This window comes from Sciurus carolinensis, chromosome 3 (genome assembly GCF_902686445.1).
Source record: "Sciurus carolinensis chromosome 3, mSciCar1.2, whole genome shotgun sequence".
Classification (NCBI taxonomy): Eukaryota; Metazoa; Chordata; class Mammalia; order Rodentia; family Sciuridae; genus Sciurus; species Sciurus carolinensis.
In genome coordinates, this window is record NC_062215.1 from 44,011,940 (window position 1) to 44,084,028 (window position 72,089).

Sequence of the window (72,089 nt, forward strand, 5' to 3'; positions counted from 1 at the left end):
AGGGAAAATTCTCCTTTACAGAACAATACCACTTTCACAAATAAAGAAACAATAACAATTAGAAAATCACCATTTTGCAAACCTTATGAAAAAAGGGACTGACTCAGGTAAGTATTATTGTTGGGTACTAACATGACTAGGTGAAAAGTTGTTAGTAAACAGTATATCCATAGTGTCAGTCCATTGATTGTTAACTGTTACAGGAAAAACTACCTTTATACTGAAGATTTGGTGTTTATCACTTAAACAGAATGATTAAATGTCACATCTGTGAGAGTTAATCTGATAATTGAGACTTTTGATGATACAAAATGAAATATATTTGTGAAGTGTTAATTAAAAGTGTTTAAGTTGACTCCAATCAAGTCTTTGGCCTTAACTTCTAATTTACAGAAGGCAATATACCACATGCAACAAGCAGCTAAATCCTGAATGTGAAACACGTTGATAACTGCTTTCTTAATAGAGGGAAAACTAAAGGACTGTTCTAGATAAATGAAACAGATGTAAAAATCATATATAACATGTGAAAAATATGTGTGAAAATTGACTAGATAAATGGGAGATATTTAAACACAGATTAGGTATTTAGGATTATGGAAGTTCATCTTTTTTGAGCTATTGTGGTTATGTAAATGATCTTTTTTAATGAGATACATTCAGAAACAAAATGTAAATTACTTTCTAATTGTTTAGTAAAAAACATGGTAAGATATTAATTTTAAAATCTATATGGGTACAGTTCATTTTGTTATTTTAAGTTTTTCTGCATATTTGACAAATTTCCTAAAAAAAGTAATGGAAAATAAGACTGTTTGCTAAAAGTCTGTTGAATTACTCATAGGTCAGACAATTCTAAAAGTGGAAAAAACACACAAAGATCTAGGATTCTGCACTATTATTCTATTATTTTATAAGGGCATCAATTGCCTCTGTGCATCAGTGGAAGACTATAAATGCATTATTTACATAAACCACAAAAAGGCGGGAAATACACAGTAATGCAAAGAAAGGCGCTATGGGTGGTTAACACTCCACACATTCATTCCAATGCAAAGAAGTGGGGATGAAGCAACATCAAAAAACTTTATCTTAAATACAACTTATTTTTTCATAACTATGGAATAAGCATAATTTGAGCACTTTGAAACCTGAACTTTGTGAAGGATGATACCATGAAATCAAGGGTAACTAATGTCAAGAAAAAGGAAAGTAACAATTTTTTTTTTTCCCCAAGAAAACATTCAAAAACATAGCCTTGAAGGTGCTAGCACCCCAGCCTCTCCTTCAGCACCTGTTTGTAGAATAAACAGCAATGTCTAAGTGAAGCTGTATGGTCAATATAGGCTTAAATTGACATTTATGGTACCAGAAATTATATAATTTTCCCCTCATTTAGCTCAGGAAAATCATCTTGTGCAAAGATGTCCCATGATTTCTGATTTTCCATTTTTAAGCAATCCCTATTACCCAGTAAATATTTGTTAAACATTTGTTTGATGCATGCACAAAAAAGTTACTTCCAGTTCTACCAATTTCACTTCATGTCAGTCAATTCTACCGTGTTACTCAACTCTCTATAACTTTATTAATTCAACCAACTTATATTGATCATGTGCAATCTCAAGGCCCTAGAGGAACATAGAACAAGATGAAATCTCAGCCTTATATTCTTAGAGTGGAATGCTACGGATATTAAATACATAGTATTTTTACCTATTTTTGCCAGTTTTCCTCGTTAGGACCCATAAACTTAGTTATCATTGTTTAATGATTACTATGTCAGTTTCTGCATCGGTGCTATTTCCAATGAAGAATTTTTTCCCTGATCTTAAGAATAACCTCTATTTTCACAAACAAAGGAGTACCAGGCTTCCAATTATTCTTTTAAAATCAGTCATTTTTAAAGCTTCTTATAAATGGGCTGTTTTGCCTTTTTATTTCACTAGTCTTATTTCCTTAGATAAAGCAAGTCCAATTATATAATTTCATGTTATATGATACCTATGTATTCTCTTTCCCACAGCAGAAGAGCCACAGGGGAAAACTGAATTCAGGAATCAGATGAAAAAAATGGGAATGTATGCCTAGTTTTTCCTTCAAGATAACCTTGGATGTAAAAATCTGGTGAAACTAAAGTTAACCTGTTTTAAAGATTAATATTATCTTGGGGTATTTAATTTTTGCCTATTTAAATCTATACATGTCTAGGGGTTATATACACTAGTTTCTCTGTCCTAACAAATCATCTTTCATTAAGCTTTGCTTCCTTTAATGTTTCAGTATTTGAGGGAAAGTGCAGTTAAATAGTGGTTGCACAGAAATCTTTTTTTTTTAAAGTGTATTTTTAAGATAATACCTTTATTTTATTTAGTTTTGTATGTGGTGCACAGGATCAAACCCAGTGCCTTATATGTGCTAGGCAAGCACTCCACCACTGAGCCACAAACTCAGCCTGCACAGAAACCTTTAAGATACTTTCAACTGTTTTTTGTTTTTTCTCCAAACCTATTGGATCCACATGGCAGTTATGGCATAACAGGAAAATGGGGAAGTAACCTTTACTATTTTAAGGCTTAAAAGTTGGGAAGAAATGAAGGCCCAAAAGCATTTTTTTCTTTTCTATGATTCCAGGATTACTCTCCAGTGTGAAATCTACTTGATGGATACTATCCCAAGTAACATTCATAAGGCCTCAAGAAGTCTATGACATACATTGAGTTGATGAGTTACAGGTTTTGAATGTCCTTTCATATTTTTATCTGAAATGAATTAAACATATCAAATAAAGGCTAAGTCAATGAAGGTTCCTTTTTAAATTTCATATCAAATTTAAATGTTATATTCATATTACTGATACTTCTGTTGAGTACCTAACATATTGCACTTCTTCAGATTTATTTTTAATAACGTTTTAACACACAGAGCACACAGGGTAAAATTTAAGTGATCAAGTTGAAAAACCTAAATGAAGTCTCCCATATACATTAATTACGATGTTTGACACCCGTATGAACACGTTGATGCTGAATAAGGTTTGTACTCTGGGTGAAGGTTTTACCACATATACGACATGCATAGGGCTTCTCTCCTGTGTGAATTCTCTGGTGTTGAATAAGGCATGTTCTCTGGCTAAAATCTTTGTCACATTCATTACATTTATAGGGTCTCTCCCCAGTATGAGTTCTCTGATGTTGATTAAGTGATGAAGAATAAATAAAAGCTTTCCCACATTCATTACACTTATAGGGTTTCTCTCCAGTATGAATTCTTTGATGTTGGGTAAGATTTGCACCCTGTCTATAAGCTTTCCCACATATATTGCATTTAAAGGGTTTTTCTCCATTGTGAATCCTTTGATGTTGAGTAAGATGCACACTCTGGCTGAATGCTTTCCCACACACACTACATTTATATGGTTTCTCTCCAGTATGTGTTCTATGATGCTGAGTAAGGTTTGCACTCTGGCTGAAGGCTTTCCCACATATATTACATATATAGGATTTTTCTCCAGTGTGAGTAGTTTGATGTTGAATAAGAGTTGAGGAATGAGCGAAAGCCTTTCCACATTCATTACACTTATAACACTTCTCTCCAGAATGAATTCTTTGATGTCGAATAAGGTAAGTGCTCTGACTAAAAACTTTCCAACACTCATTGCATTTATATGGTTTTTTTCCAGTATGTATTTTTTGGTGCTGAAGAAGGTGTGTACTCTGACTGAAAGTTTTCCCACATTCATTGCATATGTAAGGTTTTTCTCCAGTATGAACTCTTTGATGATTAATCAGTGATGAACTATGACTGAAGGTTTTACCACATTCCAAGCATTTATATGGTTTCTCTCCAGTATGTGTCCTTTGATGTATAGTAAGGTGTGCACGCTGGCTAAAGTCTTTTCCACAATCATCACACTTGTAGGGTTTCTCTCCAGTGTGAATTCTCTGATGTATAGTGAGGTGTGCACGCTGGCTGAAGGCTTTACCACACTGGTGGCATTCATATGGTTTCTCTCCAGTATGCATTCTCTGATGTGCAATGAGGGATGAGATATGCCTAAACTCTTTCCCACATTCTTCACATTCATAAGATTTCTCTTTGGCATGCGTACTTTGGTGTTTCAGGAGGGATGGGTATTTCCTAAATTTTTTCCCACACACATTACATTTATAAGGCTTCTCTCCAGGAAGTATTTTCCCATGTACAATACCATATGAGACATTATTGAAGTTTGCCTTGCTTTCATTATAGATAGAAGTTTTATTATCTGATTGTATATCAAAATGTACAATTAGGTTTGAATGCTTTCCAAAATTATTTCTATATATATCATATTTACTAAGATATTCTTCGGTAGGATCTTCTTCTTGTGAAAGGACTGACTTCAAACTGAAATCACTTTCATTAGTGGGAAATTTCTTGAAGATATTTGTTGCTTCTCTCTCTAACCTGTCATCATAGTCATATGAGTCTTCCATTTTGATGGTCTGAGTTCCATCCTGTTTGACTTTAGGAATATCTTCTATGGGAGTACATGTTTGGGCTTCAGTTTCCCATTCTGAAAATGAAAACGAATATAAAAAGTCTTCCTCTGTTTGTCAAAAAGAAAACATAATAATATGAATACAGTGCCTAAAGACTATAACTCTGACAATCTCATTAGCATGATCTCTAAAGTTCAGGAAAGGAGACTAAGAAAGCAGCAAAAAGGAGACTACATCATTGAAAACAGAGAGGCTTCTCACTATTCATCCTAGGTACAGAGTAAATAAAACAGATGAAGTCAGGTTACAGTGCAAAGAGAAGCGAAAACAGCAGATAGGGCTATGGGGGATAACTTGGGATAGCTGCATGGAGTAATTTATATGTTCTCATAAAGCAAGCATGCTGACTCTTATCACTCTCTCTTTCACTCTACTCTGCATAATCCTATATAACATTCCTAAATCAATCTCATGGAATATTTTCTTTGTGTTCATACTGGGGATTGAACCCAGGGGTGCTTTACCACTGAGCTACATTCTCAGCCTACATTTTATTTTTAATTTTGAGACAGGATGTTGCTAAGTTGCTTCGGGCCTTACTAAGTTGCTGAGGCTGGCTCTGAACTTGCAATCCTCCTCCCTCAGCCTCCTGAGACACTGTGATTACAGGTGTGTTGTACCACCATGCCTATCTCACAGAGTGCTTTCTATGCTCAAGTATCTCTAGTGTATCTTCAGTAGCCTGAAGCAATTTTTCTCAAAGTACAATCTCCAGAGCAGTATTATAAGCATCACTATTCCCTAGAAATGTATTAAAATTATTGGGTCCCAGCCAGACATACTGAATTAGAAACTGTGGTGGTGGGGCTGAACAATTTGCTTTAGCAAGCACTGAGAGTAGTTTTGCTGCATGCTAAAGTTTGAGGACCACTGGTTTATCAGGATACAAGTTAAAGAGAGGATGGGGAATGTAGCTCAGCAGTAGAGTACTTGCCTAGCATGTGCAAGGTTCTTGCTTCTATTCTCAGTATCAGGAAACAAAATAAAACATAACATAAAACATATGAAAAAATGTTCTACATCTCTAGTAATAAGAGAAATGCAAATCAAAACCACCCTAAGATTCCATCTCACCCCAATTAGAATGGCTATTATCAAGAATACAAGCAACAACAGGTGTTGGCGAGGATGCGGGGAGAAAGGTACACTCATACATTGCTGGTGGGGCTGCAAATTAGTACAGCCACTCTGGAAAGCAGTGTGGAGATTCCTTAGAAAACTTGGAATGGAACCACCATTTGACCCAGCTATCCCACTCCTTGGCCTATACCCAAAGGACTTAAAATCAGCATACTACAGAGATGCAGCCACATCAATGTTCATAGCTGCTCAGTTCACAATAGCCAGATTGTGGAACCAACCTAGATGTCCTTCAATTGATGAATGGATAAAGAAACTGTGGTGTATATATACAATGGAATATTACTCAACCATAAAGAATGATAAAATTATGGCATTTGCAGGCAAATGGATGAAATTAAAGAATATCATGCTAGGTGAGATAAGCCAATCTCAAAAAACCAAAGGACGAATGATCTCGCTGATAAGCGGATGATGACACATAATGGGGCGTGGGAGGGGTTAGGGTTAGGGTTAGGGAGGGGGGCAAGAATGGAGGAAGGAAGGACTGTATAGAGGGAAAAGAGGGGTGAGAGGGGTGGGGGGAACAACATTACCCTATGTAAATTTATGATTACACAAATGGTATGCCTTTACTCCATGTACAAACAGAGAAACAACATGTATCCCATTTGTTTACAATTAAAAAAAAATAACAGAGAAAGACAAAGTTCAAAATACCTCCACTTGGCATTTAGTCTCCAAAGAATCTATCTTTTCTATTCTACTGTATCCTCTACACTTCATATTTTACACTTAGTTTGAAGTTATTCACTATTTCCATAGGGTCTATAGGTTCTATGCTAATCCCAAACTCTAGGTCTTTCATGATACCTTCTCTACCTATTATAAAAGATGTTTATAGTCCAGCTCCTTATTAGAACTTAAAATATAGTGTAGGTTGATTCATATATAAAATTGTCTTTTTTATAGGTCAAAATGGCTGATTATTAACAATCTTGGCATGGTTCAACCTAATATAATATTGGGTTTATGATGGAATTTGGCCTTACATGATTATTTTGCAATTTTGTGTGTTTCTTTTATTTTCAACTTATACATAAACCCTAGGAATAACTTATGTTTCTTTTACATTTCCTTCAGAAAATTGGCTCAAGACTTTGGATATGGTAGCCACTCAATTTAACTGATAAAATAAATAACAATAATTTGTAAAAAGGTGAACTCAAAGAGTATACACATACACAAAACCAAATACGCAAATAACTGGCTATAAGGCAGTCAAGTATATATTTGTTGATGCCTATTATGTTTCCAGTATGATAATTTGAAACAAATTTCATCTTATAACCCTTTGAAATGGGGGGAAACATATAACCTGTATTAAAATTTATATACAGTAATATCAAATGCAGAATTTAAAATATAGGAAAATGGTAATAGTTTAGAAACTTTTTAAGATGCAGCTCAATGTATTTTATCTTTATCAACATATTCATTCAGAAGAAGAGTATGGGGACTGGGGAGATAGCTCAGTTGGTAGAGTGCTTGCCTTGTAAGCACAAGGCCCTGGGTTCAATCCCCAGCACCCCCCCAAAAAAAAATAACCCAGAAGAAGAGTATGTAGATATTGAAAATAATAGCTACATAAATCAGTGAGGGACTGGTTAGAGTATAGGGTAATAGAATATTAATAACTAATAAAAATAGGTCTAGGTACATTTATATGAAAAGGTATACAGGACACATGATTAAGTGAAGAAAAGTAGGTAGGCAGCAGGTAGAGTAAGATCCCACCTATGTAAAGATATGCTCTATGTATAATAGACAGGCACAGATGGACATTGATAACCTAAGGAGAGAAGGTACTGGTACTGACTAAGGGGAGGGAGACAATATGTAATTTGCTTCCCTGTAGTGCTTGAATTTACAAACTACTTTTTCAAAATAAAAAAAATCATAACTGACACTGTAAAATGTTTAGAAGTAATGTTAAATGAAAAAAGTAGTATCATAACTAGTATAAAGACATATTAAATGAAATGGAAAAGTAATAAGATTATAGTTTTTATCTTACAATTATTAACCAATTTGCTATATTACTTTTTCTGCTATTTAGTACTAGAAATGTTATTATTCTGTTGTTATAGAAGGAAAAAAAAATTAAAACCAACTTTCTCAAACCAGGATTTGTTACCCTGCCCCAAAATAACAAAATGAGAACGTAAGTGAACTGAACAGGTATATACACACAAAAAAAGGAGGAGCTAGTACCATAAGCTCAGTTTAACTTCAATGTAATCAGAATCAGTCTATGGCAGTCTACATATACCTGAAAAGAAAGTATTACAGTTAAGTTTTTATTTTTGTAGTGCTAGGAATCAAACCCAGGGCCTCACACATGCTAGGCAAGTACTCTACCACTGAGCCACATCCCCAGCCCTACAGTTATGATTAACAAGCTTAAGCAACAGTTTTAATGATGACCATGAACATATGCTACTATAATAATACATTTTAAAAAATCAGATCATTAGAACTTAAAAACTGACATCAGTAAGCAGGGCTTAAATATGTGTATATACCTAACCAAAATGGTTAGTAAGAAGTGGTTATATATTGGCTAATATTAGATCAAACAGTGGTCTAATATTTCTAATAGAGATGATCAGTATTGACTTAGGTAATCAAGGAGCGCCTCAGTGGAGAGGTATGATTTGAGCTCAGCCTGAAGAATGGCTAGTTCCTATATAAACAAAGAACTATGAAAGTTCTAAGACTGTAATGGTTATTGAAGACCAAAAGTACTATTCTATTTATGAATTACCAAAGTTTCCATTTCCTGAAGTAAAACTGATTAGGTATTCTAACTAAATGCTCAATTTATTATATATCTCTGAGATGGCAAGACAGTAAAATCCTCAGAGGCCAAAAATCAAGTAAAAGCAGGAAGGCAGCTGGGCATAGTGGCGCATGCCTATAAACCCAGCAGCTTGGGAGTTCAGGCAGGAGGATCACAAGTTCAAAGACAGCCTCAGCAACTTAGTGAGATCCTTTCTCAAAAATAAAAAAGGACTAAGGATGTGGCTCAGGGATTAAGTACCCCTGGGTCCAATCCTCAGTAAAAGAAACAAAAACAAAAACAAAAAAAGCAGGAAGGCAGTTACAACTGAAGTTGGCTGCTTGAGATGGCTCCTTAATCCCACTGATAACCTTGAGCTTCCACTTTAAGGGTGCAAGGGCTCATGGGTCAGAAGCCAAAGCTTGGGGCCCAACCACAGGTGAAGATGGGAGGAATCCCCTGCAAGGAGGATTAAATATGCAAGAATAACAAAACCCCAAAAAACTAATCTCTGAAGAGGAAAAGAAATAATCTGTCTTGGTGTTTGTTCTCTTGGAGGAGCAAAATCTCTTCTCAAAATGCATAACCACAAACTGCCCCTTCCTGGGCATTTATAGCCCTAACTTGTGCTCTTTGAAGGGTCTAAAAAACTCCTCATGCTGTGAAGTTAGGTTTAAGTACTCACAGATTGGCAGCATCTCCCAAACACTATACTGTCCAGGCTCATTTCCATCACAGTTCATGTTTTCTCACTGTTTACAGTGTGCTGAATTGATTCTCCAATGAATTTAGTGAGCTATAGGTGTAATTTGTACCATTCTGCCAATTAAAGGCCATAAATTATGAAAAATAATGTTTTTCAAATAGTATGAACCTTGAAATATCTAATGACCAAAGTTAATTTTTTTTAAAACAGTGAAGCAATTCACTCTAAGATAGTATAGAATATTCTGTTATTAACTATTACTATTAACATTGTATTCTAGCATCAAGATTAGTAAACATATAAGAAGTCTAAATAAGAAAAAAAAGGAATAGGAAAGCAAGATGCAAGGGTATACATAGTGTTCTTCTGTATACAAAAGGAGATATAAGAATATATCAATGATTTATTTTTTGCAAAGAGAAAATAGGACAGATAAAAAACTAGAAACAAATGAATATGGTTATCTATAGGCAGTGGATGGTAAAATGCAGAAGGTATGGGAGTGCATATCTTTTTATATAGTTTTGACTTCTGAAAATGTTTTTATGTTTTAATGTTTTTACATACTCAAAAATGTAAAATAAAAAATAATTTAAAAAGAAGAAAACACTCCTCGTAGTGGAGTATATTCTAAGGACTAAAAGGACTGCAAGGAAATCTTGAATATTCTAGATAGTTTGGTAGTGACCCTGGTGTAACTCTGAAACTATTTCTGTTTGTAACATATGATAGAACAAATAAGTAAATACACTGATTGTGGTGAAAAACAGCTTCTTCAGTATATGGGAAAGAAATCACAAAATGCAATATGGGAATATATAAAATGAAAAAGTCTTGTGGTATTGAGTTTGAATTGAGTTATGAGTAAGAACTCATGACTTAAAAAAAAACTGCTGGGCACAATGGTGCATGTCCGTAATCCCAACAGTTTGGGAGGCTGAGGGAAGAGGATCGTGAGTTCAAAGGCAGCCTCGGAAACCTAGTGAGAACCTAAGCAACTTAGTGAGACCCTGTCTTTAAATAAAGTATAAAAAAGGGTTAGGGATGACTCAGTGGTTAAGGACCCCTGGGTTCAATCCCTGTGTGCATGTAGGCATAGGTAACAATCCAATTGTTATGTATAATTATAATGTACCAATAAAAAATATGGAAAAAAAACATTGGAAAAAAATGTGAAAGAAACAAACAAAAACTTCTGACACAACAGGGATGATCCCTAAAGACATTATGGTGAAATAAACCAGTAAAACAACAAAAAAACAAACCTGACTGGGATTGTGGCTCAGTGGTATGAGACACTGGATTCAAGTCTCAGCACCGCATATTAATAAATGAATAAAATAAAGATCAATCAACAACTAAAAAATTTTTTTAAAAAATCAAATACTGTATAATTTCACTCATGCTATATCTAGAATTGTCAAATTCATAGAAACTACATACATATGTATTTACCAGCCCCATCAACTGAACCAAGTTTCCTTGGAGAAATTCCAGGTCTAAGGTAAGTAAAAGGGGAGCCTAAAGAATATTTTGTTGGGCTGGGGTTGTAGCTCAGTGGTAGAGCACTTGCCTCACATGGGTGGGGTGCTGGGTTTGATCCTCAGCACCACATAAATAAATAAAGTAAAGGTATCATGTCCATCTACAACTAAAATTTTTAAAAAGATTATTTTGTTATACCAGAAAGTAAGGAAATGCTCAAAGACTAATAAATTGTGTCAAAAAGATGGTGGACTTGGTTTGAATGACTCACATTGCCCAAATATGGGGCAGTGGGGTATCAAAACAAACAAACAAACAAATAAAACTAGAATGAATAAACTAGTAACACTTTGAATTTTTAAAATTTCTATAGTCCACGTATGTGGTTCATACACATGAAAATTGGGTAGGAGGAAGACCTAATCTTTATAGAAGAATGCTATTAATCATTTAGAAGAGATGACTGAATCAAAAAAATAACGATTTCACAATCAGCAATTTAACAAGGCAAGGATTATCAATGTTAAAAACCTAAAGTAAAAGGTTGTCAAGGAATAGAACAGTTATGTGTCCTTAAAGTATCACTCCATAGATTACTTATTAATTACAGAGGGAAAAAAATGCATCTTTAAAATGAAGAGGTCATGTAGACAGTGCCTTAAACAAACTGAGCTTTATCAATGATAAGACAAACTGACATTACAAGCCTCTTGAGGAAATGCATGAAAAGCAATATCACCTTTGAAATATTTTTGACAAAAGTTTAATCAATCTAATTAAGAGGAAACAATCAGGCAAATCTAGATTGTGGGTCATTCTTAAAAAAAAAAAAACTGGTTTGGATCCTTTAAAAAAAACTCAATAATCATGAAAGTTTAAGTGGCACATGCCTGTAATTACAGCAGCATGGGAGGCTGAGACAGGAGGATCACAAATTCAAAGGCAGCCTCAACAACTGAGTGAGGCCCTAAACAACTTTACAAGAGCCTGTCTCAAAATAAAATATTCAAAAGGTTGGGGATCTGGCTCAGGAGTTAAGCACTGCTGGGTTCAATCCCTAGTACCAAAAAAAAAAAAAAGACAAGAAAAAAGATTGGAGAACACTTCTATGTTAAAAAGGACTAATGATGTGAGATAAATAAATGGCATTTATTTCAACTGGATCCTAGACTGGGGAGAAAAATATCTATAAAGGATATTTGAGGAAATCTGAATATTTGACCATGTATATCAATAACATTATTGCACAAATGTTAAATATCTGGAGTGAGAGAATGGTGGTGTGCTTACATAGAAGAATGTTCATGCTTTTAGGAAATATTCAGGGGTAAGATGTTATGACAAGCTTCCAAATGGTTCAGTGCAAAAACAAAGTTATGTGTAAAATGTTTAAATGATGATAATTAGTGATTTCAAATGAAAAGTATGTAGTTGTTCAATATATTGTGTTTGTAAGTTTTCTTTAGGTTTGAAATCTTAAAACTGTGGAGGAGAGAAGAAATGAACTGTACCAATCAAAAAGGCCATCAATGGGGACAAGTTCAATAAATTATAAGTGCTTGCTTCGGCAGCACATATACTAAAATTGGAACGATACAGAGAAGATTAGCATGGCCCCTGCGCAAGGATGACATGCAAATTCGTGAAGCGTTCCATATTTTTTTATGTTCAGGGTTAGGGTTAGGGAGTGGGGCAAGAATGGAGGAAGGCAGGATTGTATAAAGGGAAAAGAGGGGTGGGTGGGGTGGGGGGGAAGGGGGAAAAATGGCAGAATGAATCAAACAACATTGCCCTGTATAAATTTATGATTACAAGAATGGTATGCCTTTACTCCATGTACAGAGAATCAAAAGGTAGCCCACTGGTCTACAATAAAAAAAATAATAATAATAAAATGCTCATAAAACCCCCCAAAAAATAAATAAATTATAAGACAACCAGAAAAATGTGATGCAGTTATTAAAAAAAGAATGAGAAAGCTCTTTACATGTTCATTTGGAACATTTTTCAAGATATATATTCAGGACTGGGGTTGCAGCTCAGTGGTAGTGCTTGCCTCGCATGTGTGAGGCATTGGGTTTGATTCTCAGCACCACATAAAAATAAATAAAGATATTGTATCCATCTACAACTAAAAATATTTTAAAAATATCCTTTAAAAAAAAGATATATTTTTAAGTAAAATAAGCCAAGAACAGAACAATATGCGTAGTATGCTGTTTATGTTGAAAAATGGAGGAAAAATTTTTATGTTGACTTTATGTGCAAAAAACCCAATCAACCATCCAAACAAACCCCAAATAGATACCTGAAACAACAGTTTACCTCCAACATAGAGCCAGAATTTTATTTAAAAATAAAAAATTACTAAAGTCATTTAAAAAATCCAGGTTTTTATTCTGGAGATAAATAGTTGTTCCATACTTATTCTGGCAGGAGACCTCTACAGGAAAACAGTGGTTAATGGTCAAGATCTGATAACAGTGGTTGCTGCTGGAAGATGTAGGAACTGGGTGAATGTGGTATGCAGGTGGGAGACTTTTGTCTGTATATATGGCTTTACATATTTTTAAATTTTAGAATCTTGTGAATATATTACATTTTAAAATAACTAGAAAATAAAAAAGAAGGGAATTAAGAAAGTAGAGACAGGGAGATATAGGGGTTTGTTAGTAAACAGAAAAAAAGAAATTCAAATGTAAGTTTTGAAAATGGAGCAATGAAAGTCCCAGAGAAGTTCTAAGAGATGGTACCTACAGGTCATATAAGGATAAAATGAGAAGAGACATAGGGGAAAGGTACCAAAATAATGTTTGGAAACTCTCTTCCTGAAGATGTTCTCTGTAAGAAAGCAATACCAAACAGCTGAGAATTCTTTACCAGCTGCTATGACTTTGCAGAGAGTGACCTGGCCATATTTGAAAAATAATCTCAACATACTTTGGATTTAGACTATTAAGTGCAAAGAAGCTCATGTGCTGGTTTTTCTCTTACCTGGACTAGGGCCTTCTAAAATTTCTTTTATCACCATCCATGGTTCTTCCAATATGGGAATCACAGTTGGTCTGTACACTGTCAGTCCTGTTCAGGAGGAACATAACAAATTTTATCCTGGACAATAAATAGCTTTCAGAAATTTATTACCTGACTTAGACTTCTATAGGAAAATAATAGTTCAGGGACATTATTTAATAAGAGAATTAGGTCTCATCCTTTTCAGGGCAAGGATTAAAAATTTCCTGCTACCCAAGAGAATGTGTGTTTGGAGATCCTAGGGGAAGAACTCTTCCCTTTGAACAGCAGAGAACAGGCAATGCAGTGTTGACTAGCCATCAAGTGGCAGCACTGTGAAACTGTGAATTAAGACTTTCATTAGTAATCTTTCATTTGGGAAAAAGGAGAACAGTCATTTTTGTGCTGAATGAGATGAAACACTCATCTCTAGACCTTACTTTTAGCCAAGTACTTCAGAGCCTTCTTAACAACTAGGGGCAGAAAGATACCCTGGTGGGCCCACTGGGAGGAGAGGTGTGGACAATCCTTACCTAGAGAAACCATGTTCCAATAGTTTTGTAATGTCACTGTCTTGTACAATTCCTTCTGTACAGGACGCATTAGCTCCCAGTCCTCTTGGGTGATGTCTACAGCCACATCTTTGAATGTCATTGATTCCTAAAATATCAAATACAACTTAACTTGGCTCAAGAACTAGTGGAAAGGGAGACAGTAAGACTGAGTATGCATGTGGTGGTGGGGTTACGGGGTCATAGAATCTTAAATTTTAGGACCTAAAAATTGTCTAGTCAAAACCAGCACCTAATGTATAAACTCATCCATAGCATCCTTTAATGACCCTAAAGTGAGGTTTGAAAATAAAGTAGAATTTATTGTTTTCAGTTAGTACTAGAGCACACATTGGTGGTTCTGTTTTAAAGAAGAAAGGGTAGGTCAAGGAATACAGTCAGTGGTGCAGACAGCACTTGCCTAGCATGCTCAAGTCCCTAGGGTTTGATCCCCAGCACCACCTCACATTCATACCCCCTGCCAAAAAAGAAAAAGAGGAAGAAAAAGGAGGAGAAAGAGGTTTTGAATTTTAAGGACACATGACAGAGTTGAATGATTTTCATGTTTTGTCTTAAGACAAATTCAAGGGGCTAGGGTTGTGGCTCAGTGGTAGAGTGCTTGCCTAGCATGTGTGAGGCACTGGGTTTGATTCTCAGCACTGCATATAAATAAATGAATAAAAATAAAGGTCTTATGAACATCTAAAAAGAAATTTAAAAAATAATAAATTCAACATGTTAAAATAAAATGTTTTATATACTCTATAATATAAATGTAATGTTTTTTTGATTCTTTTAAAAAATAAAACTGAAACCAACAACCACATTGTTGAATCACACTGTACTTTTAGATGCATTTCACAATTCAGGAAGGCTAGTATCCCTTTTTGCTTCTTTTTGTTAAAAATATTTCTGGATTACTCTTACCTGTTAGTTTTATTCATATGATTATCATGATTTAAAAGAACTGCATTAAATTTATAATTGAGAAAGAAGTGACCACAGTTTCTTTTATGTTCTATAAGATGATATACAACATGAAAAATGCAAAACTTATACTATGCTTAGTTTTAGATATTTTATGTTTTTAAAATTTTATCATCTGATTTTTATGTATATGTAAAAGAGAGATACATTTTTGCATGATATCAGTCATTTTACTCAACTTTTCGATTACTGTTTCTAACAGTTTTTCCCTTGGTTTTCTTAGTTCTCCACATGAATGTTCACATCAACTATAAATAATTATTTTAATTTGGTTGTCCAAGGCTTTTTAATTTAGGCCATGTATATTTTTCCAGTAAACCTTTCTCTTAAGGTGTCTAGAATTGCTATTCTTTAATATAACACCTCTCATGATCAAACAATAATACCACAGAATGCACGAGCCTTTACTTATTAATGAGGAAAAATAATATTAGCAAATATTATTTATTAATCACTTATGGTAGTATAGGGTAACCACAAGTCTCATAATGTTTTATTCTTATAATCTAAGAGGTAAATTCTACATATTGAAAATAAGTAACTCAGGCTGAGTGGTTGAATATCTTACTTCAAATCACAAATTCAATGACAGAGTCAAGATCTCATCTGGCTGTGTAGGTTAATCTTTTAATCTCTATATGGTATTGCTAACTTAAAAGTCAAGGAGTGAGGAAAGGCAAGGAAAAGGCAAGCACATTTTACTGAACAGTTCAAGGTAATGAAGGAGAGAAACTGAGGCTTAGATCCTAGTTTGGGCTTTTGAGGGTTAAGTAGTTATTGAGTAGGGTTCACAACACAAAATGTTCTCTCATACTAAGAAAGCACTTTAAAATCACAGAAGAAACTCAAACTCACTTTGGTCACTAAGTCATTGAGCCACCCTGCTTGGAAAGCATGTCTTCCTCTGGGATCTTCCTCTGGAATCACCTGGGAAAGGGCAGAGTTCTGAGGAACTATGGAAGAGAAAGAAACCATTATGGAGATTAGTCCTGTTCACATAGCCTAGGAAATCTTTCACCAAATACATGCCTACACTTTTCTTTCTCTTTTAATGGGATTGAACCTAGGGACTCACACCTGCTAGACAAGTACTCTACCACTGAGCTCCATGCCAGTCCTTTTATTGTGAGACCAGAGTCTTACTAAATTGCAGAGGCTGGACTTGAACTTGTGATCCTCTTGCTTCAAACTCTGGAGTAGTTGGGATTATAAGTATGGGTCAGTGTGCCTGGCTAAATGCTTAAGATTTTTCTTTTTAAAAAAAATTTATTTATTTTTATGTGGTGCTGAGGATTGAACCCAGTGCTTCACATGGAGGCAAGTACTTCACTACTGAGTTACAACCCCAGCCCTAGACTTTTCATATGAGACATGAAAAAGAAAGCTGAAAACAGCACTCATACTTCAAAGTCAGAGGGAAGGGCCAGTGATTTGTCCTAAGACATCAATGCAGAATTCAAAAACAAGTCTACTTTGGGACTGTTAGGTATATGTAGAAAATTCAGAATTTTCTACTAAATCCTTATTTGATATAAAATTTGTGAGTTGCCTCTTTCTTAACATGGGAATATTCTTTGGAATTTCTACCTTTTTCTGGAAATCACAAAGCTAGTGATTTATTAATAGAGTGGTGTAAACCTCTGCAAGTTACCTTTCTGGGGTTCACACAGAGGTTAATTTGGTTATGTCTAGTGAATCGCTCATGAAATTCATCCTCTGTTCCTAAGCAATCTTGAAGGGGAACATCATGCAGGACAGAGCTCACGTTAAAGCCTTGTTCTCATGCACTCACTCACTCATCTTTGTTCTCTCCAATTTCTTTAAAAGAGCTATTCTCAGATGTGTTAACTGTCTTCTCTAACCACCCAGGGATTCCTCCCCTCTCTGCTCTACAATTCTCACCTTCCTCTTCTAGAATCTGAGTCAAATCCTCTACCAGAGTCACCACTTCCTCGCTGCTCTCTGGATACTGGGACTTTACCCAAGTCCTAACCTCCCCAGGCAGGATGGTCAGGAACTGCTCCAGCACCAGTAGCTCCAAGATTTGTTCCTTTGAGTGAATCTCAGGTCTCAGCCACTTAAGGCAGAGCTCTCGGAGTTGACTCAATGCCTTTCGAGGACCAGCCAGGTCTGGGTACAGAAAATTCCTAAAATTCTGCCGACAGGTCTCAGAATCACGCAAGAATCTTGAAGTAAGGGTTTGCTTCTCAACATTGTGGGTTCCACTTTGAACTTTGTCTGGTTTCCACATTAGAAGGATTTGGGAGTGTGAAGAACTGGTCATCCTCCTTCTTGAGGCTAACATTTCTATAGACAGGATAGTCAATCTGGCAATATCCTTTATTTCTCCAGTAATAAGCCAACCGCTTGAAGTCTTATGCTACAGCCACAAAACCATTTTTATCAAGGGCTGCTGTAGCCAGGGCAGAACAGAATATAGGTAGTTAGTGGCCTTAGTTACAAATCATGAGCCCAGAACTTGCAGGGATGAATGAGACCCTGAAACACAAGAATGGACCACAAGGTCAAGAATTTCTGGTGTACTTTGCTACACGTGCATACACACACATACACACACAAACAGACGCCTCAATGCACAAATAAACTAGACTTTACTTGGGTTTTCCTCCCTTTTATCCTTGAACTTGTAAGAGAACTTCAATGTGTTTGGGGGTAGTGGGAAGGATGGAGCTACCATAAAAAGGTGTTAGAAGCAATCATTGAAAGAATCCTGAGCAAAACGATTAATTTCTAATTTGTTGAAATAAAAATTAAACTTTTTTTTCAGAAAAAGATATTTGAGATTTTAGTTATTGATGTAACAGAAGCTGTAATGACTTAACTGGTCCTCAGGAATAGAGCAAATCTACCGTTACTGGGAATAAACTGGGAAGAAAATTTCTTAATAAATTGCTCAGGGTTCCCAAGGAAACTCGCATGAAAAAAGGGCACGTCATTTATCTGATTGATATGTTAATGCCGGCCTATTCCAGTTTTTCACTACTATCAGAGGCCTGAAAAGACAAGCCGGTTGGACTGGGAAGCAGTGGAAAAGATTGTTGTGATTGGAAACCATTTCAGTGCTTCTACAGGAAATAGTTCCTTAAGGATATTTTCGAAACCAGAAGAGAACCTCAGAAGTGGCCTGATCTGCAGGCGAACCCACACCCACCTGTCCCCGTGCTCCAGCTCTGCGACCGACTGAACCACAGTCGTGACACCAAAGATAACTGTTTACAAGGTTCTGCGAAGATGCAAAGGCCTCGCCTCGCCTGCCACCCCTTCCCAGCAGGTCCCTCTTACTCCTTTTCAGATGGAGGTCGAGGACAGCCGGGACCCCAGCGACTTGCAACGATGGGTATGCGCGCTCCCTTCGCTGCCCCCACCCCCAGCTTCCACTCCCTCTGCCTTCCCTGCAGGCCGCGAGCGTTGACGGGCTCGAGATCTGGCCTTGATCGCATGGACACTCGCTCCCGGGACATCATTACCTGTCGCTGGGACCCCGTCACTCCGCGGCCAAAGCGGCCCGAGAGGCCACAGGCAACAATGGCGGCGGCGTCTCGGGCGCCTGCGTGGCGGGCTCTGTTCCGCGCTGCAGAGGGGCCTCTGGCTCCGCCACTTCTCTTCTCGGGAAGGATTACGCGACTCCAGAAGTAGCCGCACGTTCCAACCCGGTGCTGAGAAACCCGGCCTGAAACCCCCTCACCTCGGCTTCACCGCGACCTCACCTCTGCGCCACTGCGCATGTGCGCCAGGAGAAAGCTGCGCGCTCGCAGAGCCAATTGGAATTAGAGTTCTGGCCCCCACTTCCCCAGGCCCTGGACCCGTCTCCATGGTAACCTCCTCCACCCATCATTATGACTTGCTTGTTACCCCAAAAGGCTTTGAAGGGAACTCTGAAGTTTGGGTAGAGACAGGTCTGGATGTGGGTCTAGAAGGAGCGAAACCTGAAGTGCTGTTTCAGAATTTACTGTGCATAGACACTTAAAGGTTCTGAGTATCTTCTCAGGAACCTGACAGAAAAGCATATTCCAGGTGTTCCTGATATCTTTGTTGACAAACCACTCCAAAAGGTAGTGGTTTAAAGAACAACCACTTAATTATGCTCTGAAATTGTGAGGGTCAGGAATTTGGAGGGGAAATGGTCGAAGTGGATATTCTCCATGTCACCGAGTCTACCCTCTGTTGAGATGACTTGAGGCTGGAGATGTTCACTTTCCAGATGACCTTTTCATCCACATGTCTGGTACTTGGGATGAGATGGCTTAAGGATGAGCTCCCTTGAATTAAACCTGAGTGCCTAAATGTACTGTCTCCAACACAACAGACTCAGAGTAGGTGGATTTATTATCTGGGGGCTCTGGGTTCAAGTGTTCCAGTGCCTAATTATGACTTACTTTAGAAGTTACATAGCACCAATTATGTTATATTCTTGGTCAAAGCACTCACAAGACTACACAAAATCAAACAGGCAGATGTAGACATCATAGGGGGTTGTGCCAAAGAGTCTTAATATCACCACACTAAGGAAATTTTAACAAAAAGAAGGTTGGGAAGTGTGATGGTTTTCTGATAGGTCTCCTTGGCTAGGCTTTGGTCCCTGCTATTCAAGTAAACACTAATCTAGGTGTTTTGTAGATGTGATTAAAGTCCAAAAACTCAAGTTGAACTAAGTATAGGAGTTAATCATAGATAATTTGAATGGGCCTTATTCAGTTAAAAGGTCATAAAGGCAGAACCGATCAAGGCTCCCCTGATGAATAATATCCTCCTATATACCTGCTCTTCCTGATGGGCTGCCCTATGACCTTTGAACTTGTCTAGTCATCTGCCTCAATTGAGTAAATAAATTTCTTGCAATAAAGTATACCAAAAGGCTACTAAGACCTGTAAAAAATTTGACAAAGTAGCAGATTAAAAAATCAATACAAAAATCAATTGCTTTCTTATATACCAACAATGAATCTGCTGGGAAAGAAATAAGGAAAACAATTCCTTTCACAATAGCCTCAAAAAACAAAAAACAAAAACAAAAACAAACTAGGAATAATCAGAAAACTTGGAATGAAGCCACCATTTGACCAGTTATCCCACTCTTCGGTTTATACCCAAAGGACTTAAAATCAACATATACTACAGTGACTCAGCCACATCAATGTTTACAGCAGCTCAATTCACAATAGCTAAACTATGGAACCAACCTAGGTGCCCTTCAACAGATGATTGGATAAAGAAAATGTGATATAAATACACACACACACACACACACACACACACACACTCACACACAATGGATAATTATTTAGCTTTAAAGAAGAATGAAATTCTGACATTTGCTGGTAAATGGATAGAGTTAGAGAATATCATGTTAAGCAAAATAAACCAAACCCAAAACACCAAAGGCTGAATGTTTTATATGCAGATACTAAGTCACAATAAGGTGGGAAGGGATGGGGAAGAATAGAGTTACTTTATATTAGGTAGAGGGGAGTGAAGGAGGTGAAGGGCTATGGGGGAAGGAATGATAGTAGAGTGAAACACATTATTACCTCATGTACATGTTTGCATGACTGATATCCTGCAATATATATATAATCAGAAAAATGAGAGATTACACTCCATTTATGTATGATCTATCAAAATGTATAAATGCACTCTGCTGTCATGTGCATGAACAAATAAAATTTAAAAATTAATAAAAAATACTAGGAATAAATCTAACCAAGGGGTGATAGATCTCTACAATGAAAAATATAGAACATTGAAGAAAGAAATTGAAAAGGACATTAGAAGATGGAAAGACCTTCCATGTTCATGGTTAGGAAGAATTAATTAAATTGGTCATATCTCCAAAAGCAATATACAGATTCAATGCAATACCCACCAAATACCAGTGACATACTGCATAGAATTAGAAAAAACAGTCCTAAAATTCATTTGGAAAAATAAAAGACCCAGAATAATCAAAGCAATTCTAAGCCAAAAAAGTAGTGCTAGAGGCATCATAATACCTGACTTCAAATTATACTACAGAGGTATAGTAACAAAAACTACATGGAATTGGCATAAAAACTCATAGACCAATGATACAGAATAGAAGATGCAGAGACAAATCCACTCATCTACAGTCATCTGATTTTTGAAAAAGGTGCCAAAAACACATTGGAGAAAAGACAGTCTTTTAAACAAGTGGTGTTTACTGGTGGGAAAACTGGTTATTCATATGTAGAATAATGAAACTAGTCTCTCTCCCTGCATAAAAATTAACTCAAAATGGATCAAAGACCTAGGAATTAGACCAGTATAGTAAAAAATTTTAATGAAACCCTTAGTTCATCAAAGCAACACAAAGATTATTTTCAAAATCACCTACCCTCACACAAAACCTATGAATAGGTTCAAAGATATGACAGGGCCCTGTTTCTCCAGTGGAATGCTATTCAATCCCTTTTTTTCTTCTTTTCTTCAGGGATTATGTGTGTTATGGACTGAATGTCTGTGGTCCCCCAAAATTCATAGGTTGATATCCTAACCTCCAATGTGATGATATTAGGAGTTGGGATCTTGGAGAGATATATTAGTCAGCTTTGCATTACTATAATGAAACAGCTGAGATAATTAACTTACTTATAAAGAGAAAATATTTTTTGACTCAAAATTGAACCCAGGGACTCATGCATGCTAGGCAAGCACTTTAATATTGAGCTATACCCCAGTCCTTTTTGTTTTGAGACAGAATCTTACTAAGTTGCCCAGGCTAACCTTCAATTTATAATCTTCCTGCTTGAGTCTCTTGAGTAGCTGAGGTTAAGGATATGTACCATGATGCCTGGCAGGAAAATATTTCCTTTTGGCTCTGATTTTGGAGGTTATGGTCCATGTTCTCACCTCATTAGCTAGGAAGCAAAGAGAGGAGGCAGGAAGATGAAGGGACTGGGACTCCATGATTCACTTTAACGGCACACCCTTTAGGACCTAAGGACATCCCACTAGGCCCCATCTCTCAAAGGCCCACCACCTCTCAGTAAAACCACCCTGGGGACCAAACATTTAATACATAGACACGTGGGATGCTCGTTTCAACCATAGCAGGTGGTAATTATGTCTTGATGGTAGAGCCTCATGAATGGAATTAGTGGTTATATAGGAAGAGACAGGAAATCTCTCATTTTCTCTGCCCATCTCCTTCCTTACCTTTGTTCCCTGACATGTGAGGATACAATGAAAAATGGATGTCTACAAACCAGGAAGATTGTTTTCACCAAACATCAGATCTGTTGGCACTTTAATCTTGGACCTCCCAGCCTTCCAAACTGTGAGAAATAAATGTTTATTGTCTAAGGCAGCCAATCTATGGTAATTTGTTATAGCAGTCCAAGTTGGTTAAGGAATGCGCACACACCCTAGCGGGAATTTCATATGGTAAAATTGAATGGAGGCCTAAGGAGAAAAAGAGGTAGCCTTAGCCTAACTTCTAGGAGAACTCAAGCCACTTCCCAAAGGGGAAGTAGGAGACCCAGGAGGTGAGAATACAAGGCAATAAAATGTTCCCTGTCCGATACTGATGTTTGAGGTCCCCAAAGTACTAAGACTGATTCAACCAACACATTTTTTCCCATGACTTAGGTTAAGAGTATTCAAAAAAAAGTATGAGTATACTTTTTCCATTGCTGTGGATAGAACCCAGGACCTTGTGCATGCTAGGCAAGCACTCTATTATTGAGCTGCCTCCCCAGCCCCCGACACAGGAGCCGACTGCCAACCAGCCCATGGTGCAGATCACAGAGCTCACCGACAAGAATGTCAAATTCATCATTGAGTATACGGATCTGGCAGTGGTCAATTCTATTTGGAGGGTCTTCATCGCCAAGGTCCCCATAATAGGTTGGCTTCTCACAGAAATATTCAGCTCAAAGATATGTTCCCACTCCTGTGATATTCTTTAGCTATTGACTGGGTTCAGCTAGATGCCAATTTCTCAGTCCTTCATGATGAGTTTGTTGCTCACAGGCTTGCACTAATTCCCCTCACTAGTGATGACATTGTGGACAAGCTGCAGCACTCTCAGGACTGCACATGTGAAGAGTTCTGCCCCAACTGCTCCATGGAGTTCACCCTCGAGTTGCGGTGCAATGAAGACTAGACATTGCACATCACATCTCGAGATCTAATTTCCAACAGTTCCCAGGTCATTCCAGTGACATCCCGGAACTGAGTAATGACCCCAATGACTATGTGGAGCAGGATGACATCCTAATCATCAACCTGAGAAAGGGCCAGGAGCTGAGACTTCGAGCCTATGCCAAAAAGGGCTTTGGCAAGGAACATGCCATGTGGAACCCTACTGTAGGTTGGCTTTGTATACCATCCAGAAAATGCCTCCAAGCCTAAGGAATGGCCAAAGAGTGAATACTCAGAGCTGGATGAGGATGGGTCACAGGTTCCCTATGACCCCAATGGCAGGCCAGAAAGGTTTTACTACAACATGGAGTCCTGTGGTTCTCTGTGCCCTGAAACCACTGTCTTCTCAACTCCCTCTGGATTAAAGAAGAAGCAGAGTGATTTACAGACTCAGTTAAGCCACCAGATCCAAAGTGACATGCTAACCATAAACTAACTTCAGCTTGCCTATTTCAATAAATGGGGGATTCGAGTTAGTAGCTGGGTTTCAGGTCTATGAGACCTTCTGGTTTTGGGACTCTGGACTGCTGTTCATGCCTTATGACAGGCCATCAGTGCTGGCTAGAGGGTGTTGTAGATACAATTACCAGGGACGCCACTGGAATTTAGGGTAGGACAGTTTTCACTAGACATTGAGCATCTATGACCCTATTTGTTAATTGTCAGTAGTGTTCCCCAGAACCCAGAACATCCCTTCCATTCCATTTCCTAGCACACCAGCTGAGGGTCATACTGCTTCCCTGCTGAGAACCACTGAGGTGGACTTCTCCTGGTAATTCCAGCTCTTTAATACCCTTTCTGTCCAAAAAGAAGGAATTTTCACAGTTGAACCTTAGATTTTTGGTGTTAGGACTGAGTACTAGAACCTTTATTTAGGCAACTGATAAATATTCCTGGTTCTTTCTCCAGGGCCAGGCTACTAGTAATTCAAATTGCTGGGTGTCCCTAATTTGAGAAGCAATTCTTTAGGATAAACTCTGGCTGCCCCCTCCCACAAATAAACATGCTGTTTGAAGGCCTTTACTGCCAATAACCTGATCATTTTGCTTGGTGTGGGGGACAGCAGAAGCACAGGCCTCTCCCACGTGTTTCATTTCTCCTTAATGAAGGTTCTTGGCCCCTTGGCACTGTCTTCAGGTAGGAGCCTACCCAAAGCAGTTAATTAGGCAGCCTGGAGAAAGCCAGAGATCAGTATAGAAAGGAAGGGAAATTTACCGACTAATAGTAGTTGTCTTTTTAAAAGTTTTTATTTTTGGCAATAAAAGAGCACAACATAATCTCCTTCATGTGTCATTGTGCCACTAACTGAGCCACCATCCCCAATCCTGTAGACCCCAGTTCCCGGTGCAGACTAGCTTACTCTGGTTGGTCGTTCCCTGGGTCACAATCAGAGCTGAGCTGCCTCTGCCACCTCCCTGTTTCTAGGGCTCCTTTGGAAGCGGGCCTCTTGCTTTAACATTCTCCTGCCACAAACGTGAATAGTGGGTATTTACAGAAGGTCTGTTCCCACAATCAGAACCCTAAAGTATTTAAAAAAATAAACAAACTCCATGCAACCAAAGGTTCAATGTGAATAGAGAGATAGCCCTTCTGTAATGGTAGTCAATAAATACCAGCACTAGAAAAAGAAAAGCATAAAAGTCCCATTCATATATGAGGAAATGAAGGCTCAGGGAGAAGACATGACTTAGTCAAGGTCACTAGCAAATAAGTGTGAACTTGGAGATTCTACCTCTAAGTATAATCTTGATTTTTTTTGTTTGTTTCTGGCAGTCTATTTTGTGCTGCTATAATAAAATACCCAAGGCAGGGTAATTTGCCAAACAGAGATTTATTTTTTTTTCCAGTTCTGGAGGTAAAGAAGTCCAAGAGTATTGGTGCTGGTATCTGCTGAGGGTCTTGTGCTGGGTCATAACATGCTGGAAGGGCAGGTGAGTGCACTGGAGAGAAAAACAAGGAGGTCTGGACTCACTTCATAGCAATCCACTTCTGCAATAACAGCCTTAATCCATTCATGTGAGTGCATCCATGAACTACCTACCTCTTCAAGGCTCCACAGTTTAATGGTCTTACCATGGCAAATAAATCCCAAAATGAATTTTGGAGGAGACCAACACTTAAACCACAGCAGTCGCTTGTACTATACAAACACGGTAGCCTTGCAACCTTTTTCTCACCTACATGGTCATCATTTCTTCAGTTGGAAAGGAGCTAAATTCATTGAACTAATTAAAATAAGGGTCAGAGGAGACATTAGAATACTTAGCAGGTTTAGACGGTCAAGGGTGGGGGGGGGCCTCTGGAAAATTCCCAGCTATAATGATGGAAAGTGGAAAGACTTCGGTTGGAAGCTGGCATTGAGGCAAGGGTTTTCTAGCACCTGGCAGAGTTAGAGCCACTCTTCTCTCACCCGTAGTTCTTCTTATCCCCTGCAGACCCCTAGGCTTTGCTTCATGTCCTTGACTGCAGGACAGACATTTTTTATAGCATAGCTTTCTCTATGGAAACTGGGAAACAATGTGTTTTCATGAATTAGTTTATCAGCACTAATTGGGATGGTGGGAAGTCTTTAACTGGACTGACTCATCACCAGTGTCACTTTTGGCTCTTAACAACCCCGCTGCACTACAGGTAGGACAATACCCATTTTATACATGAGGCACAGAGGGGTTGAGGACTTTCCTCCAGCCCCACCTGCAACGGTAGTAGGGTCACTGTCCAGGTCCAGGTGTCTGGAGCCAGCGTCCTTCTCCATTTCCCTCCATTACCTCCCTGCCTCCTTGGCTAGGATGGAGAGATACTCATGCTCCACATCTGCTGTGAGAACTTGAATTCAAGGTGGTTGTGTGTACCCACTGCTGATGTTTCCAATAAACCAGGATCCAGGGGCTAACAAATTTTGCCTGATTACAACATGAAAGGAGAACAATTAAAATGTCGTAAGAGCTCTCAACACTGGATTCTGTAGTGCCCCCAGCAGTTGGAGTATTGAAATGTATTTTTCTTTCCTATGAAAAGCTGTGTTGTGCTTCTTCATAATGGCTCAGTTCTCCAGTCAGCTCAAATAGTAAGAACTACTTTACAGAACCCCTAAAAGTGCCCACACTGTGGAGAAGGAGCTGTGCTTTTCTGAGGCCCCAGGGAAGCAGCCCAGGCTGCCCAGGGCCCAGCAGAGCCCCCTGACTATCCCAGGCTTGGACCAGGGTATGAAAGGGGTGTCAATTGCCTGTGTCTTACCTCATTCTTTTTCTCATTCTGGGGTTTTCATTTTGTTTTTTGGTTTGCTTTTTAAAATTTGTATTTATTTATTGGAGACTACTCATTTTAGTGTTTCCATGTTATTTCAGTATCCAAAAACACTAATAAATGAGAAGAGCTTTGGGTGGTGGTTGGATCAGGTTAGATATTTCTAAACAGTTTTACTGGGATATAATGAGCATACAATAAACTTCACACATTTAAAGAGTAAAACCTGACAGATCTTGACCTTTGTAAACACTAGGAATTCATCACCTCAAGGTGATAATGAAGACTTACATACATCATCCCTAAAGTTTCCTTGTGGCCACTTGTAATCACTTTCTGTCCTCCCATCCTAGCAACCACTCATCTGCTTTATGTTGTTAATGGTAGTTTGCATTTTTAGAGGTATGTGTATGGAACCATTGGTATATACTTTTTTTGGTAGGGTTTATTCAATCAACACGTGTGTTGTTTCTATTTCTGGGGATATAATTTTATTTTATTTTTATTTGTTCTTATTAGACAATAGACTGTATTTGACAATAGAATGACAATAGAATGTATTTGACATATTATAAATATATGGAGTATAACTTCCCAGTCTTCTGGTTGTATGTGATGTGGAATTACATTGGTCATGTATTCATATATGCACACAGGAAAGTAATGTTCCATTCATTCTATTATCTTTCCTATTCCCATTCCCCCTCCCTTCCCTTTGTTCCCCTTTGTCTAATCCAAAGTACTTCTATACTTCCCTACCCCACCTTATTGTGAGTTAACATTCGCACATCAGAAAGAACATTTGGCTTTGTTTTTTTGGGATTGGCTCATTTCACTTAGAAAGATAGTCTCCAGTTCCATCCATTTACTGGCAAATGCCACAATTTCATTTCTCTTTATGACTGAGTAGTATTCCATTGTATAAATATACCATGTTTTCTTTATCCTTTAATCTGTGGAAGGGCATCGAGTTTGGTTCCATAGCTTAGCTATTGTGAATTGAGCTGCTAAAAAACTGATGTGGCCATGTCTCCAATGTATGCTGATTTTAAGTCTTTTGGGTATAGGCCAAGGAGTGGGCTAACTGTGTCAAATGGTGGTTCCATTCCAAGTTTTCTGAGGAATCTCCATACTGCTTTTCGTAGTGGTTGCACCAATTTCCAGTCCCACCATCAATGCATGACTGAACCTTTTCCCCAACATCCTCACCAACATTTATTGTTACTTGTATTCTTGATAACTGCCATTCTGACTAGAGTAAGATGAAATCTCAGTGTAGTTTTTTGTTTGTTATTTTCAGTTATACATGACAGTAAAATATATTTTGACATATCAGAAATACATGGAGTATAACTTCCCATTCTTGTGGTTGTACAAGATGTGGAGTTACACTTGTCATGTATTCATATGTGAACATAGGAAAGTTACGTCTGATTCATTCTGTTTTTCCCATTCCCATTCCCCCTCATTTCTCCCCATTCTCCCCTGACATTTGTCCTCTTGCATCTATTTTATTTCTCTTAACACTATGTTCTCAAGGTGCGTTTATACTGTGGTATGTGTCAGAATTTGTAAGGCCAAGTGACATTCCATTGTTTGTACATATTGAGGCAGGAATATAGATTTCCCATAGGCAACCAGGATAAGGGCCTTGAAGAAGAACATGAGGGGAAGAGGACATCATGCCAACCTGAAAGAAGACATAGGGTCTGAGAGACATCCTGTGACTTGCTATCCCCTGCCAGCATTAACCACAATAACTTTTTCCTAGTTAGAATATGTTTCTGTTCCTCACAGCTTCAACCCTGGCCACCTTTCCTTAGTTACCCTTACCAGTTCCCCTAGCAATGGCTGACCACAAGCAGACTCCTACTGGGAATGGTTCCTCTTTCTAACAAAGGTGTCAAAAACCACCAGGTGAGACCCATCCTTTTATTTTATATTTATTTATTTATTTATTTTTTGGTGGTGCTAGGGATCGAACCCAGGGCCTTGTGCTTGCAAGACAAGCACTCTACCAACTGACCTATCTCCCCAGCCCCAAGACCCATCCTTTTAATTACGTAAAGAAGGGATTGAAATTGTGCACTTCTGATTGGCTTATTAAGCTAATAGCATGAAGAGCTTTATTGGTTCATGTTGGCATCCCTCTCCTCATCAATCACCTGTGTTGGGCCATCATATATGCCTTTAAAAACCCCTAGACCGCAGGCAGCTGTTGGCATTCCTCTTACAGGGCCCCTCCCTTTTGGGAACTCTGCTTTCTTTCTATTACTCTGTGTTCTCACCATTGTGTCTGTGGATTTCATTCCTTTAATTTGCATGACAAAGAACCCTGCTGCCTAACTCCTTGTTATCATGTTATGTTTTGTATATTCATCTGTTCTTCTATGGACATTTGGGTTGTTTTCATGTTTTGACTGTCATGAATAATACTGTTATAAACATGGTTGTACAAACACCTGTTTTTCATTTCTAATGTATCTGTACTCAGATGTAGAATTGCTGAATCCCATGGCAATTTTAACTTTTCAAGGACCACGTTATTGTTTTCTAAGGTTATGTTCCATTGGTGGCATTCCATTTTGCAATAAAGGTTCCATTTTCTCCACTGTGATCGCCCTAGACCAGGGTGTGGTCCCTAAACTTAGACCCCATTTCCTCTGGCACATTATTGTGGCAGATGGGGCAGCAAGCCTAAAGAACTTGCCCCAGGGTACAGTATAGTTGGAATGGGTTCTACTATGATGTGAACTGTTCAGGAACGATCTCCTATCACAGAAACTGGTCATCTAGCAACCCACGATGCAGTCACTCAATTCAGCCCCCAAGCTCAGCTCAGGCGTTCCCCACAGCTAGCCTAATAAGTAGAGTGCATTCACGTTCCACTTCCACATTTGTCAATGCAGAGCCGATGGACAGGCTGTAGCCCCAGTTGGCAAGGCTGAGCGCTGATTGGTTGAGGCTGGCAATCAACCGGTTGTGGACTCGCTCTGCAGAGGCTCAAAAGCCTGGAACTCGGTGCAGACCGTGGTGGCCTCGTTTGCGCGGAATAAACTCCCTGCAGCCTAGGTGGCACTCAGAGCGCCTGGTCTCAGTCTTCGTCAAGTCTGCCTTAGTTTTCCTCAATTCTGACTGCTCTCCTTTGTCCTCAGGGCCGGTTCCTAGACCCCTGACTCTAAGGTCTTCAGTTAGTCCCTCATTGGGCTTTCCCTCTGCTTCCATTTCCTTAATGACCTCGAGCATTTTCAAAGAAAACTTGGAAATGCACTTTTGAAAGCAGGATTTGGAATCTGAGTCCTGAACACCTCCTCTCAGCCCTCCTCCTCAGCCCTGGGAATCCCCTCCAGGGACCTTTAAGGCCAGAAGGAGCCCAGAACCGGGACCCAGCTGTTTCAGCAGAGATTGCAGACCTGAACAGGTCAGCACCCTGTGAAAATTATTCTGCACCTTATGTGGAGCTTCCTAACCCAAGTGTTAAAAATGGCAAGGGTAATTTTCATGATGATCACATCGACTGGTGCGGATTGGATGTGTGACTGGTCGTGCTGGTCAGTCCACACAAAAATCTTATAATTCAGAATAGCCACTGCACCTTTGAGGTGAGACACTGACCTTTAGGGCACAGAGGAGAATGCCTGTGAGGGTCATTCCTGGATCTGGCTCCTCTGTCTTGAGCCCTGGCCTGGTGAACCAACTGGGGGCTCTTCCTTGTCTCCCTCCCTCTGCAGCCCTGCACAGCCTCTTTCATGCTTTGGTCCTGACATAGACCTTTACCTCCACTAGGAACAAGTCTCATTTTTAATTTGGCCAAGGCATCTTCTCATTCATTCATTCATTCATTCTTTCTTTCTTTTTTTTAACAGTAGATCTTAGCAACCTTGGCAAACAATTTTTTAAAAAAAAATTTAATTTGTTCTAATTAGTTATACAAGACAGTAGAATGCATTTTGACACATTGTACACAAATGGAGCACAACTTCTCATTCCTCTCACTGTACATCATGCAGTCACACCTGATGATGTAATATCGTACATGTATATAGGGTAATGATGTCTGTTTCATTCCACTGTCCTTCCATTCCCACACCTCTTTTCCTCCCCTCACTCCCCTCTGCACAATCCAAAGTTCCTTCATCCTTCCCTATCCTCCCCACTCCCTTGCATTATGGATCAGCATCTGCTGTCAGAGAAAACATTTGACCTTTGGTTTTTTGGGTTTGGCTTATTTCGCTTAGCATGATATTCTCCAGCTCCCTCCACTTACCTGCAAATGCCATAATTTCATTGCTTCTCATTGTTTAGGGCCAGTTAGATGGCCTCTATATTTAAAAATGCCATTTCTGAATTTCCCAGACAAATCCAATCATCCTCCACAGAGTTCTTTTGGTTTTTATGGGTATTGTTGGGATCCTGCAGCCTAAAATACAGACAAAGATCAAGAACACAACTGTTTGAAAACATCCTGGGTGTATTATTCATTGTGGTCAGGGAAAATACCATGGACAAAATTGGGGTTTTCTTGGTTAAGGGGGTGTTAGAAAAGCTCTCAGATAAGATTTGGATTGTATTAAGTTGTTTGAGGGAAAGTTTAAGGAAGAGGAACTTTGTTCTAAAGAGGTGCTGTCAGGAAGCAGGGGATTCTATTGATGGTGGTCTTATTGCATGTTGTCTAGAAGGAAGACTGGAGAGATGTGAATGCTGATTGGGAGAAAACTGGCAATCACTTACAGTTAGCCAGGAAAAGTGAGGTTTGGTGACTTCTTTGCATTACACTATATCTAAGTTTTATATGTGTAGAGGCTTAGTGACAGAGTGGGTATTTTTGTTATTGTTGTTCTGGTCACTTGTACTTTCATGTTGACCTGGTTGAATATTGATGCTCTGTGAAGTTGTTTATGTTCCAAAGGGACAGTTGGTCCTAGCTGTGAGTGCCAGTCCTGATCTTAGCAACTTCCTTCTATCCCAATAGTCCCAGGATAGCTACTGGAGGTCCATGGCTGCTTACCTTCTTTTTGTACTATCTCAGGACCAGATCCTGAAAGATACCTTCTAGGAAAAGACTTCAACATAGTTTAAGTGGAAAGAAAAGGAAAGAAGACTCTATGGCCTGGGCAGGTGGTCAAGACAGAGGCTTTATTAGAAGTAGGGCTCATGTGTCATTTGTGGAACAACTTGAAGTAATCAGTTTTCAGAGGAAAGAAAACTGGGAAAGCAGGTACAAGAGTGGTTTAGGGCTGGGTTTTGGGGTGGGTGCTTCTGGGGGAATTTAAAAAGCCCAGTAAGCCTGTACTTCATAGTTTAGTTAGCATGTCAATTATTGAGATAACTCTGTCCATGGTGGAGAATGAGATAGGGATTTAGGTTAAACAGAAAGATATACTGAATCTTCAGTCCTGGCTTCAATCTCCTCTTTTGCTCTGGCTGTTTTCCTATTCATGGTCCAGGTGGGGGCCTTTCTCCTGGGTATTGCATACTTTGCTGCTACTGTGAGTCCTTAATAACTTGTGTGGAATGTGTATATGGGTCCATCCCTGCAAGCAACTCTTGTTTACTACATCCTCAGTATCAAGTGTCTTGCCAGGTTCTGAAAGAAGCCCTTCCAGGGCCTCCAAATGAGTATTTGATATTCATGAATATGATTGTCCCATTCTTGCCCTTTGAGAGAAATTCTAGATCAGGTTCATCCTGTGTCAGTAACTTGTGTCTATACCAAAAGCAAAGGGGATTTATTTTGTCAGGAGTTTAGACAGAAGGGCTAACAAATTGGGAATGAAGGTAGGGGAAGGGCGAAAATATTTATAAATAGCAGGCTCCTGGAACAAGGATCCCAGGGGAACATGTAGCTGTTCTGACCCTAGGATGCCTTGTTCAATTGAACTCTGTTCTGTTTGCTTTCATTTTCTTTATTTTTTCAAGAAAGGAATTTTAGAATGGAATGGTTTCATACTCCTGAGCACAAATGCAATCTTTTTTTTTTTTTTTTGCTTGGGTCTATAGGTAAATATTTATTACTCTTAAAAATAGCAGTGTTATATATGATTATAATATGCTAATTAAAATAATAATGTTAATGATAATAATGGTAATTGAAGGGAGATCAGTACAGTAGAGCAAACAGATCCAGGTGAGAGAGGAGAGGAGAGAAAGGAAAAGTAATAGGGAATAATATTGATCAAATTATGTTATGTGCCTGTATAAATATAGCATAATAAATATCACTATTATGTATAATTATAATGCACCAATAAAAATACATCTTAAAAAGTGTTACAATATATACACACTGTTCTGCATTGTGTTTTTTAAACATTAAATCTTAGCAATTGTTACCTATTGACACATATAAATTTACCTAACTTTTTTAATGTCCTTCATTTTACAGCTACTATAGTGTTGTTCCCTGTGGGGCAACAAGGTTCGATGTACCTCCTCAGGGCCCGCCTGAGGAGAATATGGGGCCGAGCAGGATGATGAGTGTTGGCGGCAAAGGAAACACACCAGAGCTGGGAGGTCTGTCAGGGCACGAGGCACAGCAGGAATCTCAACCACAAATGCAATCTTTAAAACTATTTCTCTCACTAAAAATGTGCACACATGGTTTCATACCTGTTGAGGTAATTTATAAAGCAGGGTGGCTAGGTCTTTCTTCTCTAGCAGTTAACCATATAGTTTTTCCCCACTCATCTATAGCTGTCTTTCTTCATTCTTAGGAAGAAGACAGACTTTTCCTGAGGAGTACGAAAAGTTAGGTAAACCTGAACTATATATTTCGGTTAGCATGTCACATGATAGTCATTGAGGTACCTCTGTGTGTATGTGGTGGTGGGATGAGGTAGGGATTTAGGATAAAGAGAAAGATACACTGAATCTTAAAAGAAATGCCCACAAGTCATTGAGATGCAGAAAGCACAGTTGTAAATCTTGAGATCCAGCAACATGCTTTTGACTCATGCCCTTATAAAATAAGGGAAATGTGCAAGCAAAGAAAAAACTGCTGCAAAATTATGTAGCTCCACCCTGTCTCCACCTCTTGTCCAGCCCCTAGCATCAGTCTTCTATAAATATTAACACCCCACACCAAAATGGGTGGTTGTCTCTTCCTCTGGAGATATCCTGCTTTCTCCTTTGAGTGTCTACACCTTGCTTTACCCCAAAGTTGTCTCTTGAGATTGCTGCCTCTCCGTGACATCCGTTCTCTCTTGAATATGTATCTATTTTTCCTAAAACTCTGTTTATGCCTCTGGAGGAAAAAAGATACCTCTGTCTGTTGTCTGAAATATGGTGTTTAAGTTACTAATGACTTTTTCACAGCATCTAGGGTTCTTTGCTTGCTGGTTCTATCTTAATACCATTTGTTCATTATGTGGAGTATAATTATTTTTTTCTGCGCTTGCCTCTTGTATAAGTTGGGACTATGCAAAGAGATAAAACTAATACCAATAGGATAGAGAGGTATGTAGATATAAATATAGATACGCAAGATACAAATATATTAGGGGAATTGGCTCACACAATTATGGAGATGGAGAGATCCCATAAGAGGCTCTCTGCAGGCTGGAGACCCTGAGTTGCTGGCAGTATGATTCAGTCCAAGTCTGAAAGTCTCAGAACCAGGGATACTAGTGGTGTAATTCTCAACCTGAAGCTGAAGGTGGGAATTTAGGGGCCTTCTGGTATAAGTCCTGGAATACCAAGGTCAGAGAGCCTGGGGTTCTGAGGTCCAAGGCAGAAGGAGGAGAGTGTCTAGCTCCAGGAGAGAGAAAATCCTTACCTCTGTTTCTGTTTTATCTGGGCCTCGAGCTCATTGGATGATGTATACCAGATGGAGAGTAGATCTTCCCCACCCAGCCTATTCAACCTCATAGCCATCTCCTCTGAAAATTCCCTCACAGATACACCCATACATATAACTTCTTAGTTCTCCAGGGATTCCTTAATCCATTTACATTGACACATAAATGTAACAATTATATCTCTGTTGTGGGATCCTTTCCCTCTCCTTCACAGAGTAGGAATATTTCTGATCCTCCTTTCAGACTCAATCTTATTTCCTCAGTGAAAATTTCCTTGTACTTTCCCCTCTCTCAACTCAAATATCCTATATCCTATGATGGCATGTGCTTATTACTAATATACTCCTCACTTTACTCTATGTGAAGGTGTTTGCATTTGTCTCACCAGCCTGGAGAGCAGGAGCCTGTCCCTGTTTCTCTCTGCCCCTTTCCTCAAACTTAAATGGGTGATACTTTGAGCTTTTAGAGAAAAACAGAGCTAAGTGATCCTCTCTACCGTTGAATCACTTCATAGATTTCATTAGCTCTTTGGACCCTCCTGGAACTATTTGTGTAAAATTCCTGTTTTGTGTGCAGTCTACTCACCAGGTGATCATTTGTTTACCAGGAAGGGAGATAGAGGGTAGTTAAGTAAGTAAAATGACAAAAATATCTTATAGCAAAACTACAAGATTGAGAGAATAAACATTTGTCTCTAGTAATCCCAGATCCACTGAAAGTGGCTTAATGAAGGGTTCACTGGAGATGCCAGAATCTGGCTAGTGAGCCTGGAGTCAAGGTACCTGTGCAAACTTCCAGGCTATAAACATGGCAGTGACCTGACCCTGCAGTGTGTGTAGGAGAGCAGGCTTCTCTACCCAGCAGGCTCCTGTCCTGGTCCTCCACGGTGGATGCCTAGGCTTTCCCTTCTGTCCTTGATGGCAGGGTGTAAGGGGCCTGTAGTTGTCTTGGGGCAGGAGCCCCACCTCCATCCTCAGCCCACCTGGGGCAGGGCTGGAACAAATGTGTCCTCATTGTTGTACCATCCTGAGGTGAACCACCTGGAGTTGCACAAAGAAAGTGGATCCAGACTTAGAGCACCAGGTACTTCTGAGACCTGGGCCTTCCTGCGTGGTGTTTCTTTGATCAGACCAACCTTCGAATTCTGTGTCCTAGTATCGCCCCCAGGGGCCTGATCAGCACTGATGGCAGGGGATTAATTCAGGGGGCTTCCAAGAGTATTTCTCCACACTATTCTGTCTTTCATCTGAAAAAGAAAACATTTTTATAACTTTGGTTTCTCTGTCCCTGTGAATGGAAATGGAAACAAAACCATATTTGAATAAATTGGCTTATTAACACCAGAAAATTTTCATTAGACTGGTTCAGGATGGCAGCATTGTTCCTCTGTCAAGTCCTCACCAATGTCATTTTCTGCTCTTCCAATCACCCTGCAATGAAAATGGGTGATTCCCATTTTATAAACAAGGCAGAGAGAAGTTAAGGATTGTTTGTAGCCACACAGAGGTGATGGAATAGCCAGCATCCAGGCTCAAGTGTCTGGAACCAGCATCCCCCTCCATGTCCGTCTCTGCCTCCTCTCCCGGGATGGGCAGTGCTATGGTTTGGATGTGATTTGCATGTGTATCCTAAAGATTTATGTGCTGAAAGCTTGGTCTGCAGCATGGTGGTGTTGAAAGGTGGTGGGATCTCTAAGAACCTTGTGAAAAGTGGTCAGGTCATGGAGGGCACATGCTTGGAAGGGATTAATGTAGTTATTAGAGGATGCTGGTTAGTTCCTGTGAGAACAGGAAGCCTAGCCCCTGAACTTCTGACTTCCTATCTTGCCCTGTGATCTTTTCTATACATGTTCCCACCACTGCAATGGCACCATTGCATTGTGCATGACAATTGTACCTCAACAAGCTCTTAAGGACCAAGGTGCTCTCACCAGAGTCTGGATAGATGGGCTGCAAAATCTTGGGCTGTCATCCTCCAAAACCATGAGCTAAAACAAGCTCCTTTCTTTGCAAAGTAGGTGTTATGTTCCAACAACTGAAAGCTGACCTATACAAGCAGATACTCATTTTCTACATCTGCTGAGAGAACTTGAAGATGGGACAACTGGGTGCAGCCTGAATGTACCCAGGATAAGCAGTAGCAGATTCAACCTTAACCATATAAGGAAGAAAAATTGAAATCTCACCAGTACTAATGCAGCCTACAGCACTCCCTTCATTGCTTCAAAGGTTGAAATGTATTTTTTTTTTCCTATGAAAAATTGTGCTATGCATCATCATAGAAGTTTAGTTCCAAAGTCAGCTCAAATAGAAATATTTAATTTAGAGAATTGTTCAAAGTAAGCCCCCTTGTAGAGAGGGACCTTTAAGGAAGTTATGGGGTGGGAGATGAGGCTCCACAGGGCCCTAAAGTGCCTTCCCTCCCTACCCAAGCTTGGAACAGGGCTAAGAAAAGGGTCTGAATTGCCTGAATCTTATAAAATTCTTCCTCATCCTCCTTTAATTTTTTATTAAGAATTTTTAGACTAGATCCTTGTGTAAATACATCTGAAGAGGTTGTTGAGGTATAATTGTCATGCACAGAAACTGCACATACTAAAAGCCTACAATTTGATAAGTATTGCCCTGTATGTACACCTGTGAAACTACAGTCATGATAATGAATACTAGAGTTTGGATCTGAAGTGCTTTCCAAAGGCCCATGTGTTAAAGGCTTGGTCTCACCAATGGTGCTATTGGGAGTGGGTAGAACCTTTAGGAGTTAAGGTCTAGTGGGAGGAAGTTATGTCATAGTGAGCAGTCATGCCCTTGGAGGGAATTGTGGGACCCTCCCTCTTCTGTCTCTTTTTACCTCCCCCCTGAGGTGAATAATTTACTCCACTATGTACTCCCTGCCATGATGTGCTGTCATGACCAGAAGCAATAGTTCTGCCCAACTATGGACTGAAACCTCTAAAACTGAGCCAAAATCAATCTTTCTTCTTTATAAGTTCATTGTCTTGGACGTATTGTTACAGTAATGGAAAGCTGACACAGTGAACATATATATTCATCAACCTGAAATGTTCTCTACTGGCCCTTTGTAGTCACTTATTGTTCCCTATTCCTCTCCCCTCTTACCCAAGCAGTCACTCATTTGCTTTCTGTCCCTCTTGATTAGCTTGCATTTTCTAAAGTTTAAGAAAAGTAGACATAACTATAGAGTGTGTACTATTTAGCATCTTTCAGCATAATTATTTTTAGATTTATCTGTGTCATTCCTCTCTACAGTTCAGCCCAAGAAGACATTGCATAGGTATTTTATAGTTGTTCATACATTTATTTGCTAATGTACTTCTGTATTATTACCAAGTTTTGTGTGCTTATTTGAAATAAGTTGCTGTGGACATTCCTGAGAATGTCATTTTATGGACTTATAGTTTTATTTCACTTAGTTTTATGGTTTAGATATGAGGTGTTTCTCCCAAACTTATGCGAGACAGTGCAAGAAAGTTTAGAGGTAAAATGATTGGGTTATAAGAACCTTAACCTAATCATTGCATTACTGCTCTTATAGGGATTAACTGAGTCTTAATTTTAAGGAAGGTAGGGTGAGGCTGGAGGAGGTGGGTGATGTGACTTTGGTATATATATTTTGTCCTTGGTGAGAGGAGAACTCACCTCCTCTCACCTTCCTGGTGCCATGTCCCCAACTGCTTACCTCCATCACACTTCTGCCATGATTTCATCTCATTTTAGGCCCCAAGGAATAGAGTCGGCCATCTGTGGACTGATACCTCTGAAATCATGATCCCCCAAATAAACTTTTCCTCTCTAATTGTTCTTGTCAAGTCTCTTGATTGCAGCAGTGAATAAGGTGACTAGAACACTTGGTTTAATACCAGGTCATATGGTAGATGGATGTACAAATTTTAAAGACATTTTCAATCTGTTTCCCAGTGTGATCATATCATTCTACACTCCCACCTGTAAAATTTTCATTTTCCAGTGTATGAGGTATCCAGTTCCTCCAGTAAGCATTCTTAATTTCTACTGTTGTTTTTCAGCATTTTAAAGTTTGTTTTTGCAGAATTACAATGAATAAAAGCTAATTGCATTGCCTAAAACTAATCAAGTTTGCCTTGATGATCATTTAAAACATGAATTAAAAATGTAGAAATCACCTGTGATCATCCCACCCTAATTACTTTTATGTATTTTCCTTCAGAAAATTTCATGCATATGCACGAGAACACACATTTTACTTAGGATATACCATAAGAATACAAGTACTCTGTTAGCTATTTGGGTTGCTTCTATTTTACATACATCTGCAAAAACAATAGATCATGTGTACCCTTTACTCAGTTTCCTCCATGGTAACATCTTGGAAAATTATAGTTCAATATCACTATCAGGAGGTTGATGATATTGATAGTCAGGATGCAGAACATTTCTATCACTGCAGAGCCTTCACCTTGTCCTTTTAACAGCCACACCACTTCCCTCCTGACAACTACTAGTATCTTCTCACATTTCTTTAATTTTATTATTTAGAGAATATTACATAAACCAATCCTATATTATGTATTCTTTTGTGATTGACTATTTTCACTCAGGATAATTTTCTGGAGAATCATGCAGGTTGTTGCATGTATAAATTTTCATTCCTCTTTATTACTGAGTAGCCATGTTATGGATAGAGTAGTTTGTGCATTCAGTCATCTACAAATGGACATCATTTGGGTGGATTCTAATTCTTAGCTATTGCAAATAAAGCTGCTAGAAAAGATTGATATTTTGAGTGTGCATGAATATTAATGTTTTAATTTCTCTGCATATGTTCTCAGCAATGCATTTGATATATCAAATGGCATCTTTTATTTTTAAAAACTACCAAAATGTTTTCCACAGTGGCCATGCTATTTTATATTCCTACCAGCAATGTGTGTGCGATTTAGTTTCTCTTCATCAGATTTTGGTGTGCTGAATTTTTTATGTTAGCTATTCTGGTAGGTGTACAGTGGTATCTTCTTATGGTTTTAATTTCCATTTGCCTAATGACTAAAGATGTTGAACCTCGTCTTATTTGCTTTTTTGAACTCTGTGTTCTCTGCAAGATAGTTATCAAGTCCATACCTAGTGATGCTAATGACTTAGAAAAACAAGAACTAATCAAACCAAAAGTTAAGCGAAGGAAGAAAATAATAAAGATTAAAGATGGAGATAAATGAGAATAAAAACTAATGTTATAGGGTTACATAATATTCAAAGTTGTCACTTTGAAAAGATCAAAATTCACATTCACCTGGACTGACCAAGAAAAAATAGAAGACCCCAAATTATGTAATTAGATTTTAAAGTGGGGGATGACTATAGACCTTATAGAAAGAAAAGGGATTGTAAGAGAACACTATGAACAATGTGTGTCAATGAATGAGATCACCTAGAAGAAAAAGTCAAATTCAATGCAGGCAAGCTCTTGACCCCAAGCGCAAGGTCATCTAGCACAATGAATGTGGAGTCGTTGTGCTGCGCCCGGACGACCGCTAGATGACGCTCTGGCGCTAACTTCCTGGCGTGTCTGGAGTTCAGTTCCCTCAGGACCACGTCCAGGAGGAGTCTCTTCCGCTTTTGGACCGGCTGACGTCTGGTCCAAGGCGAGGAAGAAACCTGTTGGAAGCCCCGACGGCCACAAGAGGGCGCCGACCCCGCTTTCTGCTCCAGGCGAGGCGCATGCGTGTAGAGCCTGCCCGCGCCGGATCCCTCAGAACAGAGTCCGGGAAGTGTCTGCCCTACTCGGGTTGAGCCAGCTCCTGGTTCAGGGTAAAGTAAAAGGCCCGGTGGAGGCCTTGACGGCGGAGGAGGGAGCTTTGTCCCCAGTTACTCGGGGACGTTTTGTTAAGTAGACCGTTCTCAAGGGTTTGTTCTTTCCTTCTTCATGCCGTATTTCAGCAAGACTTGGAGAGAATGACCCATTTTTTTGCAGGCGGAGGCTTGTCATTTCAGCACGAGGGAGGTGACGTTTTGTGCAGACACGGGTGGTTTCTGGGGAGAAATCCCCGGGACACATGCAAGATAGTTATCAAGGGACACCCACAATTGGGGGCAGAATGGACCAACCCTGGAGTCATCCTGTCCGATGAGTTGTGGACCAGCGGTCCTGGGCACAGCGCGAGGAAGGGCATGAGGAAGGGTCAGAAGGTGGTGGCCCAGGTGTTTTTATAATTAGTGTTTAATTTTCTCCCCCACGTGAAAGCATTTGAAAAACTATGGTGAATTGAAAGTGACTCAACTAAAACTCATCACATTGTTTTAGGTTTCAATATTGCATTCATAGCAAAACCAGAATTCAGTACAAGTTTACTTTCCTGGCTTTTATGAAAGCAACTAATATTTTTTGAAAATATACTTACTAGCTCTTCTTTTCAGCTGACAACATTGCCATGTTTGACCATTGCTTATGACCCAGTGATGAGCATTAATTACATAATTTTAAATTAATTTCCACTGGCTGAATTGTCTTTCATAGGCATCACTGACTAACATTGCTTTGAAATATCTCAAAGCAACTTCCGATTCTGGATAATACTGTGCTGAACAAAATTTGGCAATCTTTTAGAAGATTAAAAGATGATGGTGATTCTTTCATACCAATCTTTGATATTTTATGAAGCTTAAGGGTATTAAATGAGATTTGTATAGAATTTAAGAGGCAAGCCAGTCATGAGTTTTGTAAATTAGATGGGTTCGATGAGCTAAAATTTCACTTCTTAATATTCAAAATCTGAACATACTCAGTTTAATTTTGTATATCTCCAGGCAGTGGTGAAATTGAGATGTCTGTTAACTCCTTTAAAAAATTTGTTATATGCCTATCTCCCAAATTAAGTGTAGGTTTCATTCTGGTATCATACATTGTTACTGCCTTTCTTTTTTTTTTTTAACATTTCTTCTTTGTTCATTTTTAAATTTGAAAAATAAAAGTCTTATAAAATCTGTCTTTAAACATACTTGCAAAGTTACTTTCTCTCATTGTAAGCAAGGGCACACACCTAATAAAGAAAGCAAATTTATTTTTTGTCAGATTTTTGTTGTTGTTCAAAAGTTTATTTAACTTCTACTTCATTCAAAATGCTCTCCTATATTGATTAGTTGCATGGAAATTTCTAATCTATTCAAATTGGCTTTCATTTAAGTCTAGTGAGTTATCCTTATTTGATATATTTCACATGTATTATATATACGATAAATAAGCTGTAATATATTACATAGATATGAGAGTAGGTGATCAATGTTGTTAATTTTGGGGGGAAATACTCTGAATTTTCTTTGCCTCCTAGTCCCACGGAGACAGGAAAATCCCATCCTATCATAATCCCTGAGCATTTCACGCTATACATCCCTGCCACAATGAAGTGAGTACCTTATGCCACACTAAAACATCCCAATAGAATCACAGAGTACTGATGACAGAACAGGGACATCCAAACTCTGTGCAACCATGCCTGCTGACCTCTGATGAACACAGGTATGAACAGACTTAATTAGTCCAGGCACAGGAAGAAAAGTAGAACTGACACTGGAGCCATCTTCTGGGGTCATGGAGAGTGAACTGAAAGAGATTTTAGTGTGGCATGCATCTTATTTGGAAGAGAGCTTTACAAGCTGAGCTCTCTTTACCCACAGAGTTTGTAATGGGGCAGAAGTAGACAGTTTCAGGAAACTGAATGGAAGTAGTTTGTGTAGGAAAATGGAAATCATGCAATCCCATGTTTCCACAGTTAAGACATCAGAGAAGTCTAGGAAAAACACACTTTTCAAAGAAGTTCTAATTCTGTTTTGGTTCCCAGAAGAAGACTTAAAATAGTCATTAGATTAAAGTATGCAGAGGTTGCTGGTAATTTTAGCAATACTATATTTTAGGTATTAGCAATACCTTTTAATTGCTAAAATCCCTCAGGGAATACATTCCAATAATATCTTTTTATTGCTAAAATTCTAAGCAGTACTGAAGTCCCTCAGGGGATATATTCCAAGATCCCCAGTGGATGATTGAAAGTATAGATAGTTCCAAACCCTATATACAAGCACTGTAATACCACTATAGTTGATTTAATAACCCATATTGTTATGAAGTAGCTGAGTGGTTAACTCCAGTTGATATATGGGACAATAGGATAATTCATGGCATAGGCAGGATGGAGTGGGGTGATGTGCAATTTAATCCTTATACTTTGGACAGTGGGAAAATTAAAAATTATAAATTGTTTATTTCCATAATTTAACATTTAATATTTTTGGACCACACTTGACCATGGGGAACTAAAACCACAAAAAGAGAAATTTCATGTAAGAGGGAATTTATATATATATATATATATATATATATATATATATATATATATATGCCCACACACACACACATTAATTTTTTTATGGAAAAATAATTTGGGAATGTGAAATAACAAAATTCAAATAGACACCTATTTTGGTTTCAAGGTGCAGAAGTCCTATGAAGTAGGATGATGAGACTTTCCAGCTCTAATAGCTATTTGGTCCACATAACAGCATGTTGTGTGAACTAATGGGATTGACCATACTAGTTAACTACTGACATTTTCTTCTCAGGATCTCACATCCAGTATACGTTTTCTATTACTAATCTGCAATTTCTGATAATTCAGAATCTTTTTGCCTGGTATATAATCAGAGGGATTCTGCAGTAGGGCATTGTTTCAACAGAGATGGAATAAGGATGAATTATGAATTTGGAAAAAATCAATTTACCTTGTCCAGTTGTAAACTGCATGAATTGTTCATATGAAGTTGGAGGTATGGCTTTTTACATTTTTCTAGTTGTAAGGATCACACATGCTTCCCAACAGAAAAGGGATTAAAAAAAAGAACAACAACAATAATAACCATGTGTCAGTAAGGCATCAAAGTTTTCAAGTAAAGGCCATGAATAAGGAAACCATGATGCTTAACATTTAAAGTAGGGTGCAGTGTTTGTGAGATATTGTGATTATCTTGTTATGCTCAGAATTCTCTATCCCCCGCTGCTGGGGTCTGGGCTCAAGGTCAAGACCGTTATTGTTCTGTACCTTAGCACAGAGCTTCCTCAGACAGGGCATTACCACAGCTCCTGGGCAATCTTATCCTGCACCTTTGCACAGAAAATTCCCATAGCAAAGCACAGCCACAGCTCTGAGGCAGTCAAAGACCCCGATCCAAGCTACCACTCTCCTCAGTAGTGGAGACCAATGCCTTTCTCCTCCTATTCTTTCATAACAACAAAAGTGAGAGACCTTAATCTTCACTCTCAAATACTTCTGGCTTCTTGATAGTACATCAAAGTTGGCAGCCTAGAAACAGAGAAAACATGAAGCTCCTGGGGTAAGTTTGCTTTTCAAAATATATGAGACAATAGAAATATCATAGAATGCACAAAAGATAAGTCATTCCAGAAAAAGATAAGTTTCCTGAAGTACCAAGTTATTTTTTTATTTAATTTTTTTTTTTTTTTTTTTTTGCGACAGGGTTTCACTGAGTTGCTTAAGGCCTTGCTAAGTTGCTAAGGCTAGCTTTGAAATTGTGATTTTCCTGCCTCAGCCTCCCAAGCTACTGGGATTACAGACATGCACCACTGCCTGGCTAAATACTGAATTATGATTGAAAAGGACCCCAGAAATCATCTTGGTCTCTTCCCTTGCCTCATGGAAAATGAGCTTTCTGAGCTGAGGTTCACCTGGATCTGTGAAGGCAGAGAGCTGTTGGAGGCTTATTCTAACATGAATATTCTGGGAGGAAGAATCACAAACCCTCTCCCTTCATCACTATCTAAGGCTTGTTTATACACTCAAGTACTGTGCACGAGGCAGCATGTCTCCAGGTGCCTTAGATAACCCTGAGGCCTAGGGAGATTCATGTCTTCTGACCCTCAGGAAGATACCATAACTCTCTGACTGTAGGTTCTGATGTTTACATAACAAATCTACCAATCATGGACAGGTCAGGGCTTAACTTTCTCTGTAATTCACAACCAATGACTGGGTCTTCTAAGATGTACCGTGGGGAATGGCTCATATTTTAAGCATGGATTAAGAATTAAAATAAGAACTGTTTTGGATAGGAAGAATATTAGTAAATCATAGATATTTAGCAGCATTGGTTCTGCTCTTTAAGTAGTTTTTTTTTTAAACCTTCTATCTTTATATACTCTGACTTTCACTTCAAACCACACTTACACATCTCTGTAAGTGGACCTGGCTTCACTGTACCTGCTGGTCCCTGGAATAACCCTACACCTTGAGCAATGCACCATGGGAGGCCAGGCCATAGCATGCAGCTTCTCTCAGAGTTCCTTTACTCCTCCACAAAAACTATAAGTCAAAAACAGTTCTCACATATGGATCTCTTTACCTCTATTTTGTGTATGCACTTTTTTTTTGTGTGTGTGCTGGGGATCGAACCCAGGGCCTTGTGCTTACATGACAAGCACTCTACCGACTGGGCTATCTCTCCAGCCCTGTGTATGCAGGTTTACGTAATACATATGTTCTTTTAAAAAATGAGATCCTCAGTATGGACATCCTAAATACCTCAATATGTTTTTGTTATGTAACTGTTTCCTTGGCTTCTTTCCCTCTGGGAACATCGACTCACCTTGGTAGCTGCACTGCGTTTTCTGCTACCCATGGACCAAATTTGTCCGTCCATGCCTGCTACATGTTTGTTAGTGAGGGACACTCAGGATGTAGAATAGACAAGTCAAATGTGGCTATGGACCAACAGGACACATTCTGTGTAAGTTGTAAGGGACTCCCAGCAGCAGCAAGTGGGCAGGTAGAGAACAGTGTCCAGGAGAACTGAATCATACCCAGGTGAAAGGAGAACTTCAGCCAGAGCCAAAAAGGGGCAATCTATCCCTAGCAGCACCCACCTCCAAACCATGCCCCCCAAACCACTGTTGTGACCTGTCAACTGAAATAAAATCAATGATGAGAACAAAGAAAATCACTTTTCTTTGGTACTAATTAGGATTGCATTCCAGGAAAACAGATCCAAGTAATCTTAAAAATGTACTCTAAGGTTTAACAACGTGGTAGCTGTATTTACAACTTTAAGCCATTAGAAAGGGGGACTTTGAAAATTACATCATTTGTTATTCAGGAATTATGACTGGTGCTGGCAAAGTTAAGCTGTCTTATAAGAAATGGATTTGGTGCAGTATGAGTCTCTGATTCCTTCAAACTGCTCTACCAGTGACATATATGAACACATGTAATTTCTACTTCTTATGCTCAGAGGTAAGGAAGCTTCTGACTTCTAGTAAAGCCTCTGTCTTGACTACCTGTTTGGGCTGGAGATGCTTTTTTTCTTTCTACTTACTGAATTTAAAACCTTTGAGAGCTGACTTGGGCCCACTGACTGGACCTGGTATTGCTAGATCAAGGATTGGTATTCACAGCTAAGTCTTGGTGCTATCCTGTGGGATCTAACAATCTCACAGGTTATCTATAGAATACAGTGCCAATTGGTGATATTGATGGATCAAACCAAAATACATACCATTGTGTATCCAAGAATGAAAACAGAATGTGGACATGTCCACAGCACAGAAGTGACTAACCACCCTTCTATTCTCACTACCCATAAATGACTGCTACTTTCCCCCCCACAATTATACCTTTAACCTCACTCAAGCCTTCTCTTATCTATGGATTAGATGTGAGGTTGGAAGATAATACATATCACTTATGTTGGAGAGAGTGATGGGGGCCACCTATGTGACATTTACATGAGACTCACTGTGAACCACAACTCAATCTGAAAGTGAAGAATGGAAAAGGTATTCCATGCAAACTAACCAAAAGAGATCTGGGGTGGCTATAACTAATATCAGATGAAGCAAACTTTAAGACCAACATTATTAGAGGAGACAAAGGATATTATATATTTATAAGATATTTAATATGAAATGAAAATGAAACCATTACAAACATTTGTCCTTAGAAACAAACATTGGCAGATTTGAAGGTAGAAATAGATGGCTCTACCTTAAGAGGCAAAAAATTCAGTGCCTCACTTTCAATAATTGATGGAACAACTAGACAATCAATATAGAAATAAAAGACTCAAACCAATAAGATCTAAAAAAAAATACATAAGGGACTCCATCCAACCATGTGGAATATGTAAGTCATGAAACTCTCTAGGATTGACCTAAAGAGATAAAGGAAAAAGAGAATGAGAAAGTAGAGCCAACAGAACAAAACTGTGTATGTGTGTGTTTTGGAGAGGGTCAACAAAATTGACAAAACTTTAACTAGACTGACCAAACAAAAAACAGTAAAGACTCATATTACTGAAAAAAATAGCACCAGGGGCCAGGAGTATTAACCTTATAGAGATAAAAATGGTAATCAGATAACCTGGATGAAACGAATTTCTAGAAACACACAAACTTTCAAAAACAACTCAAGAAGAGGAAAACTGAACAGAAGCAAAATAAGAGAAAGAATCAGTAATCAAAATTCCCTCATTTAAGAGTTCAGAACCAGATGGCTTCAACTGGTGCATTATATAACATATTTAAAGAAGAATGAACATCAATTTTCTCAACTTTTCCAAACTACAGAACAGGTGGAAATAATTCATTCTATGATGCTAGTATTACTCTGAAGTTAAAGAAAGATAATTGCATCATAGGAAAAAAAAGCACAGATCAATATCTCTTATGAATATAGATGCAAAAATTCTTAACAATATGAATTAACATGTTAAAAGGATTATAGATGATGACCAAGTAGGATTAATATCAGGGATGCAAGTGTTGTTCAATATACAAAAATTGGGCTGGGGATTTAGATTAGTGGTTGAGACCTTGCCTAGCATGCTCAAGGTCCTGGGTTCAATCCCCAGTACCATTAAAAAAAAACACAAAAATTAATCGATGTATATTACCATAATAGAATTAATAAAAAACTAATCTCAATGCAGATAAAGCATTTCACAAAATCCAACACTCTTTGAGGACAAAAATACCCAACAAATTTGGAATAGAAGGGAATTTTCCAATGTAATAAAGGGCATTTATGAAAAATGTAGTTTGCATTACACAAAATGGTGAAGGACTAAAAACTTTTATTTTACCTAGGGTTAGGGAAAGTGTGCATTCTTTTGCCACTTCTTTTGTATTAAACTAGAATGATCTGAATGTAAGATAAAGAAATAAAATTATCCAAATTAGGAAAGAAAATGTAAAATTATCAATATTCACAGGTCTTATTTATAAAACCCTAAGGAATGAAAAAGTAAACCGTTAGAACTAATAAATAACCAGCAAAGTTGTAGAATATGTGATCAACACATAAATATCAGCTGTGATTTTTCAGACTATCAACAAATAATTGAAAAGAAAACTTAAAAAGAAACTCTACAGTATCATAAAAAGAGTAAGGTTCTTAGAAATAAAGTTAACAAAGGAGGCACAAGATTGCAGAACTAAAATCATAAAACATTGGGGATGACATTAAAGTTGATCTAAACAAAAGGGAAACAATACCTAATACTCTGCATTAGAAAATATTTTTTTTAGGTGGCAATACATGCCAAAGCAATCTACATATGTAATAAAGTCCCCCTCAATTATCCCCATGGTCTCTTTTTGCATAAGTGGGAAAGCCGATCCAATAATTCATGTGAATTGCATAGGGACTCCAGTTGTTAGGGTTTAAATGTCAGGTGTCTATCAAAAACACATGTGTAATACAATGCAGGAAGGTTTGGAGGTTAAGTGGTTGGGTTATGAGAACCTTAACCAAATCAGTGAATTAATCTGCTGATAGGGATTAACTGAATGGTGGCTAGAGGCACGTAGGGTGTGACTGGAAGAGGCAAATTGTTGGGAGCATGCCTTTGAGGTATATATTTTGGATCTGGTGAGTGGAATCTCTTTCTCTCTGCTTCCTGGTAATGTTCTGAGCTGCTTTCCTCCATCACAGTTTTCCATCACGATGTTCTACCACACCAAGAGCCCTGAGGAATAAAGCCAGCCTTCAATGGATTAGACTTCTGAAACTGTGAGCCCCCAAATAAACTTTTCTTCCTCTAAAATTGTTCTTGTGAGGTCTTTTAGTCACAGCAGTGAAAAAAGGTCTGACTTAAACAACAGTATGGAAAATGAATAAATTTGAAGGACTCACATGTCTTGATTTCAAAACTTACTACAAAACTACAAAATATCTTTGTAATCAAAATAGTGTGGTACTGGTTGAAGGATATATATCTAGATATACATCCTTATACGAATATATGCATATGTTTTATAATAATAGAATTCAAAGTATAGAAATAGGCACAAATGCTATGGTCAATTGATTTTCCCAAGGACTCAAAAAAGAAAGAATAGTGTTTCAATTAATGTTGCTGAGAAAATGGATAGCCATATTCAAAATAAGGAGCTTAGATCATTGTTAGGCCCTGTTTAAAAATTAACTTGAAATGGATCAAAGTGCTTAATGTACTGTCTTAAAACTATAAAATTCTGAGAAGACATAGGCATATATCTTTGTGACCTTGGTTTTGGCAATGGTTTCTTAGATATGATACAGAAATCACAAGCAATAAATGAGAAAGTAAACTGAACTTCATCAAAGTGAAGTCTTTTGTGCATCAAAGGACAGTATCAAGAAAGTGAGAAAACAAACTACAGAATGTGAAAAAATATATGCAAATCATCCATCTGAGGGTCTAGTAATCAGAATGTATTAATTACTCTTACACATAAACAACAAAAAGATGACTACTAAAAAGTGAACAAAAACCTTAAATACACATTTTCCAGGGAAGATACACTAATGGCCAATAAGCACATAAATGATGCTCAATATTAAAAGTCACTAGGGAAATGTAAATTAAAACTACAGTGAAATACCACCTTATACCTCTAAGATGGTTATATTAAAAACTAATATAAAATAGCTAGTGTTGGCATGGAAGTGCAGAAATTAGAACCCTTGTATATTTCTGGGAAAATTATAAAATGCCGTGGCTACCGTGAAAACCAGTTTGACCAGTTTGGTGATCTTTACCAAGTTAAAACTAAAATTACCTTAGACCCAGCAATTCCATATATATCTATATATCTATATATATCTATATATATCTATATATATCTATATATATATATATATAATCTCCAAAGGAATTAAAAATGGCTGTTCATACAAACTTGTGCATGAATGTTCATAGCAATCCTCTTCACAATAACCAAAAGATGGAAACAACCCAGATAACCATTAACTGATGAATGGTTGAACTTAATATGGTATATTCATACAATGAAATATTCAGTCATAAAAGCAAGAAGTTCTGGTTTTTCAAGATGGCGGACTAGAGGGCGGCTGCATTTCATGTTGCTCCAGGACACAGGATTCAAAAGAGGAGATAGTGAGAGACTTGGGACCAACTCAAAGCCACTGGGTGAGTCTCACCCATTGGGGAGGCGTCCTGGATGGGGCGGTAGCCCCGGAACACAGGGAACTTTGTGAAGTAGAGTTGCCCGGTGAGACACCCCTCCCCTCCGCTGGAGCGGTAAACACGGACAACTGGGAACATCGTAGAGTAGGCGGCTCAGCACAGCGCTTGGACTTGGAGCAACCACTGGGGCTCCGGGCGGCTGCCTGAGGAGGAGCTGCGTGGCAAGCTGTTTGGACTCAGAGCGACCGCTTCTGAACACCGGGGGGGGTTGCCCGGAGGAAGAGGAGAAGCGCAGTGGGTCGCTTGGTCTAGGAGTGACTGCATCAGAGCTACAGGCGGTTGCCAGAGGAGGAGGCGAGTGGTGAGTTGTTTGGACTCAAAGCGACCGCTCCTGAACACCGGTGGCCTGCCTGGAGGAGGAGCGTGGTGGGTCGCTTGGTCTCCAAGCCACCGCTCCTGAACACCCAGGGGGCTACCCCGAGGAGGAGGAGGAACAGGGCGGGTCACTTGGACTCGGAGTGACTGCCTAGGGCTACGGGTGGTTGACGGGAGGAGGAGACGCAAAGTGAGTTGCTTGGACTCCTAGTGACTGCGTCGGAACACTGGGCGGCTGTCTGGAGGAGGAGGTGTGTGGCGGGTCTCTGGGTCTCAGAGCTATTGTACGGGGCTCCAGGTGGCGGCTCAGAGGAGGGGTCGCATAGCCAGGTGATTAGTTGTAGAGCAGGGTCCCAGGACCGGCTTCTTGATGGAAGAGCCGCACAGAGATACGCCTAGGGGCGGAGCGAAGTTTCCAGGACTGCAGGCAGATTCTCTGAGGAAAGGCAGCCTAAGGAGACTGGTCTGCGAAGGGTGAGGCTCCCAGGCCCAGGAGGTAGGTCCGGGCCCCTGGGAACGTTGCAGAGGAAGACAGCCCAGCCCAGGCAGTAGTTGTAGATTGAGGGGAACCTCTAGGAGGGGAACTGACCAGCGAGACCTCCCTACCAGGTGAGTCTTCCCTGCCGGGTGAGGTTTTCCCACAAGGATGGTAAAACCAGAGACACAGGTTCAAACAGGCCTTGCCTCAGCCCGCAGCCTAGTTCTCCTTTGGATGACCATTGGTCAACAAGTGGAGGCACCTCTGCCCACTATCAGGGAATATACCCCACCTGAGGGTCACCAACCCTAGAGAGGCAGCTTCCTTGTGGAGCACCGCATTATCAACTTCCTCCAAGACTGCAGGCTACTGAAGGATAAGAGGGGATGTACTAGCAATCTTCAGGGACATTATAAGTCAATAGAGGAAATCTGCAATATCTTAAGGACCCACTGATTCATGAACAATATGAGAAAACAAGGGAAGAAAATGCCCCAAACAAATCTAGATGTTACATCAATAAAATCCAATGACAGCATGGCAGAAGAAATGACAGAAAGGGAGTTCAGAATGTACATAATTAAAATGATCAGGGAAGCAAATGAGGAGATGAAAGAACAAATACATGCATTGAAGGAAGAGATGAAAGACAAATGCAGGCATTGAATGATCGCACCAATCGACAGTTAAAAGAGCAAATACAGGAAGCAAAAGATCATTTCAATAAAGAGTTAGAGATATTGAAAAAAAAAACCAAACAGAAATCCTTGAAATGAAGGAAACAATAAACCAAATTAAGAACTCCATAGAAAGCATAACCAATAGGATAGAACACCTGGAAGACAGAACCTCAGATATTGAAGACAAAATACTGAACCTTGAAAACAAAGTTGAACAAACAGAGAAGATGGTAAGAAATCATGAACAGAATCTGCAAGAACTATGGGATATCATGAAAAGGCCAAATTTGAGAATTATTGGGATTGAGGAAGGCTTAGAAAAACAAACCAAAGGAATGAACAATGTATTCAATGAAATAATATCAGAAAATTTCCCAAATCTGAAGAATGAAATGGAAAATCAAGTTCAAGAGGCTTATAGGACTCCAAATACACAAAATTACAACAGACCCACACCAAGGCACATTATTATGAAATTACCTAACATACAAAATAAAGACAGAATTTTAAAGACCGCGAGAGAAAAGAAACAAATTACATTCAGGGGGAAACCAATACGGCTATCAGCAGATTTTTCAATCCAGACCCTAAAAGCTAGAAGGGCTTGGAACAACATTTTTCAAGCTCTGAAAGAAAATGGATGCCAACCAAGAATCTGATACCCAGCAAAACTTACCTTCAAATTTGACGATGAAATAAAATCCTTCCATGATAAACAAAAGCTAAAAGAATTTACAAAAAGAAAGCCAGCATTACAGAACATTCTCAGTAAAATATTCCATGAGGAAGAGATAAAAACAAAGAAGCAAATCAGCAAAAGGAGGAATTATCCTAAAGGAACTGTCAAATAAAGGAGGAACCAAGGTGTGTCAAAATAAATAAATAAATAAATAAAATTTAAAAAATGAACCAAATGACCGGGAATACAAATCATATCTCAATAATAACCCTGAGTGTTAATGGCCTGAATTCATCGATCAAAAGACATAGACTGGCAGATTGGATTAAAAAGAAAGATCCAACAATATGTTGCCTGCAAGAGACTCACCTCATAGAAAGAGACACCCATAGACTAAAGGTGAAAGGATGGGGAAAAACATACCATGCACATGGACTCAGCAAAAAAGCTGGAGTATCCATCCTCATTTCAGATAATGTGGACTTCAAGCCAAAGTTAGTCAGAAGGGATAAAGAAGGACATTTCATACTGCTTAAGGGAAGCATAAATCAGCAAGATATAAAAATCATAAACAGGGAGATCGCGCCGAGGGCGGCGGGCGGCTGTGCCAGGGCGGCGCCCGCGCTATGTAGATCTGTGTGACCAGCCCATTTTCTGTAAAAGAAGAGTTCACCGAAGTGAGTGCTTTAAGACCACTACAGGACTGTGAGCAGCACTCCTTCCACAACAAAACTTCAAGTCACCACACTTGGATAGAGTATGGGCACTTCCTGGGGTACAGTCTTTTTCATGCTGGTGGTATCCTGTGTTTGTAGTACTGTCTTCCACAGAGACCAGCCAACTTGGTTTGAGGGTGTCTTCCTGTCTTCCATGTGTCCCATAAATGTCAGTGCCAGCACCTTGTATGGAATTATGTTTGATGCAGGAAGCACTGGAACTCGAATTCATGTTTACACTTTTGTGCAGAAAATACCAGGACAGCTTCCAGTTCTGGAAGGGGAAGTCTTTGATTCTGTGAAGCCAGGACTTTCTGCTTTTGTAGATCAGCCTAAGCAGGGTGCTGAGACTGTTGAGGAACTCTTAGAGGTGGCCAAAGACTCAATTCCCCGAAGTCACTGGAAAAGGACCCCAGTGGTCCTGAAGGCAACAGCAGGACTGCGCTTACTGCCAGAACAGAAAGCCCAGGCTCTGCTCTTTGAGGTGGAGGAGATCTTCAAGAAGTCACCTTTCCTGGTCCCAGACGACAGTGTTAGCATCATGGATGGATCCTATGAAGGTATATTGGCTTGGGTCACTGTGAACTTCCTAACAGGTCAGCTACATGGCCACAGCCAGGAGACTGTGGGGACTCTGGACCTGGGGGGAGCCTCCACCCAAATCACGTTCCTGCCCCAGTTTGAGAAAACCCTGGAACAAACCCCTAAGGGCTACCTCACTTCCTTTGAGATGTTTAACAGCACTTATAAGCTCTATACACATAGTTACTTGGGATTTGGATTGAAAGCTGCAAGACTAGCAACCCTGGGAGCCTTGGAGACAGAAGGGATTGATGGACACACTTTCCGAAGTGCCTGTCTACCAAGATGGTTGGAAGCAGAGTGGATCTTTGGGGGTGTAAAATACCAGTATGGTGGCAACCAAGAAGGGGAGATGGGCTTTGAGCCCTGCTACAACGAAGTGCTAAGAGTGGTGCAGGGAAAGCTCCACCAGCCAGAGGAGATCCGAGGAAGCTCCTTCTATGCTTTCTCTTACTACTATGACCGAGCTGTTGAAACCCACATGATTGATTATGAAAAGGGGGGTGTTTTAAAAGTTGAAGACTTTGAACGAAAAGCCAGGGAAGTGTGTGATAACTTGGAGAACTTCACTTCAGGCAGTCCTTTCCTCTGCATGGATCTCAGCTACATCACTGCTCTGCTAAAGGATGGCTTTGGTTTGCAGGTAGCACCCTCTTACAGCTCACCAAGAAAGTGAAAAACATAGAGAGGGGCTGGGCCTTGGGGGCCACCTTTCACCTGTTGCAGTCTCTGGGCATCTCCCACTGAGGCCAAGCATTTCCTCTGAGGCCTGCATTCACCAACAACCTTTTTAAGGGGAGAAGAAGAGAGGACGTGGTCATTTTCTGAGCTAGTTTGGGGACAACCTGGATTGAATGCAGAAGGTGGCTCTATCAGGGTGGAGGGACTTTCATATTACAGATCTTGACCTTGAGCCTAGAGATTTGGATAGAATTAATTTTACATGTCAAATGTGAACTATTACCTAACCATTTGGGGGCATAGATGGCTCTAGAATTCAAATCATCAAGAGTCTTTGTGTGACACAGAGAGCCCTGTGAGCCAAAAAGAGTAACTTTGGAACTCATTCTTGGAGTAAGAGCTCAGGGACAGGTCCCTGGGAACCAAAGAAAACTTATTTTAATCCTTGGAGTGCCTTGTTCCTTTGAACATTTTTGTTTTCCTCTTACATGCTAAATTAAGCTGATTACTACAATCCCATGACCTATCTGTCAGTATTTTTTTCCTCCCTATGTACTGTCCTGTTCCTGCCTTTTCCAACCTTGTCTGCCCTGGCCCCTCACCTAAAAAAAGAGAGAAAAATTACTTGGTTTTACTTTCCATGTGTAATTAAAAAAGAAAAAAGAAACTAAAAAAAAAAAAAATCATAAACATCTATGCCCCAAACAGTGGCTCATCCATGTATGTCAAACAAATCCTTCTCAATTTTAGAAACCAAATAGACCATAACACAATAATACTAGGTGATTTTAACACACCTCTCTCACCACTGGACAGATCTTCCAAACAAAAATTGAACAAAGAAACCATAGATCTCAATAACACAATCAATAATTTAGACTTAACAGACATTTATAGAATATACCATCCAACCAAGAGCGAATACACTTTCTTATCAGCAGCACATGGATCCTACTCTAAAATAGACCATATATTATGCCACAAAGCTAATGTTAGCAAATACAAGAAGATATAGATACTACCTTGTATTCTATCAGATCATAATGGATTGAAGTTAGAAATAAATGAAAGAGTAAAAAACAGAAACTACTCCAACACCTGGAGACTAAACAATATGCTATTATATGATGAATGGATAACAGAAGATATTAGGAAGGAAATTAAAAAATTCTTAGAGATAAATGAGAACAAAGAAACATCATATCAAAATCTCTGGGACACTATGAAAGCAGTACTTAGAGGAAAATTTATTTCATGGAGCGCATTTAATAAAAGAAGTAAAACTCAACAAATAAACGACCTAACACTACAGCTTAAAGCCCTAGAAAAAGAAGAACAGACCAACACCAAAAGTAGTAGAAGACAGGAAATAGTTAAACTCAGAGCTGAAATCAACGAAATTGAAACAAAAGAAACAATACAAAAAATTGACAAAATAAATAGTTGGTTCTTTGAAAAAATAAACAAAATTGATAAACCTTTAGCCACACTAACAAAGAGAAGACGAGAGAAAACCCAAATCACTAAAATTCGGAATGAACAAGGAAATATCACAATGGACACGACTGAAATACAAAACATAATTAGAAGCTATTTTGAAAATCTATACTCCAACAAAGTAGAAAATTTCGAAGACATCAACAGGTTTCTAGAGAAATATGAATTGCCTAAACTGAACAAGGAGGACATACACAATTTAAATAGACCAATTTCAAGTAATGAAATAGAAGAAGTCATCAAAAGCCTACCAACAAAGAAAAGTCCAGGACCAGATGGGTTCTCAGCCGAGTCCTACAAAACCTTTAAAGAAGAGCTCATTCCAATACTTCTCAAAGTATTCCATAAAATAGAAGAGGAGGGAACCCTCCCAAACTCATTCTATGAAGCCAATATTACCCTCAAACCTAAACCAGACAGAGACACATCGAGGAAAGAAAATTTCAGACCAATATCCTTAATGAACATCCACGCAAAAATTCTCAACAAAATTTTAGCAAACCGCATACAAAAACATATTAAAAAGATAGTGCACCACGATCAAGTGGGTTTCATCCCAGGGATGCAAGGTTGGTTCAACATCAGGAAATCAATAAATGTCATTCACCATATCAATAGACTTAAAGTCAAGAATCACATGATTACTTCAATAGATGCAGAAAAAGCATTTGATAAAATACAGCACCCCTTCATGCGCAAAACACTAGAAAAAATAGGGATAGTGGGAACATTCCTTAACATTGTACAGGCCATCTATGCTAAGCCCATGGCTAATATCATTCTAAATGGTGAAAAACTGAAAGAATTCCCCCTAAAAACTGGAACAAGGCAGGGATACCTCTTTCACCACTTCTATTCAATATCGTCCTTGAGACTCTAGCCAGAGCAATTAGACAGACCAAAGAAATTAAAGGGATACGAATAGGAAAAGAAGAACTCAAACTATCCCTATTTGCTGATGATATGATTATATACTTAGAGGAACCAGGAAATTCCACCAGAAAACTTTTATATCTCATAAGTGAATTCAGTAAAGTAGCGGGATATAAGATCAATGCACTTAAATCTAAGGCATTTTTATACATAAGTGATGAATCTTCAGGAAGAGAAATTAGGAAAACTACCCCATTCACAATAGCCTCGAAAAAAATAAAATACTTGGGAATCAATCTCACAAAAGAGGTGAAAGACCTCTACAATGAGAACTACAGAACACTAAAGAAAGAAATTAAAGAAAACCTCAGAAGATGGAAAGATCTCCCATGTTCTTGGATAGGAAGAATTAATATTGTCAAAATGGCCATACTACCAAAAGTGCTATACAGATTCAATGCAATTCCAATTAAAATCCCAATGATGTACCTTACAGAAATAGAGCAAGCAATTATGAAATTCATCTGGAAGAATAAAAAACCCAGAATAGCTAAAGCAATCCTTGGCAGAAAGAGTGAAGCAGGGGGTATCACAATACCAGATCTTCAACTCTATTACAAAGCAATAGTAACAAAAACAGCATGGTATTGGTACCAAAATAGAAAGGTGGATCAATGGTACAGAATAGAGGACACGGACACAAACCCAAATAAATACAATTTTCTCATACTAGACAAAGGGGCCAAAAATATGCAATGGAGAAAAGATAGCCTCTTCAACAAATGGTGCTGGGAGAATTGGAAATCTATATGCAACAGAATGAAACTAAACCCATATCTCTCACCATGCACGAAACTAAACTCAAAATGGATTAAGGACCTCCGAATCAGACCAGAGACCCTGCATCTTATAGAAGAAAAGGTAGGTCCAGAGCTTCAACATGTTGGTTTAGGACCAGAATTCCTCAACAGGACTCCCATAGCACAAGAAATAAAAGCAAGAATCAACAACTGGGATAGATTCAAACTAAAAAGCTTTCTCTCAGCAAAGGAAACTATCAGCAATGCAAAGAAAGAGCCTACAGAGTGGGAGAAAATCTTTGCCAATCATACTTCAGATAGAGCACTAATCTCCAGAATCTATAAAGAACTCAAAAAACACTACACCAAGAATGCAAATAATCCAATCGACAAATGGGCTAAGGAAATGAATAGACACTTCACAGAAGAAGATCTACAAGCAATCAACAAACATATGGAAAAATGTTCAACATCTCTAGTAATAAGAGAAATGCAAATCAAAACCACCCTAAGATTCCATCTCACCCCAACTAGAATGGCGATTATCAAGAATACAAGCAACAACAGATGTTGGCGAGGATGTGGGGAGAAAGGTACACTCATACATTGCTGGTGGGGCTGCAAATTAGTACAGCCACTCTGGAAAGCAGTGTGGAGACTCCTTAGAAAACTTGGAATGGAACCACCATTAGACCCAGCTATCCCACTCCTTGGCCTATACCCAAAGGACTTAAAATCGGCATATTACAGAGATACAGACACATCAATGTTCATAGCTGCTCAGTTCACAATAGCCAGATTGTGGAACCAACCTAGATGTCCTTCAATTGATGAATGGATAAAGAAACTGTGGTATATATAAACAATGGAATATTACTCAGCCATAAAGAATGATAAAATTATGGTATTTGCAGGCAAATGGATGAAATTGGAGAATGTCATGCTAAGTGAGATAAGCCAATCTCAAAAAACCAAAGGACGAATGATATTGCTAATAAGTGGATGATGACACATAATGGGGGGTGGGAGGGGTTAGTGTTAGGGTTAGAGTTAGGGTTAGGGAGGGGGGCAAGAATGGAGGAAGGAAGGACTGTATAGAGGGAAAAGAGGGGTGGGAGGGGTGGGGGGGAAGGGAAAAATAACAGAATGAATCAAACAACATTACCCTATGTAAATTTATGATTATACAAATGGTATGCCTTTACGCCATGTACAAACAGAGAAACAACATGTATCCCATTTGTATACAATAAAAAAAAAAAGCAAGAAGTTCTGACATATGCTACCACATGGATGAACCTTGGAAACATGCAAGGTGAAAGAAACCAGACACAAAAGGCCATACGTTGCATGATTTTATTTATATGATATATCCAGAATAGGCAAATCTGTAGAAATAGCAAGCAAATTCATGATTAGCCGTGGCTGGATGTGGGATGTGTGAACGACAGTGGAATGGATTGAGGTTTCTATTTGGGATGGTGAGAATGTTCTTGACCAGGTGGTGGTGATGGTTTTATAACTCCATGAGTGTACTGTATGCCACTGAATTGTACACTTTAAAATGCTTAAGATGGTGGATTTTACCTTAATAAATAAGAGAGAACTTTAGGTCATTAATTTCAGTGATGAGGGAGTCTCTGAAGAGCCTACCAGAGTATCAAGAGTAGGAGGCCTGCTGATGAGAGTACTGATCATGTCGACCTTGCCTGAACCCTTCTTTTTCCTCCCTCCTCTGCTTTGACTCTGAAGGGATCAGAGAAACACTAAGCAACTCTAGGTGGAAAGATGAAGCCTCAACTTTAAATCAAATTCTGAACTTCGGTTATTATATGGGACGGAATTTAACATCAGAACCTAGGAAAGCATTTCTCCTCCAAAAGTGATCAGAAAAGCTATGAGATTGACCCTCAATCTGTTTATGCAATCTGCCCCCTTCATCAGTTCTCATCTATTGTTTTTATCATATTAAAATATAGTAGCATAACATTTATTTTAATCATTTTTAAGTGTCAGTTCAACGTCCTTAGGTACATTTACCTTGTGGTGCAACCATCACTATCATTTCTCTCCAGAACTCCTTTTATTTCCTTAATTGATACTGTGAACTCACTAAAGAAGAATTTTCCATTCCCTTATTCTCGCCCCTGGAAATATCATTCTTTCTGTCTCTATGAAGCATACTCTTCTGGGTCCCTCTCATGAATGGAATTATACAATATTTGTCTTCTTGCATCTGTCTTATTTCACTTAGCATAATGTCCTCAAGGTACATCCATGTTGTAGCATATGTCAATATTTAAGGTCAAATAATATTCTATTGTATATATGAATCACATTTTGTTTATTCATTTATCCTTTGATGGACATGTGTACTGTTGTGAACATAGATGTAACTACATCTGTTTGAGCCTTTGCTTTAAATTCTTTGGAAATGTACCCAGATGTAGAATTGAGGACTCACTTGGTAATTCTCATTTTTTGAGGATCCATATTGTCTTCTGCAGTGAGTGTGCCATTTTACAATGCCACCAATTGAACATAAGGATTCTAATATGTCCAGTGTTATTGCCTTGGATCAGGCTGTGGACACTAGATCTATCCAAGTTTTGAGCCCTGACCCTGGGATGGATAATATGAGGTTCTTTAGACCCATTGGTGTGGCAGATGGGGCAGCAGCATGCTCAGAGAGCAAACTGCCCCAAACCATACCTTATTTAGGGTGGGTTCTTCTTTGATGTTAACTGTTCATAGATGATCTCCTTCTACGCATGGAAATTGGTCTCCTAGTGCCCCAGATGCAGCTCCATTTTGAGCTTCAAGCTGAGCCTCATTTTCTCCATAGCTGATTGAGTGTATTGATGCTCCTCTTCCTCGGTCTTGAATGAAGAGCAGAATGAATCTACTCTTGCACCTGCCAGTAGGGCAGAGGGCTGATTGACCAAGGCTGGCAACAGACCTGAGTTTGCACAGAGTGTTTGTGGACTCGCTGTGAGGAGATTTGGGAGCCTGGAACATAGTGTGGGGGTGGTGGCTTGGGGTGTGGTGGATGAGCTCACTGGAGCTCCACTGCCACTTTGCAGCACTGAAACCCTGGTGAGTGGCAGCGGTTGGGCAAGAGAGCTGGGGAAGGGATCCTAGGGTCTGAGGAGTGCCTGGTCTCTCGGTCTTGTCAAGTCTGCGTTGACAGACCTGGTATTCTCTTCTGCCCTTACGTAGCCATTCCAGAACAGTCCTCCCCTCTCCTACCATTTTCATTTATTTCCCTGTTTATTTAAGTTGTTTTTGTTTTGCTTATGATTAATTTTAAATTAAATTTTGTATTTTACTCATTTTGAAAGGTTTAGTTCAGTGCAATTTCAATGTTGTGCTCCTATCAACACTGTCTAGTTCAGCACATTTTCCTCAATCTGGTCCCTCCCCATTCTCCTCCCCTTAGTCCCCAGCAAGCACTCGTGATTCTATCCATATGATTTGCCTACTCTTCCTCAGCTTCTGGAAGCTCTGCTCTGGGGTGCTTAGCCCCATTACCTCTTCCCAATGTGCTTACAGGTCCTACCCGCCCTCTCACCTTCAGGCTCTGACTCAATGGACACTGGGTACTCCTGTAATTCCCAAAGGTGGCTTTGTGTCCCACATGTGGGCCTGGTGTGTTGAGTTGACCAGTGTCCTAGCCAGCTATGTTCCAGACATGAGCCAAGAAGCGCGGAGACTGCCCTAGGGGAATGTGGGTGGGAGGCAGATTGAAAGACCTGGACTTTCTCCCTCACAGCCATCCCAGGCAATCCTGCATGGCTGCAATGCTGGGCCTCTGGAGAGACAGGCCAGTCCCACCCTATGTACACCCCAGTGTGACAGCCCTAGTCCAGAGACCACTCTGGTAACCAAGGATGCACTGGCAGAAACCCAGTTGTAGGGAGTCCTTGATCAACAGTGTGATCACCCCACCATTTTTAAGGGACACTTGACACCGTGTCTCTCTGTTCCCTCCACAATGGCATGTCAGTTCCATGAGGAAAGGGACGTGGTATCAGCTGTGCGCGTTGCACTCACTGTCTCAGGGCTGGTGCTCCATAAATGTCTGATAAACGAAGAAACAGTGGGGTCTGTCCTGCCCAGACCTCCCTAGGCCTTTAGCTCACATCCTGACAGGCTGCCCAATTCACTCTTCACCTCCTCTGGGTCATCTTGTCCCACTGATAGGCATGCACATGTAGAGGTGGCCAGGAGGATGTCCCAGCTCCTATAATGTTAAAACTATGTGCCCTGATATCTAGTGTGAATGTGCGACCTTGACGAGTCCACTGTGTTCATGGGCTCATGGTCAGTGCCTAGGAAAGTGTCTGCACTTAGGGTGGCTTCAAGGTTATGCATTAAAGAGTGGAATGCCATCCACCTGCTGCCAAGATGGGTGAGTGGCCCGAACCCCTCTATCAGCTTTGATGGAATCCAGTTCTGTGTATACCCAGAGGTCAATAGAGTCCCAAATCTTTATGTCTTCAGCCCAAGTCCAGAGGATAAATGAGGAGTGAGGCAAAGATGTCCTTGAAACAGAGGATAATAATCTGTAAGAACAGGCACAGCCCCCTCCAGCAGACCTTTCCATGGGAGTAAATACTGGTAAGCAGTGTCCAAGGAAATCACTCATTAGAAACCCTCTAGGCTGACCCTGTGGTTTCCCCTACTGTTCAGAGGGATAGACTGAGGATCGAGAGATGCAGGAACATTCCCAGGTTGCAGAGTATAAGTGACCACATCACACTGTGCCTGGAGGGTGGGACTGACCTTTTGAACATGAGGACCTGTTGTGTGGAGATGAAGGTCCAGCTGGTGCTGGTGAAGGAGGGGTCCTGGGAGGGGTGACCATCCAGGACATCAGGTCCAGGGCCTCCTCCAGGTTCTCCAGCAAATGTGCCTGTACCACCCACAGAGTAGGTGTATCATTCACCTCCTTGTCCATCTCTCCCCTCTGAGGATGTCAGAAACCATTCTGTGACCCATCAGAGAAGTTGGAGCACAAACCAAACTCCAAGGCACTTGGTGGTTAGTGCCAGAAGAGGGACCAGAGAGCCCCAGCACAACAGTGGTTCTCAGAGTTCAACATGGAACTTCAGAGGGAATAGGTCAGGAATACTAGCTTATTCAGTCCTGTTTGCAAGCTGAGAAGTGGTAACTCCCTTCATTAGGAGTATTAGCCCATGAGTCTTGACAGTACATCCAGTTCTAGCAATGGGAAAAAAGGATGATCCTGGGTGGGAGGGTCCCTAATGAAGACAAGAGGCCATTGTTCCCTGTGTTCCTGGTGATATGGCTCCAGGAGGGACTGAGGTCCAGGTCCTACAGGCCTGAAGGTTTGAGTGCTGTGATAACTGCCTCTCTCCTGGCATGGGGCCCAGCCCAGGGAGGCCCAGCTCCTGCCTTTGGATCCCTGGGTGTGTTCTTTGAGATGGCACATGGCAGAGAAATGGATGGTATAGCAGGAGGGCCCTGCTGTTCTGGCAAAAGACAGCTCTACTAAACCTAATGATTTAGGTAAGACCTGGTGGGTCCATGGAAGGACGGTTGGGTAGGTGACACATGGAAACACAGGTCCAGTAGTTTTAATGAGGTGAATGTCAGAGTGCAGGTCGTCACAGGAAGTGAAGTGAAATATGTCAGTGTCATTTTGCTGATATTCCCACCAACATGTGGATAGTGACAAGGGAAGGTGCAGATGGATGAGGAGGTGAGGTCACAATTCCTTAGGAAACTGAACTTTGGCCCCTCCACACCCAAGCCCTGCAGTGAGGTATTTACTGTTATCTGGGCTCCAGGTCCTTCTCTGTCCTTCTCTAGGTTGTCTGTGGAGTCCCCTCTGTGCCCACTCGCCCTGAAGCTGAGCTGGTGCCCATTTTGGTTACTGGCCCTGGCTCCTCAATCAGGATATGGAGCTGACTTCATTGAGCAACTCTTCAGTTGCCTCCTGTGCAGAATATGTGAAGACAGTGCCTGTTAGCCAGCAGGAAGCCCTGGCTGACAGATGTGCAGGCAGTTTGTGGCCTTTATGTCCTTCTACAGTCTCTGTGTCACAGGCTTCTACTGTATAAGGACAGGAGTTGACACTGGAGGCCCAGGTTGACCCCAAACTCATAGTCCAGTCTTGTGGTTGACTGTGACAGGACAACAGGCTCGTAATCTCCCACCTCCTGCTCCTACCCAGGAGGACCCTCCCTCAGGTCCCTGTTCCCCAACAGTCTGGAGGAAGGGCATGTGACTGCACATGGGTGCTCACAATGCTGGAATTGCCTGGATGGAACTCCCTGGGCTGTCTGGTATGCCTTCTTGGTCCCTTCTGACCCTTTGGAGGAATCTGTCCCCGTGTGCCATACTGAGGCTGGGACTGGAGAGGCAGGGATAGAGCAGAACACGCTGTTCTCACTGCAGGCATCTTGAGCCTGTGGCCTCTGAAGGCAGGATACAGTAGTCTACCCTTCACTCATTGCATGCCATGGCTTGTGGGAGCCACACATTGCTTCTTCATTCATCTGCTCCTTGGCTTTTATGTTGTCTCCAGTGCTGCCCCTTAGACATCAAGCTGCTGTGGTCATTCTCAGAAAAAGCATCATATGGCTATGTGCTCATTTCCCTAAAGAAAACATCTAGGTTTGAAATTGGATCATTTGGTTGGTGCATGTTTAAACTAAAATTTATTTAACTGCATTGAAAGCAGACTTTGAGATTTTCCATTTCTATTTTGAGGATATTTAAACCATGTTGTTGCACTTCTAACTTTCTCTGATTTGGTTTTTGACAAGTAGCCCAGGAAAGTCTATTTATATTACATAATACTGTATATCTATTGTGTTGGAGATAATTCTTTTACCCAGAGGTAAGGAAGCTTGTGACTCCCACTAAAGCCTATGTGTTGCTTGCCTGCACATAGGAGATGCACATGGAGATGCCTGATTTTATTTGTATTTCCTGAATTTGAAATCATTTTCTAAATGGAAAATAACTGGTCTCATCCCTGAGATTTTTCTGAGAAGAGAATAGCATCCTCTAATCTCTGGCTGCTGTCCTGAGTCCATCAGCTGGACCTGGTGTTACTAGGTCCAGAGCTGGCATTCATAGCCAGACCTTGTTGTACTCCTGTGGAATGTAACAAGCTACAGGCCATGCACAGAAGATAAGTCACTTGGTGACCATGATGGATCAGACCATAAGAAGGACCACCGTGTATCCAAGTCTAAGCACAGACAGGACCTGGGCTTTTGTCACAGTGCTAAAGTGACCAGTTACCCCTCTACCCTCACTAGTCATTAATGACTGTGGCTTTTCCCAAGTTACACATTTAACCTCACCCAAGCCTTCTAGTTTTTCAGATAGAATGTGAGGTCAAGAGAAAATACACAGCACATATTTTGGAGACAGTGACCAGAGGCCCACCAAAAGTCATCTGCATGAGACTCCCTTTGGACTCAAGACAAAGATAGACTTAAAGTGAAGGATGGAAAAGATACATTATGCAGACTGTAACCAAAATGGAACTGGGGTAACTGTACTAATATCAGGCAAAACAGACTTTATGACAAACATTAAAAGAGATAAAGATTCCATATAAAAGTGAGAACATGCAGCCTTTGTCTTCCTGTGTCTGGCTTAAATCATTTAGCATAGTGTCCCCTAAGTCCAACATGCAATTCAGCGTAGTTGAATAATATTATTTAAGACTGAATAATATTCTAAACATCTCTCACCTTTTCCTTATCCATTTACCTGTTGATGGATGCTTGGGTATTATGCATGTCCTGGGTATTTATGAAAAATGCTGTGATGAACATGGAGTACATCTTCATGATGTGGATTAATTTCCTACACACATATATGCAGAGTTGGCTTTGGATCTTATGGGGTGTGTGTGTGTGTGTGTGTGTGTATGTATTTTTTTTTTTTAGAAACATTCATACTGTTTTTTCTATAAAGGCTGTCCCAGTTTGCAAGCTCAAAACCAGTGAATAAGGGCTCTTTTCTCCAATCCTTGCCAACACTTGTTATCACTGGATATTTTGAGAAGAGGCCTCCTAACAGCTGCCAGGTGATAACTCATGGTGAATATTCCCTCTTCCCCAATGACTAGTGATGCTGACTACCTTTTCATATTCCTTACTAGGGGTTGCATGTGTTTTGAGGGTGTCCCCAAGGTTCATGTGATGGAGGCTAACTTCCTGCCTTGCATTGTGATCTCTCCCTCTCTCCTGTGCTCCTGCCATTATGATGCCCTCTGCCAACTGCCTGGAAAGCTGAGCCAGTTCAGGCACCATACCCTTGAACCCGTGGAACCATGAGCTAAAAATCCTATTTGTAAAGTCTCCCAGCCTCAGGTATTTTCTTATGATAACAAAATGAACTCCTACACACCCATTGACTATTTGCATGTCTTGTTGGGAAAAGTGATTGTCAGGTACTTTATCCATTTTAAATTGGGAATTTTTAAATTGTGTGTATGAGTTCTTATATATTTTTGGTATTATCCCCATCAGACATATGGTTTGCAAATGTTTCTTGTCGCGCTCCCTGCCCGCAGAGAAACGAGACGCAAGCCTGGTTCTTTTGAGCTCTTTATTTTGAGCGCTTACTTCCTCATAGTTCTTTCTTTGTTCCTCTTTTAAGGAGCTTACACTCCAATATATACATTATTGTAACCAATCAGCAACTCGAGCACGAGGGGAGAGCATTCACAGATACAGGCAGCAAAGGCAGGCATACAGTGGACCTGCACTGTCCATCAGGGAGCTCAGCCAATCCCTCGAACTCCCTCAATACGATGTCAGTTGTTTATGCAAAAGCCAACCGCACTGGCAGCCTGCCAGGCGCCATCTTAGCCTTGCCACACCTAGGGCCAGGGGTCCGGCCGAAACCCCGACAGTTTCTCACATCGTATATGTTGCCATTTCATTTTGGTGAGTGTTTCCATTGGTGTGCAGAATTTTGATGGTGTGGTACGGTATCACCTGGTTATTTTTGCATTTCTTGCCCTTGATTTTGGAGTCATAATTATAAAATCATTCCTAAGAGTAATTGCTATTAGCCTTTCCAATCTTTTTCTTTCAGGATTTTTATCATTTCAGGTGTCATACTTGCCTCTTTCACCTGTTTTTTGTTGGTTTTCATGTATGGTAGAAGATTTGGGCCCATTGTCCTTCTGTATGTGGATATCCAATTATCTCAATGCCACACGTTGATGAAACTGTCCTTTCCCTATTGTGTGTTCTTTCAAGGTTTCTCAGAAGGTCCTTGGCTGTACATGTATGGTTGTGTATCTGGCCTGTATCTTCTGGTCCATATTCATATGGTACTTGCTATTCTGTACTGTGGATCTGTTTTTATGCCAGTATCTAATGTTTGGATTACTAGCACTTTACATTGTTCTTTAACAGAATATACAAAAAAATTAACCCTAACTTTTTCTTAGCTTAATTTTCCTCTGCATTTCTTTCTACTGGGTGATCTTAAACCAACATGTTTCCTCATATGGGGCCTGATTGAAATAGGCTATTTGATTACTGAACTGTATCTTAAAGAACACTTCCTGTTCCTACCACATTCTCTTTGCCTAGAACACCTTTCCATGCAGTCTTCATGTGGTTCATTCTCTCATTTCATTCAAGTTTTCCTAAAATGCCAACCTTTCTGAGACCTTTCTTATTTATTATCTCATATAAAATAACATTCCATCCCATCATTCTCTATCCTTTCTTCAGTTTATTTTTCATCACTTGAAATTATGTTATATATTGTCTGCATGTCAGCTGTTGCACACATTACAAAGTAAATTGTACAAGGTTTAGAACTTCATTTGTTTAACACCAAATCCTTATCACATAGAACAGTGACTTAGGAGGCATTAAGTTAAAAAAACAGATGAATGAAATCAGATTTAAAAAAATACACATCAAGCAAGGGAAGACTTGTTTATAATAATTCCTCAATCTTTTCATCCCCCAAATTGTTTCCCCAAATTGTTTCCTTGTTTATAGTCCAAGCCTCTTAGAAGAGTATGATTTAAAAACTGAACTAGTATTTGGAGGGGGAAATAATTTCCTGATAAAGACTCCTGCATCACAGAGTAAATAGAACCTCAAATATGACTGTTGAGATATTTCAAAATACACAAGAAATAATTATTTTAAAAAACAATGCTTCCTAAAAAAATTAAACATGGAATTATACATATGATCAGGAAGCTTGCTTGTGCTGAAAACAGGGACTCACATATTTATGCATCCACATTCATAGTAGCATTCATAATAGCAAAATGTGGAAGCAACTCAATCAAATATGCATAAATGGATGATTGGATAAATAAAAAGTATTGTATACATAGAATGGAATATTATTCAGCCTTAAAAAGAAAGGGGGGGAGGGAAATAGAGGGAATGAGGGAGGGAGGGAAGAGAAGGAAAGACATTCTAAACACATACTAAAACATGTGTCCTCATAAATCTTGAGGACATTATGTTAAATGAAATAAGGCAGTCACAAAAGGATGAATATTGTATGATCCCACTTGATATGATGTATATAAGGGGAATAGTCAAATTCATAGAAAGAGAAAGTAAAATGGTGATTGCCAGAGTTTAGGGAGTTGTGGAGTTTCATGTGGGGAAAATGAAAAAGTTCTGAAGATGGATGGTGGTGATGGTTGCAGAACAGTGTGAATGTCACAGAACTATTCACTTAAAACTGGTAAAAATGGCAAATATCATGTTATGTATTTGGGGGCTGAAGGTGCAGCTCAGAGGTACAGCACTTGCCTAGCATGATCAAGCTTCTGAGTTTGATCCCTAGCACCACAAAAGAGAAAGACAGACACAGATATATATTTTCAGTCAGCAATTATTTTTCAAAAAGAAACACATTAGATCCAAGATGGCAGACTAGAGGGAGGCTGCGTTCCTTGTCGCTCTGTATCTCCAGTTTCAAGCAGAGGATATCTGTTTCTTGGTGAGGCAGTTTTTGCTGCTTATCGATCCCCTGCTTTTTACGCCATTTCTCTGCTGTGATGACCTGCAGTCTGCCAGCACATCAACGCCTTTTTTGAGTGCAGATTGCTCACCGTCAGGAGCCTATCATCTGCCATTTGCCTGCCTCTTGCCTGTCCATCGCCTGCCTTTCACCTACCCATCACCCATCACCCATGAGGTTCACCTCCCAATTGTCCGACAGCTGCCAGCAGACTGACCACAGACCGCCAGTGGAGCGCCAGCTGCCTGCCATTGCCTGGAAATTCTCTGCCACAGTACCTGCAGGTTTGGTTACACATGGCTGCCACCATTTTGAGACAACAACCAGGCCCTGTAGAGCCTCTGGACGAAATGACTGAGCCTCGTCTCTAGGATCCCTCAGCCCAACCGATCACTCCCTGCCTCTGGGGCCCTCACATCAACTGACTGCTCCCTGCCGCCAGGAAACCCAGACCAACTGACCGTGTCCTATCACCGGGACACCAGACTGACTATTTGCACCCGGCCTCCGGTATCCCACAACCATACCAAACACACCTGACCTCCAGGATCCCTGCCTGACCAACTGCACCCTGCCTCCAGGACCTCCAGCCAACCACGTCCACACCTCGAGCTGCAGCTCCCCATTTGCCAATATATTTGGAAGCCAGAGCGGCCATCTTGGATAATCCTGGAAGCTGGAGCTCCCATGTTTATGTGGGGCAAATCCCATCCTGAGATGCCTGCTGGAGACTTGAAGCTCATTGTCAGGTACCTCTCATGCATCAGGCTGCTGAACACTGGGAGGTTTCATTACTATATGACTGTTATACTGTAGATTTTCTTTCTTCTCCTTATTGAACAATTTTAAGTTTTTATTTCTTTACTTTTTTTGGCTCTCTTTTGCTTTTGTTTACCTGTTCCCTCAGTCTCTTTCTCCCTTTTTGCATGCTAACATCCAATTTCTTTTGATTACACTCTCACCCTTTCTATTGTCTAGAACTTCTGTATATTATTTTCTTATCCCATTAACAGCTACATCCTATATCCCTTTGCATCCTCTTTGTCCTCCATTAGAAACTGCAGACCTTATTGCAAATCTGTTTGTTATACTGAAGATAATAGTTGAACTCATTCTGTTTATTATGACAATTTTGTTATTGTCCTCATGGGGGCTATTTGGTCTAGGATTGCATACTGTCTGAATTGGGCACTGCTAATATTGATCTCTCCTTTTTTTTTTTTTTTTTTTTCAGTGCTGGGGATTGAACTCAGGGCCTTAGTGCTTGTGAGGCGAGCACTCTACCAACTGAGCTATCTCCTCAGCCCTTGATCTCTCCTTAAAGAAAAGGTTTTGGAAACCTATAGGGCCACTATAAGCCTATAGGAGGATATCTGCAATACCCCAGATCTGCACTGCTAGAGGGGAAGATACATGAACAACATGAAAAAACAAGGGAAGAAAAGGATCCAAACAAGTCTAGATTCTATATTAATAGAATCCAATGACAGTATGGTAGAAGAAATGTCAGAAAAGGACTTCAGATTATACATGATTAAGATGATTCATGAAGCAAAGGATGAATAAAGAGAGCAAATGCAGGCAATGAATGATAATACCAGTAAGCAGTTGAAAGAGCAACTGCAGTAAGCAAAAGATCATTTCAACAAAGAGATAGAGATTCTCAAAAAAAAAAAAAAAAAAAACAAACCAAAAAACAAAAACAAAAAAAAAAACAAAAACAAAAACCAAAAAAACAAACGGAAATCCTTGAAATGAAGGAAACAATAAACCAAATAAAAAACTCAATGGAAAGCATCACCAAAAGACTAGACCACTTGGAAGACAGAACCTCAGACAATGAAGACAAAATATTTAATCTTGAAAATAAAGTTGCCCAAACAGAGAAGATGGTATGAAATCATGAACAGAATCTCCAAGAACTATGGGACATCATGAAAAGACCAAATTTAAGAATTATTGGGGTTGAGGAAGGCACAGAGTTACAAACCAAAGGAATGAACAACCTATTCAATGAAATAATAAATAGAAATAATAATAATAATAGAAATAATAAATAGAAAATTTCCCAAATCTGAAGAATGAAATGGAAAATCAATACAAGAGGCTTACAGAACACCAAATGCACAGAATCACAACAGATCCACACCAAGGCACATTATAATGAAAATGCCTAACATTCAAAGTAAGGACAGGATTTTGAAGGCCACAAGAGAAAAGCATCAGATTACATATAGGGGGAAACCAATACAGATAGCAGCAGACTTCTCAATCCAGACTCTAAAAGCTAGAAAGGCCTGGAACAACATATTTCAAGCTCTGAAAGAACATGGTTGCCAACCAAGAATCCTATACCCAGCAAAACTATCCTTCAGATTTGAAGATGAAATAAAATCCTTCCATGATAAACAAAAGTTAAAAGAATTTTAATAGAAAGCCTGTGCTACAGAATGTTCTCAACAAAATATTCCATAAGGAGGAAATGAAAAACAACAATGTGAGTCAGCAAAGGGAGGAACTACCTTAGAGAAAAACCACTCAAGGGAGAAACTGAGCCAAGTTAAAAACCAAAAGTAAGCCCAAATGACTAGGAATACAAATCAGATCTCAATAATAACCCTGAACGTTAATGGCCTAAACTCATCAATCAAAAGACATAGACTGGACTGGGGCTCCGGGCGGCTGCCTGAGGAGGAGCTGCATGGTGAGCTGTTTAGACTCAGAGTAATCGCTTCTGAACACCGGGGGATTGACCGGAGGAAGAGGAGAAGCGCAGCGGGTCGCTTGGTCTAGGAGTGACTGCATCAGAGCCACAGGCGGTTGCCAGAGGAGGAGCTGCATCGCGAGCTGTTTGGACTCAGAACGACTGCTTCCGAACACCGGGGGGGTTGCCCGGAGGAAGAGGAGAAGCGCAGTGGGTCGCTTGGTCTAGGAGTGACTGCATCAGAGCCACAGGCGGTTGCCAGAGGAGGAGGCGAGTGGTGAGTTGATTGCACTCAAAGCGACCGCTCCTGAACATCGGTGGCCTGCCTGGAGGAGGAGCGTGGTGGGTCACTTGGTCTCGGAGCCACCGCCCCTGAACACCCGGGGGGCTACCCCGAGGAGGAGGAGGAGGAACAGGGCGGGTCACTTGGGCTTGAAGTGACTGCCTAGGGCTACGGGAGGTTGGCGGGAGGAGGAGACGCGAAGTGAGTTGCTTGGACTCCTAGTGACTGTGTCGGAAACCGGGCTGCTGTCTGGTGGAGGAGGTGTGTGGCGGGTCTCTGGGTATCGGAGCTATTGTACAGGGCTCCAGGTGGCGGCTCAGAGGAGGGGCCGCATAACCAGGCGATTAGGTGCAGAGTAGGGTCCCAGGAGCTAGGTGACTTCTTGCTGGAAGAGCCACACAGAGACACGCCTAGGGGCGGAGTGAAGTTTCCAGGACTGTGGGCAGATTATCTGGGAGAGGCAGCCTAAGGAGACTCGCTTGCGGAGGGTGAGGCTCCCAGGCCCAGGAGGTAGGTCCGGGCCCCTGGGAACGTTGCAGAGGAAGACAGCCCAGTCCAGGCAGTAGTTGTAGATTGAGGGGAACCTCTAGGAGGGGAACTGACCAGCGAGACCTTCCCACCGAGTGAGTCTTCCCTGCTGGGAGAGGTTTTCCCACAGGGACGGTAAAACCAGAGACACAGGCACAAACAGGACTTGCCTCAGCCCGCAGCCTAGTTCCCCGTTGGATGACCATTGGTCAACAAGTGGAGGCACCTCTGCCCACTATCAGGGAATATACCCCACCTGAGGGTCACCCCCTAGAGAGGCAGCTTCTTCGTGGAGCTCCGCATTATCAACTTCCT

General features: G+C 39.9%; 2 protein-coding genes, 1 non-coding gene and 1 pseudogene across 3 annotated transcripts; 3 read left to right on the forward strand and 1 right to left on the reverse strand.

Moving 5' to 3' along the window:
* Window positions 1-747: 747 nt before the first annotated feature.
* Window positions 748-18,937, reverse strand: Znf287 (zinc finger protein 287). Its single transcript, XM_047545370.1, has 6 exons — window positions 18,696-18,937; window positions 17,110-17,706; window positions 16,063-16,160; window positions 14,203-14,329; window positions 13,652-13,738; window positions 748-4,558 (listed from the first exon to the last, which is right to left on the reverse strand). The coding sequence occupies exons 2-6, from the start codon at window positions 17,510-17,512 to the stop codon at window positions 2,988-2,990; spliced, it is 2,286 nt and encodes a 761-aa protein (XP_047401326.1). The 5' UTR covers window positions 17,513-17,706; window positions 18,696-18,937; the 3' UTR covers window positions 748-2,987.
* Window positions 12,213-12,319, forward strand: LOC124981616 (U6 spliceosomal RNA). Its single transcript, XR_007108105.1, has one exon. It is a non-coding gene; the product is annotated as a U6 spliceosomal RNA (small nuclear RNA).
* Window positions 18,938-19,039: 102 nt separating the features above from the next.
* On the forward strand, window positions 19,040-23,824 carry LOC124979312 (DNA-directed RNA polymerase II subunit RPB3-like; annotated as a pseudogene).
* A 28,932-nt stretch (window positions 23,825-52,756) lies between these two features.
* Window positions 52,757-54,542, forward strand: LOC124980279 (ectonucleoside triphosphate diphosphohydrolase 5-like). The gene has a single exon (XM_047545677.1). It carries the CDS (start codon window positions 52,866-52,868, stop codon window positions 54,078-54,080), a length of 1,215 nt encoding a protein of 404 aa, XP_047401633.1. The 5' UTR covers window positions 52,757-52,865; the 3' UTR covers window positions 54,081-54,542.
* The last annotated feature ends 17,547 nt before the right edge of the window (window positions 54,543-72,089 follow it).

Excerpts from the sequence above, each read along its gene's own strand:
- Znf287 (XM_047545370.1), bottom strand. The coding sequence starts at position 17,512 with ATGTTAGCCTCAAGAAGGAGGATGACCAGTTCTTCACACTCCCAAATC. Across the intron at positions 14,330-16,062 it reads TCAATGACTTAGTGACCAAA|GAATCAATGACATTCAAAGA; the intron begins GTGAGTTTGAGT and ends TTGATATTTTAG. Across the intron at positions 13,739-14,202 it reads TTGGAACATGGTTTCTCTAG|GACTGACAGTGTACAGACCA; the intron begins GTAAGGATTGTC and ends CCTCCTGAACAG.
- LOC124980279 (XM_047545677.1), top strand. The coding sequence starts at position 52,866 with ATGGGCACTTCCTGGGGTACAGTCTTTTTCATGCTGGTGGTATCCTGT.